Source organism: Stomoxys calcitrans, chromosome 1 (genome assembly GCF_963082655.1).
Source record: "Stomoxys calcitrans chromosome 1, idStoCalc2.1, whole genome shotgun sequence".
Lineage (NCBI taxonomy): Eukaryota > Metazoa > Arthropoda > Insecta > Diptera > Muscidae > Stomoxys > Stomoxys calcitrans.
Genome location: NC_081552.1, coordinates 162239790 through 162311878, shown reverse-complemented (window position 1 = coordinate 162311878; position 72089 = coordinate 162239790).

The window sequence follows — 72089 nt, the reverse complement described above, 5'->3', positions numbered from 1 at the left end:
TCCTTTGTATAAATATGCAATATGAGTTGTGCGTGCATGCTTATTAGGGTGAATCGTTATTAGGGCAGTGTTAATCGATAACTGCAGGTCGATAACAGACCTTTTTGAGGGGACAATGCTGGCAGGTTACTATATGCCCATCTTATAACCTCTTTTTTTAACGTGATTGCTTTGGCCTTTTTCATTTGTAAGCTTTGTTATATGTTTCTACATATATGTAGGGTAAATAAGGATTAAGGAAGACCATTAATATTGGTTTGCGCAATACACTTGCGTACTACATGTTTTCATGTATTTCAGTTCTTGTGGCAACATACGATAGCAGATCTCTCGTAAATATGTTTGCCAATGTTATGTTGCCAACAAGAACATCCATCCCTTATGTTTTGCTACCTGATTACACCTTTTCGGAAGTCCTCACAGGGCACCTAATGTTTGCTATTTACGACGAAATACAAACACCAAGCAACAACCATCAGTGTACGATGTTGTTTAAGGACAACATTTACTCAAACAGGGCGAGGGAATCTAGCTCAAAGCTATTCTGGTGGACAAACGAAGCTAAGGAAGATTACGGATGTGACTACAACACACATGGAGACATCGCTTCATAAACAAGCAGACACAGTTTCCTTTGGAGCGCCCGGTGGAGCGAAATCCATGCGGGGTTGTCATGTACATAAATTTCCAGGAAAACAAACACCATGTGACTGGTTATTATCCGGTGGATTATGGAGCTGCTGACTTTGGGCAGTTAGTTTTGGTATGGCACAAGTCAGTTATTATTGCCCAACGTGTTGACACTGTAGCGTAAAGATTAGCCGAGCGAAATTGAAATAACTTAATATTTCATGTATGTGTTGAAGATAATTATTTCCACATCCCGCAATGTCAAGTAAAGGTCAAAACAAAGGTAGCAGCACTCAAAAAGCTGGGCAGTTTGTTGGCAAATTCTGTGTGTGATTCTACCACGTTTGGCAAAGTCAACATGTTACAGAAGATGTCTGTGTCTGCTGGGCAAAAATAATTTTGTGAAAGCATTTTGTTTTAGTTGGCATTTCAAAGCGGATTACAAAGCACTTGCACTCCCCGAGGATTGGAGATTTTTAATACATGTTGACGTCTAAAACCAGTCCCAAATATAAAACTGAATGAGGATCCGTTTATGCATTTGATATTTTCAAAATTTTAATCGTACGCAGGCAAAGATAGATGTTTGTTTGTATACATTTGGTTTGAATGAATAAATGAATGGTCTATTCCCCCTATGCTACTTTCAAATCAAAATGTTTACCACTCGACAATAATTTCTCATTTTTATCCGAGAAACAAAGCTCGCAGTTTTTCCCAAGTATTTACAATATACAATATGGGAAACTACCAGAAAAAACTATATATAACAACAGAATATCTTACAACTATGTATAACAACTAATAATTTATTTTGTATAGGCTGAATATATATTTGTAATTTGCTTCTTCTCTTTTTTAATTGAATGATTATTTCAGCAAAAATTTGCAATTTTATCAGTGACGGCTTCAATTTCTATCTTTTTGTTTTAATTATTATATTATTTGCCCTCCAATTTTTCAAATGGGATTTATTAGGTTAGGTTTTAAGGAGAGTGCGGTTATTACTCCACCCCTTCCCACAATGGCTACACACCTTAGCCAGTAATCAGCTTCTCGACCTTGTGAGAAAGATCGACATCCCCCAGCTCACAAAGACCACGGTTTTCTTGAAGGATTAGGGCGGTGAATTCGTAACTTAACGCAAGGTGTAAGTCTTAAACAAGCAAAACCAAGAGTTGGCCGTAGAGAAATGGGAGGTCTTCCACAGGGAGGGCAATGTGAAAGGAACTCTCCTTGTGGTAGGCATTGATCAAGTTTCCGTGACATATATTCCTTGACAGTGAAAAAACTCTCTATGTAGCCGACTAAGTCGTGAAGGGCTGTTTCAGTGGATTTGCTCTTTCTACAATATATGCATGCTGCTGGCGCGACAGACGATCTTTGCCCTAAGATATGTTTCTATCAAAAGTCTTCAGCATCAAGGATGACAGGCTAGTAGTACGAAAGTCCTTCGTTTGGTAGGGTTTACCTGCTTTCGGAATGAAAATGATCTTCGTGTCCCTCCATCCCACAGGTATATAGGACATGCTGATACAAGCAAAGTATATCTCCCTAAGCCAGGGAACTAGGCGTAGGGAAATGTGTATTAACGAGTAGTTTTAGTGTTTCCGCACTAGACATTGTCCATACATTCTCTGACTTCTGAATGTAACCCACCGTAATAGGTCTCGAGGACAGAATCTTCCTTAGCCTAGAGGGCTCAGATGTATCCTTCACGGAGCTGCAGAATTCTACCCAGTATTTGTTCTGAGCCTTTCTCAGCTCACCATTACATTATCTTAGCTAAGTCTTATAGATGTCCCAATCGTATGGTAATCTTTTGGCTTTTGCTCTGTTGAAGAGTTCTCTGCAGTCCTTCCTTAGACCAACCAGCTCTGGGGTCCACCATGTCGGTCGCTGTTTGCCCCTTGGCTTGGCACTAGGGCATGCTGACACAAGCTAGTCGTTCAGGGCCTTCGTGATTTGCTTGACTACTACTTCTATATCCTCCGTAGTTTCCACTTACTTTTCTAGTCTAGAAGGGATAAACGTGCAGAATTTGTGCCGAAATTTATCCCAATCCGCCTTTCTTCTGTTTAGCCGAGGGACCACTACTCCAGTATTTTCTTCAAGATTGAAACTAATATAACGATGATCAAAAAAGCTGTGGTCATCCAACACTTCCCAATCGCATATTCTTCCGCTTAGATATTCCGATACAGAGCTAACATCTAGTACCTCCTGCCTGTTCCTGGTAATAAAGGTCGGTTTGTTCTCTTTATTACAAATCGCCAGATTGCAACTTATACTATATTCAATAAACAGCTCACCCCTTTCGTTGACATCCGAACTTCATAATATTCCACCAGCAACTTAAGGCTTGAAGGCGGCATCTCTGAATCTCTTGTGTCATGTATAGGGAAGCCAGCCAGTAATGAGATTGATTTATTTCAAGGCTGGCTACTACTGAATCTTCAGTGCTTAGCGACGGAAGAAGAAATACAATTAGACTACTCTTTGCTAGAATACTAGCTCTGTCTCTTCCATTCCCGTGCCCTTGAGTAGTTTAAATCCCGGATTTCTTAGTTCACGAACCATTCCACACACCCTGGATAAGAACCACGTCAAATCCTCCGGCCATCAAGAGGACCTTTAGTGCTGCCGAAGTGGTCTTACAGTGGTGGAGGTTTATCTGTAGAAACCGGACCATAGTCAGGATTCAGAACTTCTACCACCGTTGCGTTAGCCTCGTCTTCTGATTCTGCAAGGAGTTCATCCTCACAAGATTCGTTAGATCTTGTCATGATGAGTTTCCTCGCGCATACATGTCCAGGTGCGAACACTGTATACTTGCGGTGTGGACGATTCCTCCATTGATGCTTCACTAGCTGCAGCTGTTGAAGTATTTTTTGAGTTCCGTCCTTTCCCGCTGACGCACACCTTGAGCCCGGTCCAACCGGATGACCCACCTACACGGGGCTTGTCGGGTCCCGTTTCGATGCCTTCTCCTCCTGCCTCCATTGTGAATAGGGGATTTTCTGTCTTCTGCAATCCGTCAGACCTAAGCGATGTGGTCGATAGTTCCTCAGGCAAGGGTTCAGTAACAACTGCTGAGTCGTCTGTAGGATACAACTCCTTCAGACTTGTGGAGGTCTGGAGGAAACCCAGGAAATTCCGCAAGAACATCGGAGTATACTGATGACAGTCCATTGACTATCCCACTCCAATTATTCCTAGGTATGCAGCCCTGTTCTTCTCCCTTGTCGACAACTGCCATCACCAAACTGTCCTTAGCGACGTTAGCAAAGGTTCTTGGACCCATCTTACTTTTGTTTGCCCCAGTTCTTTAAGGCATGGGATGCCCTCCAGATGACCGCAGCCTTTGGGCTGACTGCGGTGCAATTTCCGAATCTAGGCGTGTAGCCTTTGGGTTATCCTGTGCAGCGAATCGCCGAGTCAAATGTAGGGAGTCTCTCCTTATAAGTAATAGTCTTAGAATCATTCGCACCAAGCCTCTCAATAAACCTAAGGGCGACGCATTTTCTATTATTCCAACCTCTTAAAGAGCGTGTTGGTTTTCCGGGGAAGGCCGTTGGCCTAGGCAAATTATAGATATGCGATAATAGAATAGGTTCAGCCTTGTCCTTAAGACTCGAACCAGGTTTCTTCGTCAAAAGCCCCTGCTGACCAGTCGTCTGTCGGCTTGTGGAGCCTGGCGTAGCCGCTCCACCAGTCGAGGTTTCAGCAGCAGACAACATGCTTCGGCCTTATAACACCACCGCAGCTGTTGGGTCTTTGGAGTCCATTCTAAGCCTACTCCCGATCTCTGGATCTACCTCTCTACTAGAAAGAAAAGGGCATCATCAACCGCCTAATGAATACCACTATCGTAGCTATCCTTGAGTGACATAAAATTTTCTTCCAAAAATAATGACCTATTACGAGTTAGAGAAAAATTCTTGCGGAGCGAAAAAACAAAACAAAAATAACAAACTCATCGATTCAAACAAGAATCCGAGATTATGCTGAGATATATAGGAAATTGACCCAAATTCGTTGCTTATTCTTTCTAAGGTCAGCTACCGCACTCGTACCTTAGTAAAAAAAACTCGGAAAAAACTTACAAATATGAGCGTCTTAAAATGTTTGTATTTTAAAAGTGAAGATGTTAAGTTGAAATACAGTTTTCCAAAATAAGAAACTCAAAGTCATCTTCAAAGTAAAATAGGCATCAGTCAGCGATTGTAATTCGTAATGGAAGGCTGTGTTCGTTAACATGGTTATTTGGCAGTTTAGCTTGTTTGGCTCGCAATCAATAACAAAATAATCCGACCAAGGAAAATTTTGTAGTGATTTGTGATTTTTTTTTGTGGAAAAATATATGGCGTGCAAAAACTTTCTCTGTTTTGAAATTTAATTCATCTCTGTCCCCCAATGCATTTATATATTTAGTAGTATTTTTAACTTTATTATAATTGTATGCATGTCTTTGTACTGACTAAATGTTATAAGGAAATGCGTATAGGTCAATATCGAATTTTAATCACGCAACACTCATTAGTTAAACGTTAAGTCGACATACGTCAAAGGCGATATACATATGTACAATACATGAAAGTGAAATGTTTCCGTGCATAAACTTTAGGTTATTGTAAGCAATGTCATTAGGCCGTTCATTCAACTCTAAGGAAAACAGATTGTTTCATATATATCGCCATCCTTTGGCGGCGAAGAAGTGTGTAAATTATCATATCTTAATGGTATATCCAGCTGATTATTTTGATTGACATTTTGGGGATTTTTGTAAACAAATCCTTGCAGAAATTATTTTAATTTGTTTAAGGACACTATTATCTGCAAAGAGAACTACTAAGATATATCTTTGTATCGCCAAGAGGCGCCCGGACAAGCTAGGGCCTTGAAATTTTGCACACGGTCTCGCCAACAACTCAGTTCCAATATATTTTTACCCGTTCTCACACTGCATATTTTTAACTAGTTTTGTTTTCGATTTTCTTCCACTGTGCGTTCGGAAAAATTGACGAAGGCGCATGAACACAAAAACTACAACGTTTTCGAAATTAAGATGTTACTTATATTTTTTAGAACAACATCTCTTCCATATTTACTTCCTATTTAGTTTTATAAATTTTTGAATTTTATGAAATAAATAAATTATCGTATTCAGGCAACCACTTTTTTATTCGCTTATTAAATTCGCCAAAAACATCAAATCAATAATAGCTGCCGTGGACCGTGGAACGACTGAACGTCACTCACTGTATTTTTGGGCGGGAGAGAGCGGTGGGAGAACGGTGATCGCCTTTTTATCTTTCGCCATTAATACAACATACCGTAGAAGGACAATGTATTGATCTTACAGAAATCATCAGTCATTCAATTTGGACTACAGATGATTTGCGTAAAGCTCGTGTTCCCAACATAAATTTGCTGAAGAATAATAAGTTAAAGCGTGCTAAGTTCGGCCGGGCCAAATCCACCACCATGGATTCTGCTAAAAACGTATAAAAACTAAATTTAGTTGAAGAGCATAACATTATTCTACATCCAAAATTTCTGTCAAACCAGCAAAATTAAAGCTTCTAGGAACCGAACAAGGATAATCGAGAGGCCGGTTTATATGGGAGCTATATCAGGTTATAGACCGATTTGGACCGTACGTGGCACAGTTGTTGAAATTTAAAACAGAATACAGAAATAAAAATACAAAAATTGCGGATTTTAATCGGAAGATCGGTTTATATGGGAGCTATATCCAAATCTGAACCGATATTGCCCATTTGCAATCCTCGACAACCTACATAAATAGTTACTATCTGTGCAAAATTTCAAACGGGTAGCTTTTCGCGTTCGACCGCTATCGTGATTGCGACAGACGGACGGACATGGCTAGATCGAATCAGAATGTCGAGAGGATGCAGTATATATATATATATATATATATATATATATATATATATATATATATATATATATATATATATATATATATATATATATATATATATATATATATATATATATATATATATATATATATATATATATATATATATATATATATATATATATATATTTATATTATTGTGTCGCAGATCAATATTTCGAGGTGTTACAAACGGAATGATATCCTATAGTGTTAAGTATAAAAATAAATAAATAATAACAAGTAAAAGAGTGCTAAATTCGGCCGTGCCGAATTTTATATACCCTCCTCCATGGATCGCATTTGTCAAGTTCTTCAAAAGACTTTATCAAATATATATGAGCTACATCAAGTTATTGACCTATATGGACGGTATTTGTCATGGCTGTTAGAAGTCATAAAAAAACAACACCTCCAAAATTTCCAAAAATCGAGTAATACTTGCGCCCTCCAAAGGCTCAGAAAGTAAAATTGGGAGAAACGTTTATATGGCAGTTATATCAGGTTAATGACCGGTTTAGAACATACTTGGAACAGTTGTACGAAATCATACCAAAACAACATGTTACGAATATAACCAAATTGGAAATGCGCCCTATAGAAGCCATCGAAATCTTATCGAGAGGTCGATTTATTTGGCTGCTATATCAGGTTATGGACTGGCTTAGACCATATTTGGCACAGTTGTTTTGAAGTTATACCAAAACGTTTCAGCCAAATCGGGGAAAAATGCGCCCTCTAGAAGCTCAAGAAGTCTTTTCGGGAAATCGGTTTATATGGCAGCTATATCAGGCTTTGAACCGATGTGAACCACATTTATACAATTGTTGGAAATGATACTAAAACGCCGATGCGGCTTCTATTTTCAGCAGAAACAGCTTCAATCAGCAACTCACTTTTCGAAGGGGGCGTCTCTGAATTCTTTCCCATCTAAAGGGAAGCCAGCCCAAAATTAGTCGTATTAATTTCAAGGCTGGTTCCTACTGAATTTTTGTTACAGCCAAATCGGCTTAGAATTGCGTCCTCTAGTAGTTTAAGAAGTCAAGACTCAAGAACGGCTTATATGACAGCTATATAAAAACATGAACCGATTTGGCCCATTTACAATCCCAACCCAATTCCGACCTACACTTATAAGAAGTCTTGTGCAACATATGAAGCGACTAGCTTTATTCCTTCGAAATTCAACGTGCTTTCGACCGACAGACGGACGGACGGACAGACGGATGGACATGGCTAGATAGACTTAAAATGTCATAACGATCAAGAACATATACACTTCATGGGGTCTAAGACACATATTTCGAGGTGTTACAAACGGAATGACAAAATTACCCTCCTATGTTGGAGGGTATAATAGTGGTTACTCTGCCTTCTTAATCGCATCTGGGTGCGTAAGGAAGCTCATCCTAACAACATCAAACGAATCTTGTGCAGTTAACCTTCTGGCAGACTCAGACAACGAGATTTACGCGAATGTAATGGAAAATCGGAACCTTGACTGTCGTCCTGTTTTTGCAGACAAATCTTCGCCATTATACAGCCGCCACCATTTTCAAAGCCAAGTCACTGAGTGGCCGCTCCATCCCCCAAAACAACCCCCAAACCGGTCATGTTTTTCGACTATGGAAAAATGGGGCTCAAATGAAAGATAATTGGGAGTAAATAAGACGTATTCGCTCACCAAGAAAATTTGGGTCTTCAAGACAGTGAACCTCGATATTGATTGTTTTTAGGATTCATACCCCAAACCGGACATATTTGCTGGCTTCTGCAATAAGGGTTTTAAATGAATGAGATTTGAGATTAGAAAACGAATTTGATATAAATTTTTGAGGCCAATGACGATATGGGGTTCAAATAAATGATATATAGGTATATGAGAATAGAGCATGTTGCTACTATATATTTTCAGGGCTTAGTGTTTATGGGATCACCCCACTCACCAAAACAGTGGGCATATTTACCGACTATGTCAATGCGGGGCTTAAATGAAAGGTATTGGGGAGTAGAGCAAGAATTGATACCCATTTTCAGGACCAATTTTCTAGGGGTCTACCCCTTTCCCAAAATACCCCACAAACAGCATTTTTTGACTGAGCATCGCAATATGGGGCTCAAATAAAGGTATTTGGGAGTAGAATACGAATTTTATATCCAAATGTAGGACCATGTATTTAGGGCATCACCCCTTCCCCAAAAGACCCCCAAGAGGGTAAAAATTGTTCGATCATGCCAATATGTGGCTCAAATGAAAGGTATTTGAGATTAGTAAACGAATTTGGTAATCAATTTTGGGGTCATGTGTTTGGGGACGCCTTATCCTGTAAACTCCGCTTAAACCAATGGCAATAGGGGGTTTAAATAAATGGTATTTGAGAGAATAGTACTATGCTGATATTTCTTCAGGGCTAAGTTTCTGGGGACTACCTCGACCCCGAAATCACCCCTAAATCAGACATCATGAAAATATCGGTCTGAAATAAAGTATTTTAAGAATGGAGTACACCTTACATCCAAACTTAAATTCGTAGACCAATAAAGATCTTATGGGATTCAGCTCTTTAATTGTCGAAAATAAATATTCAAGGGAAACTTTTGCTCCATATAAAGTAAAAGAAGGCGCAACGGAGCAGTCGCGGTTCAGCTAGTGGTATATAAAACAAGTATTTTGAGATATACATAACAGAAGAAAGATTTTGTACATATCTTGGAAATTTCTCAAACACCAATGACTTTGCAAGTTAAAAGTTTTGGTGATGAGATTTATTTCAATTATTTCATTATATCCATATGTAATTTTCTGAATTATGTTTTTTTTGTTTTTGAAAGATTGGTATGTTCAAGAATGTTGCAATTGTTGTTACATATAATAAATGTTAATTTCATCAAATGTCAAGTTTTGTGGCGCTCATGTCCACCATGAGGTTCTCCCCTTATTTTGTAAATTGGGAATACGATGTTGAAAGGCCGGATGAGCAACGCAGCATTGGCAGATGGCTCGATTACCAAGAGTGTGACCAGGTAAAATCCGCAAGCAGAGTTTTATCTACTCTATTGTGACTTTTGATGATCAATCGGATTCTGAGGTGTGGGAAAGTGAAGATTGTGCTACGCGGACGACATTGTCATCATGATGATCTCGTTTATCTCGTCATCTCGTTCAGGGAGCTTTAAGGAAGCTGTCTGGATGGGCGAGGACCAGGGATGGCAAAAACCCAAAAAGACTGAGCTGGTACTTTTTACTAGGAGAAGGAAGCTGAGTGCTTTTAAGGGATCTGCTGGATGGGGTAGAGATACCGCTCTCTTCGGATATCAATTATTTGGGAGTTTTTCTTGACCAGAAACTAAGCTGGAGAAAAGACGTCGAAGAAAGGGAAGTGAATGGGCTCTGCTCCTATCGCAAGTAGATAGGTAGGAGTTGGGTGCTAAGGCCGGAGAAGCACTGAATGTTTACGGCAATCGTTCCGTCAATTCTCAACTATGGTTATCTGATGTAACACAAAGCTCTGGACAACTGTGCCCCTCGCAGGATGATCGAGAAAGTACAGGCTTCCAGGGCAGTGTTTTTTCGGGCACGTAGAAGTTCCCCGAGAGAAGCACTGAATACCATTCATGATCGTAAGCTTTTCCACCTATATGAGTTTTAGGGTAGTCCTACGTTGTTGATGGGTTCAACGAGTAGTCCTACGTTGTTGATGGGTTGGAAGTCATTTTCCTGAAAAGGGATGTCTGGGTTGGGTGCACTCCGCCCTTCCCGGGACCATCTGCATTGGAGCCCTGGAGCACGAGTCTTCTTTGAATTCATTGAAATCAGAGAATCCTATAGGTTTCTGGACGGTGCAGCGTCTTTAATTCGGATGTGTTTGCGGTCCTGAAGGCACTGGAGCCGATGTTGATGCGGGAGCTTCGACCTGATCAGACTGCCACGATATACAGTCAGGCGGTGCTGAAGGCTCGAACATGGGACCTTGTGACATCTTAACTGGTTAGAAGATGGAAAGATCATATACGAAGGGCTATTAGGCTTTGCTGAGTCTCAGGTCATCGAGGTGTGGCGGGGAACGATGTGGCCGAGCTGGCCAGGTATGGATCGCTAATTGCCGCAGATCTTGCTATTGTATCAGTGAGCCATCAACTGTGCGAGCTTCTAGGTAGGGTGGACGCCTTCTTCAATTACTGCGCGAATAATTGGTTGGTGATGTAGATTGTAGGGTGTCAATATCCCCGTGACCGAGTATTTCGCGAGAGAGAACGTCGTTTTTCCTGGGGCTGAGGAAGCATGACTTAGGACTGCTTGTAGGAGTCCTGACTAGTCACTGCAATGTCAGGTTCAAGGAAGAGTTCGAGCCTGATCTTTCTGGAGGTTCGTAAACTGAATCTTACTTTCGACGGTGAGGATATTTTCTTACTGTCCTATGCGCTAGTATCTATAGTATATGCACCGTTTTATGGTGAATGTATATGAGTTTTTATACTCCCACCGAAGTATGCGGGTATATCCATTTTATCATTTCACTTGCAACACATCGAAACATTCATTTCCGACCGGAGATTAGCACAGATTGCTTTTGTGACTATATCTAGATATAACCCCCATATATACCGATCTGCAAATATAATTTCTTAGGTCCATTAAAGCCACATTTATTATAATGTGGCATAATGTGTGGCGTTGGGCTCCTCGATATTCGTACCGGGTATGGTCACGATCGGGCTGTATTTGGATATATCTGCTGTAAAGACCGTTCTCCCGATTTAAGTCTTGAGGCCATAAGAGGTTCATTTTTTATTCGATTTCGCTCAAATTGGGCACAGTAAACTTTGTTAAACTTCACGACATCCTGAACTTTTATTTTTCCGATCGGTTTAAGCCCCTGGGCCCATAAAAGAAGCGTTGATTACCTGAAATTTAGTAAAGTGAGCTGTGATGCCCTTCGATATCCGCGTTTAATTTGGCCTCCCGAAGGTCTATACTTGGATATAGCTGCCATAGAGACCGACCTCCCGATTTAAGGCTTTGAGGCCACAAAAGGCGGTTCGATTCAAAAGGATTTTACTAAAATTCATAAGGTTTTTCGGTTTTGGTGTCGGGGTCACCAATTGACGTGGTTAAGGGGCAAAACGAAATAAAACGCAAACAATTAACAAATTTATGAATATTTTTAATTTTGCTTCCTGACACGTCACTTATATTTTTTTGAATGAATCAAATTTTTCTGTACAATGAAAAGAAAATGACAATCCAATGCCTACTCAATTTAACATATTTTTTAAAACTCAAAAGTGTTATATAAAGGAAAAGAAAATGAAAACTTAACCTACTTTGTTAAAAAATAAATAATTTAAACGATTGAGAATAATAAATGTGGATACACCACATATTAATTTATTCATCAATAACTATTTTGTCCCCTAAGATATTTTTTCCGTTTTTTTGCAATCCTCGAAACACTTCTGAAATGCGATATTTGATTGTTATTACCAACATATTTAACAGACATGTGTGCCAACATAGCAAAAACAAGTAAAATCGCATAAAATTCGGCCGGGCCGAACTTTGATTACCCACCACTTCGGATAAACATATTAACCCTTTGAAAACCTTAACAGTTATATCGTAATATGGTCCGATCTGGACCAAACTCGCCAGGGACATCGAAAGGTCTAATAAAATGCACTGTCATTGTGGTCTAAAACGGGAGTTTGGTCTATATGGTAAGTATAACCAACAAATATAGTCCGATCTTCACCGTATTCAGAATGTGTAGCGGTCGAATACATCTCATTGTACCAAAATTTTACGAAATCGGGTGATAAGTTCGCCTTTTATGACCCCTAGGCTTTTAATCGCGAGTTCATAGACCGATCTAGACTATATTTGTAAAGGTTAAAAGAATTCATTGTATCGAATTTCAACGAAATCGGTTAACAAGTGCACCTTTTATGATCACGAAAATAAAATCGGTATGTATGTATATGGCAGCTGTATCAAAATATAGACCATTCGGAACCAAATAAAGCATGGATGTCTTAAAGCCTAGGTTATGTTAGGTTGAAAAGAGAGTGCAAATATTGATCTGCCCCATGCCACTATGGACATACACCTAAGCAAGTAATCGGCTTGCTGTGCTCTCGAAAAACTAAAAAGTAACCTCGAACGAACGTCGCACCATCTTCCCCACACGCCTTATACATGCTTTCACTTACCGCACCGATACCAAAAGCTATACTGAACTCCATCGTACTTCCTTTCAATAATAGCCTCGTCCTCTCACGATCCAGAACACTCCATAGAGTTTCGCCGTTCTACCGAAAAGCCTAACATATTTCACTGTGCTAAATTTCAGCGAAATTGAGTAATCAATCAGCCTTTAAAGGGATAAGACCTTAAATTGGAAGATCGGTGTAAATGGCAACTATATCTAAATATATCTAAATATGAAACCTTAGATCGGGAGTTCGGTATATATGCCAGCTATATCCAAGTCTAGATCTGGGTCGTATTAATTGTGGATTCCAAGAATCCTAACGGAAATCTTTGCGTCAAAATCCAAAAATCATAAATCGGGAGGTTGGTATATATGACAGCTATAACCAAATCTGAACCGATCTGAGTTATATAATACAGGGCCATCGTGGGGCCTACTACAACTTGGTAGGTATCGGACAAAAAATGCACTTACTATGGGCCCAAGACCTTAAATCTAAAGATCTGTCAATATCCACATCTTGACCAATCCAAATTGAACAAAAATGCCGAGGGCTCTAACATAATCCACCGCCCTTAATTTCAACGAAATCGGATAATTAATGCGCCTTTTATGAGCCCAAGACATTAAATCGACCTGATCCAAATTAAACAAGGATATCGAGGAGCCTAACGCAACTCACTGTCCTTAATTTTGACAATAAATGTGGCTTTTATGAGCCTAAGACCTTAAGTCAAGAGATCGGTCTGTATGGCGGCCATATCCAAATCTAAACCGATCTGGGCCGTATTGAACATGGATGTCGAGTGGCCTAACACAACTCACTGTCCGAAATTTCCGCTTTTCGGCCGAGCTGAAGTTTTTCTCCTTCCTGATAGTTCCGAAGATAATTAAAAGTAAATTTTTTAATAGAAATGTCGTTTGCATTCTAAAAAGGGGGAAATTAAAAGGCCTTTGGCGGGGTTCAAATTTGATGTTATGCTATTTTTGATTTGTTTTAGAAAATGCATTAAAAAAATGTGCCATATGACGCAAATTATATTGGGCTCAACGTCGTTTAATCATTTGGGTTTTATGGCGTTGGGTCTTATGGCATTTATAATTTTTTTGTTTGGTTGGGTAATATATCATATCTTTTTTCATCAAAGGTCCAAAATAATTTTCCCAAAATGTCATTGTGCCCAAAAGACGGTTATATCTCTCAAAAGTGTGGAAAAATAACTAACATTGGCATCGTTTGGGCGATATGATATTTGTCGTTTTGGGCAAAATGACGCTACGCCCCCAGGGTGGTGGGTACACATAGATTGGCCTGGCCCAACTTAATGCCTTTTTACTTGTTGTTTTTCCGCCTACTTCCTTTACTTTCTTCTAAGGTGAGCACAATGAGCCTAAAGGGTCCGGGCGAAGCGGTTAGTAACCGAGGATGCCAATCGCGTGCCCTGCAAACTAACCTAACCCAGGTTTTGTCTGAACTTGCATATTTACATTCGTTTTCAAGTAACTATAGGTTGCCCGAGGCGGAAAGTCCGCAGATTTGATTTCTTGGAGCTTTAAAGGCCTCAATTTTTATCCGATTTGGCTCAAAAATCGGTCTTAAACTTATATATAAACAGTTCCCCGCAATTGGCTACTTAGGCCGCTAGAAGCCTTAATTTTCATCCGATATGGCCGAAATTTGGATCAAGGTACAAAATGATTCAAATACGAACTGAGTTAATACAGTTATATAATTCACAGAATCCATGGTTGTGGGTACCCAATTTCAAAGTGTTATATTTCAGAGTGTCACATATAACAAGTAAAAACGTATTAAGTTCGGCCGTGCCTAACTTTGGATACCCACCACCTTGGATAAATTTACCATTCTCTTTTATAACAACTCCATTACCATATCCATAAAAGTATGCAAATGGGGGCTGGTATGTATCATATTTCATTCAGGTGCCGAGAACTCTTATACCAGTCACAGTTTCAACGAAATCGGACAACAAATCCGCTTTTTATTGGATAACGACCCTAAATTGTAAGATCGGTCTACATGGCAGCTATATCTAAATACAGTACGATCTGAACCATATTTAGGAGTGATGACGGAGGGTTTAAAGGAATTCAATGTTTCAACGAAATTGGATAATGATTGCGGATTTTATGGGCTTAAGACCCTACATCAGCACAGCGGTCTATATGACAGCTATATCTAAATATGATCCGATTTGAACCATATTTGAGTCGGATGTCGACAGGCTTAAGCCAACTCACTGTTTGCAACTCCACTGTTTTTCGTTTCAGATAATAAATGCGCATGTTCCGGCATATCGGTCCATATGGCAGCTAAATGTAAATATGGTCCGATGGGTTATATTCGGTTTGAATATCAGAGCCCCTAGTACAACTTCCTGTTTCAAATTTTAGCGAAATCGGACAAAAAAATGCTGCCTTTTACGGGCTTAAGACCCTAAATCGCCAGATCGGTCTTTATGGCAGCTATATCCACAAATAGTCCGATTTGGCCCATTCAAGAACTTAACCTGCGTATAGAAGAAATACGAGTATTTGCAAAATTTCAACTCAATATCTTAATTTTTAAATACTCTAGAGTGATTACAGCTGACGGACACACGGACATCACTAAATCGTCTTAGAATTTTACGATGATCGAAAATATATATTCTACTCTCAAATACCTTTCATTTGAGTCCCATATTGCCATAATTGGTCCCATGGTCGGCTAATATGCCCATTTGGGGGTATTTGGGGTTGGGCGACCTCCCATTACTTGGACCTAATGTTTTACGCCTTATTTGTAATCTACTGCCTAATACTTTTCATTTGAGTCCCATATTGACATAAACTTTGAATAAATCTGTATAGAGGAGTTTTGTGGTTGGGGTCCCGCTGGGTACTTGGACCCAAACTTTATGATCCGCCTCCACCCGATATCTTAAAATTATATAGCCTATGTGTCCTTCCAGACAAACGTACACAATCTACGAAAATTTTAAGAAAATCGGTTCAGCCAAGTATCATATAGTCATAATGGGTCTAAACGTTTTTGAGGGTTGGCGTGACCCCAGATTCGAAATCTACTCCCGAATACCTTTCATTTGAGCCCCATATTGAAATGAACCTCCAATATGTCTATTTGGGGGGGTTTTGAGGTTGGGACGTTAGCTGAATAGGGCCCACTCCGCTTCGCCTTCTTTCACTCTCTTAATTTATCTGAGCCTATATTGGCACGGTCAGGAAAAAAGTCATATTTGGTGGTGCTGGTACGGCTTTTCAGATATTTCGCTCCAATGTGGATATCATATTGGCGCTCTACTCCCAAATTTGTTACATTTGAGCCTTAAATTGCTATGGTCGGTGAATATGTCCGGTATAAGGGTGTTTTTTGGTGGTGAGGTGGACCCCCCTGTATCTGATTTGTGCTCTAGTCTCAAATACCTTTCATTTGAGACTAATATTGTCATTATTAGTCTATATTTCCATTTGTAAACCAAATTTCTGTTTTCGAGTTATTATAAACAAACTAAATTTCGCTTATCCCATATCCGTGACCAGGTCCGCGCATTAAAGTTTGGATGTTAGATCTACTTCATTCTTTTGGTTTTGGTGGTGCATTGGAGTAGCCAAACCCTTTGCGCCGAAAGTGGATATCAGATTCATACTCTACTCCCAAAAAACACATTTGAGCTACATATTGCTATAGTCGGTATATATGTCGTCCCTGAAACACTTGGCCATAAAATATTGGGTTGCCCAAAAAGTAATTGCGGATTTTTTAAAAGAAAGTAAATGCATTTTTAATAAAACTTAGAATGAACTTTAATCAAATATACTTTTTTTCTAAAGCAAGCTAAAAGTAACAGCTGATAACTGACAGAAGAAAGAATGCAATTGCAGAGTCACAAGCTGTGAAAAAATTTGTCAACGCCGACTATATAAAAAATCCGCAATTACTTTTTGGGCAACCCATAGATATCATATTTGAACCCCTTTTTGCCATAATCCACAAATATGTCCAGTTTGATGGGTATGTAGGGTTGGACGGCCACCTATGCACTTAGCCCTGAAAAAATATCGAGTCCTACTGTTAAATTCCTTTCATTTGAGCCGGAATTGTTATTGGTTTGGTGGGAGTTTATGGGGTGGCACTACCCCCAAAGGCTTGGCCTCAAAATTGCATATAAAATTCGTTTTATACTGACAAATACCTATAATTTGAGCCCCTTATTGCCATAGTAGGCGAACATAGCCATAGCTCCCATAAATATCTTCAATCCCATATGGTCTTTTAAGGCTATAGAAGCCACAATTTTGGTCCGATCTTTAAACAATTTAGAATGAGATATTTTATTTGATGTCCAAATACGTGTGCAAAATTTCATTAAAATCGGTTCAGATTTAGATATAGCTCCCATATATATCTTTCATCCGTTGAAGGCTATAGAAGCCACAATTTTAGTCCGATCTTTACAAAATTGCAGGAAATGTTTTATTTGACGTTACAATATGTGTGCAAAGTTTCTTTAAAATCGGTTCAGATTTCGATATAGCTCCTATATATATCTTCCACTATATATAGCTATAGAAGCCAAAATTTTGATTTGATCTTTATAAAATTTAGTATGTAAAATTTCGTTTGCTAAATTTAGTCATAGTCCGTCCAGATGTAGGTATATGTAGATCCCTTACATATATGATATTGCCTTTAACGCTGTAGTAACCACAATTTAGGTCCTATCGCAAGAAATTCTTACAAAGTTCTATTCAATATAGCAATAGGTATGCCAAATTGAAATCTGACTACATTTCAACATAGGTTCCACTTTTACCTTTCCTTACTGAGTTTTAATTGCGTTTTTGGGTAGGATAGGTGGGCGGCGATTGCCCTCTGACACGTTCATTCATTTGAATATAATGTATTCTCATTCGTCCTACACGACAGTTTGGTGTTGTTTTTATTGGGAGGAGAGCGTCGGTCACCCCGACGCTAAGTCCCAAAAGACGATTAATTTCAGTCCTTTGATGCAGGGATTTACATATCCGGCAGAAAGGCAGGACGTTATCTAGATTATTGAATCCTTATATCAACATAAGATTTGAACTCTAATGTCATAGACCTCATGTTAAATTCCCATATTATCCCGATACACGTCCTATTGAAGTTTATTTAGTGAGTGGGCCAATCCCAAACTTGGTCCCAATTTTCATTTTATTCCCATTGCGTGACGTTGGACACCTTGGACAAAATTCTTATAACTGATGTGTACTCAACTTCCAAACACCTTTCATTTAATACCCATATTGTTCCAACCGGTAAATATGCCCTGTTCACGGGTTTTTGGGGGGTGGGGGCGCCTCAAAAACCAAGGAATAAATTTTTATATTAGCCTTTTACTATACTTTTAAATACGTTCTATTTGATATCCATATTGTCCCAATCGGTTCAGATGTCCTGCTGGGATTTTAGGGGATGGGGGCCCCTCAGACAACAAGGAATACATTTTTATGTCAGAAGATTTGTACTCTACTTTTAAATACATTTCATTTGCCTCAGGCACCAAAACGCAAACTTTTATGTCAGATTTGTATTCTACTTTTAAATACCTTTTATTTGATACCGATATTGCCCAAAGCGGTGAAAGTGTCCCGTTTGTGGGTTTTTTGGGGGTGGGGGCCCTCCCGAGCACTTAGGGTGAAATTTGTATGCCATGGTCGTATTGTCCCAATCGGTAAACATGTCCGTTCGGGTGAGTTTTGGGATAGGGCGTCCCCAAGGTTATATGACCCTAAAATTTAATATCAATTTAGTGTTTTTGGGGTACCATAAGGCGGCGTACAAAATTTCACTTAAATCGGTGCAACCATCTCCGAGATATGGCATTTTTGAAAATTTGGTTAAGGGGGAGGGTCCGCCCGTATTTTCTTAAAATACGATACTTTATTTTGCCCCAGTCATACCGAATGTCCGCTCATTGGGTTTTGATAGTGAAGTGGCCTACAAATATTTGACCGCAAATATAAATCGCACATTCCTCATCTATTTCTATAAACTTTTCATTTAAGTCCAACATTGCCTTGATCGCTTTATACGCCAATAGACCATATGCACCCTGGAACGAAGAGATATTTGGTGGTGTGTATAAAACTCGCCAATTTGATTTTTGACTTAAGTATTTCCTCTGCCTTAATGCTCTTTAGTAGTTATTTTTAAAGTGTCCCTATATTTTTATCAACCATTTGTCGACTTGCTTCATGGAAAATTTAATATATTCCATTGTATGTGTTAATTTTTAATGTAATTCATTTCAGTATTTTTGAAACAAACCCCTTTTTACAGCTCATGTCGTATAATTAATTTCCCTCTTATCGCTACATGGAGAGCACTTGACCAAAAATTGTTACTGGCATGATTTTTACGAGGCATACTTCAGGCCATACGTATATATTAAAGAGGACGTATATGTATCAATTTAGGCGCGGATTGCGAAATTCCAGAGCGGGTCCGGACCTTATGTGTTTGTGTTGCTGTTTGACCAACATTACCTATAGCTATATAATCTACATAATTTCACAGCTTAATTACCCTGGTCTTGTGTTTTGGTTGTAAATACTCGGGCCAGCCAATGTACATAAATTATGCATTAGTTTACATGCGCAACCAACTGCCGTTAAAAGGTTAAAATTATCCGCCACATACAAAATACCAAAAAGATAGATGTCCTCACCCAGTCATGTAAATGAATTTGTGAGATTACACTAGGTTGGTGTGGTAAATATGGAGCAAAAGCAACTCCACATTATATGAATTCGATTTGAATAGGAAGAGAGAGAGAGAGATAGTAAAATAACAATTGAAAACATGTTAATTTTGGATACCCATCATCTTGGATACATTAGTCAATTCAAAAGACGAACATTTAACAAAAAATTGTCAAACGCATATAATTCACAATACAGCATTTAAGGCTCGAAAATTCTAGTAGAAATTTGTTAATTCTGTTGGCTTTGACCATAGATTTGATCACAGTGAAATATAATTTAAAACATTTACAAATTAATTTTTTTTTAATTTTTGATTTTCTTCCATCAAATCTTTTTAAAATGAGAAGATTTTGCGAAATATGATTTCCTTATGTGTTATGTACGCGCGTTTGAGATGAAATTCGACGAGACAAATTGCGTCCTGACAAAAGATGGGTAATACCATGATTTCCGCGATTAATTTTTTGAAAAACTACAAATATAGCACTGATAACACTGATAACACTTTTATTAAAATTTGATCACAAATAATTGGCTTTGAATACCTACCACCTCTGGTATATATGTAAACCACATTTTGTCATTAGAGGGTGAAAAATGCATAATTTATGACCCCATAGCAGCTTTATCGATATATCGTGCCATTTGGACCAAATTCGACACGGATATTGATAGTTCTAATAAGTCATTGTTCAATTTTGCAAAACAAAATATTGGTCTATTTGGTAGCCATATCCAAATGTAGACCGATCTGAACCATATACGATACGTATGACGAAAAGCCTACCATAAGTCGTTGCGTCAAATTTCAAACCGGACAATAAATGCGCCTTTTATTGGCCCAAGACCTTAAATCGAGAGATTGGTCTATATGGCAGCTATATCCAAATCTTAACAGATCTGTGCTATATTGCAGAAGTATGTCGAGGGGCTTAACTTAACTAACTGTCCCAAATTTCAGTAAAATCGGATAATAAATGTGGCTTTAATGGGATAATAAGATCCTAAATCGGCGGATCGGTCTATATGGGGGCTATATCAAGATATAGTCCAATATAGCCCATCTTTGAACTTAACCTGCTTGTGGACAAAAAAGAAAAAATCTGTGCAAAGTTTCAGCTCAATATCTCTCTTTTTAAAGTCTCGAGCGTGATTTCAACAAACAGATGGACGGACGGATGGACATGGCTAGATCGTCTTAGATTTTGACGCTGATCAAGAATATATATACTTTATAGGGTCAGAAATAGATATTTCGATGTGTTGCGAATAAATGAAAATGGTGGTGGGTATAAAAATTTCATCAAAATACTGAAGCTGATTCGTCGAAACTTTCACTATAAAACTAAGATATTCGCAAAGACAACCACAATTTGAAGGCTTTGAAAGACTAAGATAGGGGTATAAATAGTGTGTTAGGAATCAGTACAAAATTCGGCTCTTACTTAATGTCTAAATGGATGGATCCTGCACCCAAAAGCGACCACAATTTTCGAAAAAAATTGATGTATCTTTACCAATTTTACAGAAGAATTTTTAAAATTTTTAAATTTGGAAAAATTGGGGAGGGTCTCCCCACCCCAAAAAAAAAAAAAAAAAAAAAAAAAATCTTAATATCTTCCGATCTGAACCATATTTGGGTCAGATGTCGGGTTTAAAATAACCCACTATTTAAAATTGCAGCGAATTCGGATAATAAATAAAGCTTTAATGGGGTTTAGGCCCTAAATCTGCAGATCGGTCTATATAGCAGCTGAATCTTTATATAGTCTGATCTGAATCTTATTTGAGTCGGATATCGGAAGGCTCGAAACATCTAACTGATACAAATTTCAGCGTAATCGGAAAACAAATCTGAACCATACTTGAGTCAGATGTCGGGGAGCTTAAATTATCTCAGTGTTTGAAATTACAGCGGAATCGGGTAATAAATAAAGCTTTTATAGGCTTTAGACCCTTTATCGACAGATCGATCTATACATTTGGGTCCAAATTTCAGAGGATTAGATAATAAATGCAGGCCCGGCCGAACTCGGGACGTTTTTACTCGTTTTTAGTTAATACTTACTTTTATTTTAATTAGCTTTGACAGAATATTTGTTCCACTAGCCGAATGCGATCCAAGCGCCTCGATCTTCTGCGCTCATTTTGTAATCTCTGGCACCAAGTTTCGAGGTGTCTCCCACCACTTGATCCACCCATCTGGCTTTTGGTCATCCCAGTTTGCGTGTACCATCGTGTGATCGCCTTCAAAAGATTTCTTTGCTGGAGCTTCTTTATCCATTCTACCATCATGGCAATTGTATTTTGATACGTGTAACTATACTATTGTCGTCATACAGCTCGTGGTTCATATGATGCCGATATTCGCCATAAATGCAAACTTGTCCATATATTTTACGAAGAATTTTTCTCTCAAATACTCCAAACACTGCCTCATCTGTCGATAGGTGGCCTTGTTTCTGCTTACTTAATCCAAAGTAGCAACTGTTTGCTAATATTATTCTACGCTTTATTTCAAAACTGGTGTCTTTAGTTTCGTTTACGGCGGTGCCGAAGTAGAAAAAGTTGCTGACTATGTCAAAGTTGTGGTTACCAACTTTCTCAATTTTCTTGGGAGTTGAAACCATCCATTTTGTCTTATCGTCATTTACTGCCAGTGACCGTCCTATGATGCCGATGTCGTCGGCATAGGCGAGTAGCATGATCAATATAACGAGGCGTTACAAACGTATTCACTAGATTAGTATAACCTCTTGGCATGTTTATGTAGCGCCTTATAATTAGTTTCATCATTTTCACATTTCCATAACACACATAATGTTTCCTGGGTAATAATTTCGTATTCAGTTGGCATGCCACAGAAAGCCTTTGAACTTCTCTGTTAAATCAACTTAAAATGAAAATTATTACAAATGCCTTTGTTTTGACATGCCTTTTGGGGCGAAAACTCTCAATCTAGATGCGTTGCAGGCGGACAAACATTTTAATGCCATTATCGTGTACATGTCAATGTAATTATTTCCAAATAAATGAGTGCATGCCTCTAATTGATAAAATGCTTTCTAGTGATTATATCAACATTCCTACAATTCGGCGAAAGCTTTTAAATCTAACACATTGACAATAATGTTGTTATTCAATTACTGCAATAATCAACTCAACATCGAATTCATAAATACCGGATTGAAGGCAAATGTACAGCAAGACCAAAGCGGAGCGCAATCGAATGTTTGCATGTAATCTAAAGTGTTTGACCACTCTTAGATAATAAAGCAGCAAATACTTGTAAGACGTGTTGGTCTTACGATCTAATAACTGTTCATTAGTCAATTAAATAAGGAATTGCACCAAATAAGGAATTGCAAATATGTGCGCTTTCAATAGCTTGGGTTAAATTGTCTGTTAGGTTGTTACAGATTTAACAAATTAATGTACTCATTTATTTCGATTTATATACAGTCGCAATTGGATAATTAAACGCTAAAAACTTTGGATACCTTTCGTCATAATCCGCTGAAAAATGCATGATTTATGCCCACATAGCAGCTATTTCGAAATATGATCCGCTTTGGACCAAATTCGGCACGGACATTGAGTGGTCTAGTAAGTACAAGTCATTGCTCAATTTTGTAGAACTAAATATTGGTCTATTTGGTAGCTATGTTCACATATAGACCGATCAGAACCATATACGAAATGGATGTCGAAAAGCCTAACATGAGTCACTGTGTCAAATTTCAGCGAAATCGAATTATAAATGCGTCTTTTATGGGCCCAAGACCTTAAATCGAGAGATCGGTCTATATGGCAACTATATCCAAATCTAGACCGATTTGGGCCAAATTGAAGAAGGATGTCGAAGGCCCTATCGCAACTTACTGTCCCAAATTTCGGCGACATCGGACAGTAAATGCGCATTTTATTGGGCCAAGACCTTAAATCGAGAGATCGGTCTATATGGCAGCTATATCCAAATCTTAACAGATCTGTGCCATATTGCAGAAGTATGTCGAGGAGCTTAACTTAACTCACTGTCCCGAGTATCGGCTACATCAGACAGTAAATGGGCCTTTTATGGGCCCAAAACCCTTAATCGAGAGATCGGTCTATATGGCAGCTATATCCGAATCTGGACCGATCTGGGCCAACTTGAAGAAGGGTGTCGAAGGGCCTTACACAACTCACTATCCCAAATTGGCAAAATCGGACAATAAATACGCCTTTTATGGGCGCAAAACGTTAAATCAAGAGATCGGTCTATATGATAGCTATATCCAAATCTGGACTGATCTGGGCCAAATAGAAGAAAGATGTGAAGATGCTTAACGCAACTCACTATCCCAAATTTCAACAAAATCGGATAATAAATGTGGCTTTTATGGGCCTAAGACCCTAAATCAGCGGATCGGTCTATATGGGGGCTATATCAAGATATAGTCCGATATAGCCCATCTTCGAACTTAACCTGCTTATGGACAAAAAAAAAAAAGAATCTCTACGAAGTTTCAGTTCAATATTTCTATTTTTGAAGACTGTTGTGTGATTTCGACAGACGGACGGACATGGCTAGATCGTCTTAGATTTTTAAGCTGATCAAAAATATATTTACTTTATAAAGTCGAATATTGATATTTCGATGTGTTGCAAACGGAATAACAAAATGAATATATCCCCATCGGTCGATGGTGGGTATAAAAAGGCCTTAAGTTCGGCCAGATCGGATTTTGGATACCCACCCCCTCGAATATCTATATTTACCAGTTTTCGTCATAATACAGTAAACAAGTAAAAAGGCGTTAAGTTCGGCCGGGCCGAACTTTGGATACCCACCACCTCGGGTATATATGTAAACCATCTTTCATCAAAATTCGGTGAAAATTTCATACCTTATACTCATATACCTCATACCGATCTGAACTATATACGACACGGATGTCGAAAAGCCGAACATAAGTCACTGTGTCAAATTTCAGTAAAATCGGATTGTAAATGGGCCTTTTATGGGGCCAAGACTTTAAATCGAGATATCGGTCTACATGGCAAATTAACGAAGGATGTCGATGGCCCTTACATAATTCACTGTCCCGAATTTCATCAAAATCGGATAATAAATGTGGCTTTTGTGGGCCTATGACCCTTAAACGGAGGATCTGTCTATATGGCAGCTATATCCAAATCTGAACCGATCTGGGCCAAATTGACAAAGGATGTCGAAGGGGCTAACACAACTCACTGTCCCAAATTTCAACAAAATCGGATAATAAATGTGGCTTGTATGGGCCTAAGACCCTAAATCGGCGGATCGGTCTATATGTCAGCTATATCCAAATCTGTACCGATCTGGTCCAAATTAACGAAGGAAGTTGAAGGGCCTAACACAAATCCCTGTCCCGAATTTCAGCAAAATCCGATAACAAATGTGGCTTTTATGGGCCTTAGACCCTAAATCGGAGGATCGGTCTATATGGCAGCTATATCCAAATCTGGACCGATCTGAGCCAAATTAACGAAGGACATCGAAGGGCCTAACACAACTCACTGTCCCAAATTTCAGCAAAATCGGATAATAAATGTGGCTTTTATGGGCCTAAGACCCTAAATCGGCGGATCGGTCTATATGGGGGCTATATCAAGATATAGTCCGATATAGTCCATCTTCGAACTTAACCTGCTTATGGACAAAAAAAGAATCTGTGCAAAATTTCAGCTCAATATCTCTATTTTAAAAGACTGTAGCGTGATTTCAACAGACAGACGGACAGACGGACGGACATGTCTAGATCGTCTTAGATTTTTACGCTGATCAAGAATATATATACTTTATAAGGTCGGAAATGGATATTTCGATGTGTTGCAAACGGAATGACAAAATGAATATACCCCCATCCTTCGGTGGGGGTATATTCATGAAAACATAGCAGCTACATTTAAATGTAGTCCGATCACCACCATATTCGGGAAAGCTATGTAAGGGGTCATTGTACCAAATTCATCGGTTAAAAAATTTACCTTTTAATGTGCTATGAACTTAAATCGGGACATCGGTGTATGTGTATGACTGCTATAACCAAATATAGACCGATTCGCGGCCTAATCACGGCATTCGATAACGTATTTGTGTTTGCTTCGAACAAATTTTCTATACGAAAACATTCGATCGAAATTTGCTACCATTTTGTACTGCGTTGCCAGAATCAAAAAGCGAATTGGAATCAAAACGTATACGAAAATTTAGTTGGCGGCAGTAAATCAAATGTAAATATTACTTTCCTTTGTAAATTAAAGTGCAGAATTTTTTTTTATTGAGCTTTAGTCGGTGGATCTCTGTTAAAAAAACAGAATCAACGATTTCATTGCCGAGCGGAGTAAATTTCTTGCAGCTCTTCGATATTCGTAAACCACCCATTCCATCAAAAATAATTCATCCATTCGTTGTTTTGTGTTCCTTCCATCTTCTGTCACACACGATGAGGTGACCAGAAAACTTATTTGGCGACAAAAAGGCAAGTGGTTGGTTTTGGAAATGTAAAGAGAAGTGCAAAACAGTAAATGATTTTACGTGCAGAAAAAACTTGTTTGACCAACAGCAATAACAACAATAAAATATTTTCACCATGAGAAGCTTCCAAAGGAATATGGAAAACTCCTGCCAAGTTGGAACTTGGTGAAATAGTAATTTCCAAATTCCAGTGTCGATTGAAAAAGCCTACATCATGACAAGCTATACTGCCAACAAGCTATACTGCCACCGCGACCAATTGCGAAATAAAAATTCGCGCAGGCGGCCAGAATCTGTTTTTATACCCTCCACCATAAGATGGGGGGTATACTAATTTCGTCATTCTGTTTGTAACTACTCGAAATATTCGTCTGAGACCCCATAAAGTATATATATTCTTGATCGTCGTGACATTTTATGTCGATCTAGCCATGTCCGTCCGTCTGTCCGTCCGTCCGTCCGTCCGTCCGTCCGTCCGTCCGTCTGTCTGTCGAAAGCACGCTAACTTCCGAAGGAGTAAAGCTAGCCGCTTGAAATTTTGCACAAATACTTCTTATTAGTGTAGGTCGGTTGGTATTGTAAATGGGCCATATCGGTCCATGTTTTGATATAGCTGCCATATAAACCGATCTTGGGTCTTGACTTCTTGAGCCACTAGAGTGCGCAATTCTTATCCGATTGGAATGAAATTTTGCATGACGTGTTTTGCTATGATATCCAACAACTGTGCCAAGTATGGTTCAAATCGGTCCATAACCTGATATAGCTGCCATATAAACCGATCTTGGGTCTTGACTTCTTGAGCCTCAAGCGTGCGCAATTCTTATCCGATCAGAATGAAATTTTGCACAACGTGTTTTGTTATGATATCCAACAACTGTGCCAAGTATGGTTCAAATCGGTCCATAACCTGATATAGCTGCCATATAAACCGATCTTGGGTCTTGACTTCTTGAGCCTCTAGAGTGCGCAATTCTTATCCGATTGGAATGAAATTTTGCACGACGTGTATTCTTATTATATCCAACAACAGTGCCAAGTATGGTTCAAATCGGTCCATAACCTGATATAGCTACCATATAAACCGATCTTGGGTCTTGACTTCTTGAGCCTCTAGAGTGCGCAATTCTTATCCGATTGGAATGGAATTTCGCACGACGTGTTTTGTTATGATACCCAACAACTGTGCCAAGTATGGTTCAAATCGGTCCATAACCTGATATAGCTACCATATAAACCGATCTTGGGTCTTGACTTCTTGACCCTCTAGAGGGCACAATTCTTATCCGATTTGAATGAATTTTTGCACGAAGTATTTCGTTATGATATCCAACAACTGTGCCAAGTATTGTTCAAATCGGTTCATAAACTGATATAGCTGTCATATAAACAGATCTGGGGATTTGATTTCTTGATCTTCTAGAGGGCGCAATTCCTATCCGATTTGGCTGAAATTTTGCATGACGTATTTTATTTTTACTTTCAACAACTGGGTCAAATAAGGTTCAAATCAGTTCATAACCTGATATAGCTGCCATATAAACCGATCTGGGATCTTGACTTCTTGACCCCTAGAGGTCGCAATTATTATCCGATATGCCTGAAATTTTGTACGATGGATCCTCTCATGACCATCAACAAACGTGTTTATTATGGTCTGAATCTGTCTATAGCCCGATACAGATCCCATATAAATCGTTCTCTCTATTTTACTTCGTGAGCCCCAATGGGCGCAATTCTTAAACGAATTGGCTGAAATTTTACACAGGCCTCCAACATATAATTTAATTGTGGTCCGAACCGGACCATATCTTGATATCGTTTTAATAGCAGAGTAACTCTTTTCTTATATCCTTTTTTGCCTAAGAAGAGATGCCGGGAAAAGAACTTGACAAATGCGATCCATGGTGGAGGGTATATAAGATTCGGCCCGGCCGAACTTAGAACGCTTTTACTTGTTTACATTTCATTCATACGTTCTGTAATAAATAGACAAAAAGGCAAAAGGACACAATAAACAAGTAAAAAGGCGTTAAGTTCGGCCGGGCCGAACTTTGGATACCCACCTCCTCGGGTATATATGTAAACCAACTTTCATCAAAATTCGGTGAAAATTTCATACCTTATACTCATATACCTCAAACCGATCTGAACTATATACGACATGGATGTCGAAAAGCCGAACATAAATCACTGTGTCAAATTTCAGTGAAATCGGATTATAGATCCGCCTTTTATGGGGCCAAGACTTTAAATCGAGATATCGGTCTACATGGCAGCTATATCCAAATCTGGACCGATTTGGGCCAAGTTGCATAAACATGTCGAAGAGCCTAACACAAACCACTGTCCCAAATTTCGACGAAATCGGACAATAAATGCCTTTTTTATGGGCCCTAAACCTTAAATCCAGAGATCGGTCTATATGGCAGCTATATTCAAATCTGGACCGATCTGGGCAAAATTGAAGAAGGACGTCGAAGAGCATAACCAAACTCACTGTCTCAAATTTCAGTGACATCGGACAATAAATGCGTCTTTTATGGCCCCAAAACCTAAAACCTAGATATCGGTCTATGTGGCAGCTATATCAAAATCTGGACCGATCTGTGCGATATTGCAGAAGTATGTCAAGGGGCTTAACTTAACTCACTGTTCCAAATTTCGGCGACATCGGACAATAAATGAGCATTTTATGGGCCCAAAACCATAAATCAAGAAATTGGTCTATATGGCAGCTATATCCAAATCTGAACTGATCTGGACCAAATTGAAGAAATATGTCAAAGGGCCTAACACAACTCACTGTCCCATATTTCAGCAAAATCGGATAATGAATGTGGCTTTTATGGGCCTTACACCATAAATCGGAGGATCGATCTATATGGCAGCTATATCCAAATCTGGACCGATCTGAGCCAAATTAACGAAGGATGTCGACGGGCTTTACACAATTCACTGTCCCGAATTTCATCAAAATCAGATAATAAATGTGGCTTTTGTGGGCCTAAGACCCTAAACCGGAGGATCGGTCTATATGTCAGCTATATCCAAATCTGAACCGATCTGGGCCAAATTAACGAAGGATGTCGATGGGCTTTACACAATTCACTGTCCCGAATTTCAGCGAAATCGGATAATAAATGTGGCTTTTATGGGCCTTAGACCCTTAATCGGAGGATCCGTCTATATGGCAGCTATATCCAAATCTGGACCGATCTAAGCCAAATTGACGAAGGATGTCGAAGGGCCTAACACAACTCACTGTCCCAAATTTCAACAAAATCGGATAATAAATGTGGCTTTTATGGACCCTAAATCGGCGGATCGGTCTATATGGCAGCTATATCCAAATCTGTACCGATCTGGTCCAAATTAACGAAGGAAGTTGAAGGGACTAACAAAAATCCCTGTCCCGAATTTCAGCAAAATCCGATAACAAATGTGGCTTTTATGGGCCTTAGACCCTAAATCGGAGGATCGGTCTATATGGCAGCTATATCCAAATCTGGACCGATCTGAGCCAAATTAACGAAGGATATCGAAGGGCCTAACACAACTCACTGTCCCAAATTTCAGCAAAATCGGATAATAAATGTGGCTTTTATGGGCCTAAGACCCTAAATCGGCGGATCGGTCTATATGGGGGCTATATCAAGATATAGTCCGATATAGTCCATCTTCGAACTTAACCTGCTTATGGACAAAAAAAGAATCTGTGCAAAATTTCAGCTCAATATCTCTATTTTTAAAGACTGTAGCGTGATTTCAACAGACAGACGGACGGACATGTCTAGATCGTCTTAGATTTTTACGCTGATCAAGAATATATATACTTTATAGGGTCGGAAATGGATATTTCGATGTGTTGCAAACGGAATGACAAAATGAATATACCCCTATCCTTCGGTGGTGGGTATAAAAATAACGATTTTATATTCTTTCAAATGCATAAACAATCAGAAACAAATGCTCCTCGTTAACAACAGAGCAGTAGAAAAAACGATACTCGAAATCGACTCTTGTGGTTCGAAAAATTTACAATTCGATTGAACAAACACGAAATCGAATACCGTGATTAGGCACCTGAACTATATAGGGCACGGATATCGAAGAACTTAAATTGGACAATTATTGCGCGGCCTATATGGCAGCCATATCTAAATAAAGACCGATCTGAGCTGTATTGAACACAAATGTCGAAGAGCATTACACAGCCCACTGGGTCAAATTTCAGCGAAATCGATAAATAAATATGATTTAATGGTTCCAAGGGCTTAAATCGAGAGATCGGTCTATATGTCAATTATATCGAAATAAGGTCCGATCTTTACCGTACTCGGTAAGTATGTCGAAATGCATAACAGAACTGATTGTGCTACATTTCAGCGAAATCGGACAATAAATGCGCCTATTACGGGCCAAAGACCTTAAATCGAGAGATCGAACTATATGGCAGCTATATCCAAATCTGAACCAATCTGTTCTAAATTAAACAGAGATGTTGAGAGGACTATCATAATTTAGCGTCGCAAATTTCAGCGAAATCCTACATTAAATGCGCCTTTTAAAGGGCCAAGACCTTAAATGGAAGGATTGGTCTATATGGCAGCTTTATCAAAATCTGAACCAATCTGGGCCTTATTGAGCGAGGATATCGAAAGGCCAAACACAACTCGCTGTTCCAAACTTTAGCAAAATCGTATAATAAACGTGGCTTTAACGGACCTAAGACCTTAAATCGGCAGATATACCCCATCTTCCAACTTAATAAGCCAACGGACGAACAAAGAATCAGTGCAAACCTTCAATATCTCTATTTTTAAAGACTGTAGCGTAACTTCAACAAAACAATCAAACTGACGGGTGGACATGGCTTGATCGTCTTAGATTTTTAAGACAATCAAGAATATATATACACTTTAAAGAGTCGGAAATGGATGCTTAGATGTGTTGCAAGCGGCATGACAAAATGAATATACCCCATCCTTCGGGGATGAGTATAAAAACAAGTAAAAGCGTGCTAAGTTCGACCGGGCCAATATATCAAAACATAGGCCGATTTGGCCATTTACAATCCCAACAGACCTACTCTTATAAGAAGTATTGGTGCAAAATTTGAAGTGCCTAGCTTTACTCCTTTGAAGGTTAGCGTGCTCTCGGCAGACGGACGGACATGGCTAGATCGACTTAAAATGTCATGACGATCAAGAAAATATAAACTTTAAGGGGTCTTAGATGCATATGTCGAGGTGTTACAAACGGAATGATGAAATTAGTATACCGTACCATTAGTATACCACCACCCTGTGGCGGAGGGTATAACAAAGAACCTTATTTTTAAAGTGAGGCAGAAGAAATGTGTTCGCGTTGTAATAGCATTTGATTGGTTTTTAGATCGTCATTTCGTTTGCCAACACACCAACCTCATCGGTAGAATTTGTAGAAAAGAAAAAATTATGCTCTTAAAAGTATTTTCCTTTTGAAACGCAGAAAGAAATAAAACAACTCCTTTATTTGGCAGAAATAATATGAAGTGAAGTTGTCTCCTTCCTTGTTGCGCTAAAAAGGAAAAATACTTTTAAGATCATAGTTTCAGCCTAGAAGACATGCCATTTTGACAAATCCTTCCGATGAGTTTGGTGTAATTCCAAACGAAATCTCGATCTAGGAAACCAGTTAAATTCTACTGCAAAGCAAAAGATTATTTTGTTTTTCTATTAGCAATAGAAAATGGAAACCCTGCGGTCCTTTCACTCCCCCTTCCTCCGCTTTGTCCCGGCATCCAAACGATGCGGATCGTGCCATTCTCTGAGAAGACGTTAATCTCTTTCAAACACTCCAAGACTGTTCGTTATCTTACCATTCCAAATGTGTCCACATCTGATACTTTAGCTGAAAGTTATACAGTTTGAAAGTAAAACACGTAAAAGTGTGATAAGTTCGGCCGGGCCGAATCTTGGGAACCTACCACAATGGTTGAAGGGCAGAATTTTATTCTTCATATCAAACTTTTGTCAAACCAGCAAAAATTAAAGCTTCTAGGAACAAAACAAGGATAATCGAGAGACCGGTTTATATGGGAATTATACCAGGTTATAGACCGATATTGACCGTACTAAGCACACTTGTTGGAAGTCATAACAAAACAGTACGTGCTCAATTTCAGCCAAATGGGAAAAAATTGCCGCTTGTAAGTGCTCAAGAAATCAAATCGGGAGATCAGTTTATGTCGGAGCTGTATCAAGTTATAGATTGACTCGGACTGTACTTGGAACAGTTGTTGGAAGTCATAAGGGAATACCACATGCAAATTTCTGCCAAATCGGACAAAAATTACGGTTTGTAAGACGAAATCAGGTTATAAATACACCTTTTATGACCACTGGACCAAAACTGGGTGATCGGTATACATGACAGTTTCATCCAAATTTGGACCAATTTGAACTATATCATACACGGATGTTGAGGAGCCAAATACGACTCATTGGGCCACATTTCATCGCAATAAGCTTATAAATGGGCTATTTAAGATCCATAGACTTAAATCGGGAGATCGGTATATATATATGGCCTATTAATGGCCTTTTATGTCAGCTATATCCAAATATATTCCGAACTAGACCATATTTGGTACCAAAGTCGAGGGACCATTGACACAAATCATTGTGTCAAATTTCAGCAAATCGGGATGTCGGTCTTAATGGGACTATATCAAGATATTGTCCGATATAGCCCATCTTCAAACTTAAGATGCGTTTGGAAAAGAAAAGAATCTGTGCAAAGTTTCAGCTCAATATCTTTCTTTTTTAAAGACTGTAGCGTGATTTCAACGGGCATGGCAAGATCGCCTTAGATTTTTTCGATGATCAAGGATATAAATGCATTAAAAGGTCGGAAATATTTATTTCGATGTCTTGCAAATGAAATATACTTCCATGAAATGATGGAATGTTAAAATGAATATACTCCCATCCTTCGATGGTTTCTTAATGTAATATTCATGAGCAAATTTGCATTGCTTTTACAATAAATATTTGAATACTATGTACTAAACGTCAATCTTGGAAGAACCCGGTGACCTCAAATATTTATAAAACACTATTTAAGTTTGCTTCTGCTCCTTTCTTACAATTTATAATAGAGCTTAATAATCAAGAGTAGACGTTAAGGCGATGTATGCCTCTAAGATAATCTTTTTGCCCATTACTGCAAATATGTCCCATTCAATTTCCACTGTTACTATCTAGAGCTTAGTTGAAAGCGAACCACAATTTTTGTCATTTCCATTAAAATGCCTGTTTGAGTTTCCTATGACAGGACTAATACCCGACATTTCTCTGTTGTGCTTCGGCTTTGCCATGAGTTAATGAACTGCCAAAACCATTTCCAACGTTATAATTGCTTGCGGAGTAGCAGAAGTCTTTTCTATTTCCTATGTATACGAGAAGACTTGAAATTGCCAAAGTTTAAGGGGAAAAATGTGCAAACAGAAATAAGTTCATTGGGCATTCTTGAGAGCTTAGTTTGAAAATACCTCAGACAAGTTTATACTTGTAAGATGTGAGCAAACAATTAAGATTTCCATCATACGTTCTTTTAGGAAACGCCGTCAAGATGCCTTTTAACTTTTTCTTTTTGCTTGCATGTCCTGCAAAGGATCTCCCTGTCTTTGTGTCGGTCAGAATGTACAACACCTATTCGAACGAAATAGACGGAAATTGTACAAACTTTGACGTTAAGTAATTAGAATAACAAAGGCTGCCTAATAACTTAGGAGTGAAATGTTGGCCATATGGTGTTTTGCTGAATAATTAAAGGTACGACAAGCTACATTAGTTTACACCTATAAAACATCCCTCTAGAAATACTAGTTGTATGTTATAAGCAAAACACTGACAGCAAAAATTATTTCCAAAGAATTCCACAAACTGTTTGAAATCCATAAAAAATTCGAGAATATTCGAACAATTTCTGAAAAAAAAAATTAAAAATAATAATAATAATATAACTTGAAGACTACACGAAATCATGACGTACCGCTTTCCAAATCATGACGTACCGCTTCCAAAATTACGGCTTATTCCTTTCGGTTTTTGTTTGCGTAATCCACGCTAACAATACTAGAATCCATCGAATTAATCAATAACGAACGTTTTTTTCATTGCTTAACCAAACTTTTCTCTATATTCCCCAAAGTCTTTATGGTTTTTAGCCCAAATCCGTTTTTTCTCTTTATGAAGACTTTGCAGGACAAGCCAAACTCTTCCTAAAAAAACAGATGGTTCGCAGACTTTAAAACTTGGTTATCGCGTGTGTCAGTAACTGGGAGGGTAGACAAGTTTTATTATATGTGAAGCAAATACATTTTCGCTGCAAGTTGGCAGTACTTGCAGAAAAAAAAATTTTAAAAATTATCAAAATCATTTAAGGATCTTCCAATTTTTATTTCCAATCGCCTTATTTGGGAGCCTTTGGACCTTTAAAAACGTATATGTTTCCTTTATCTTCCGCTAATAAAAGGAGGCCACCATAGCACAGAGGTTAGCATGTCCGCCTATGACGCTGAACGCCAGGATTCGAAAAATTTTCAGCGGTGGTTTTCCCCTCCTAATGCTGGCAACATTTGTGAGGAACTATGCCATGTAAAACTTCTTTCCAAAGAGGTGTCGCACTGCGGCACGCCGTTCGGACTCGGCTATAAAAAGGAAGCCCTTTATCATTGAGCTTAAACATGAATCGGACTGCACTCATTGATATGTGAGAAGTTAGCCCCCTGTTCCTTAGTGGAATGTTCAAGGGCAAAATTTGCAATAAAAGGTTTCCACGAGCCATTTCCGTATTCGGGCGATCATAAGAACAAAAATTTGATAAGAATTCATATTTTCCCAATTATCACATCTAATGATCATTAAGAAATCAAACACAATGTGTTCCTTTTTATCTATGTTCTATTCGATATCCCGTTTACAAGAAGGGAGAGAGGACGGAATATGCCAACTACAAGGGAATAAGTCTCCTCCTAATTGCGTCGTATCAATTCGGCTTTAGACCTGGTAAATCCACCATACACCTTATTTTCATACTGCGCTAAATCCTGGAAAAGAAAAGAAAAATTTGGTCAAATTTGTTGAATATAAAGCCGCTTTCGATAGCCCTATACGTTCGAAGTTATTTCAAGCCATTTCTGAGTTTTATAACCCTGCAGAATTAATAAGACTCTGCAGGATGACACTTGCTGGAAAGAATCTCTCTGAACTATTAATACCAAACAAGGAAACAGCTTATCGTGTGATCTCTTTAATATCCTGCTGGAGAAGATTATACGAGACAACACATGCTACTCGCCTATGCCGACGACATCGATATCATGGGTCGGTCACAGGAAGTAGTAACTGCAGCCTTTGAAAAATCGAAGGAGAATCAGTGGAAATGGGTCTGGTAGCAGATGCTACTTTGGATTTAGAAGGCAGTTTAGTAACAAGGCCACATCTCGACAGACGAGGATCACACTATATAAGACACTGATACTGGACTGATGAAAAGATCAAGTGGTGACAGACACCTCGAAACTTGCTGTCAAAGATTATAGAAGGAGCGTAGAAGATTGAGGCGCTTGAAACTCTATTCTAAGTTCGGCTAATGGGACAAATGTTCTGTCATAGCAAATTAAAGTAAGAAAGTAAATAAAGTAAGTACGTAAAGAAAGCCACCCACGTCGGAGCTGCAACGGCTGGTGAGGAAAGCAAAACAGACAGGAAAAGAGGTACTAATAGGGTGCGATGCGAACTTTCACCACATTTCGTGGGGTAGTACCAACACTAATAAGCGGAGTCAAACGCTGGCAGAGTTCTTGAATACTAACGGCCTAATAACACTTAATATTGGTAACACCGATACCTTTGTTAATAGGATTAGGAAGGAGGTATTAGATGTGACGATATGTTCCGAAAATCTGATCGATGAGGTTCAGGATTGGAGGGTCTCCATGGAACACTCTTTCTCTGACCATCGCTACATTAAGTTTAGAATAGAACAGCCAGCGCCGAATCCGATAAGCTTCTGGAATAAGTTGAAAACCAACTGGACAAAATTCGCAGGGCTACTCAGAAGAAGATAATTTAGATTGTCCAAGCATAGAAGAGATTGACGAAAATGTCGACAGGATTACGACCGCACTCGTAGGGTCCTTCGAAGATAGTTGTCCTCTTCGGGAAAGAAAATCAGCCCAAGAAAAAACCTGGTCATCCAGATTCGCAATATTGGGAAAGAGGTCCACAGACTTTTTAATAGAGCACGTCGTAAAAAAGCGGAAGTTTATTGAGATGTGTATTACACACGGCTCAAGGAATACCATAAGATTACCAGAGCGGCAAAACGTGCCTCCTGGAAGCTTTTCTGCGAACAGGTCGATAGCGTTAAGTGAGTGAGAGCAGAGACAACGGAGAACATGTTGAGGCGTTTTGATGAAAACCCACTATCCACTGGAACTCACGAAGACACCGGAATCTTGGAATAAGTACGTTGATCGAAGGTTTATAATTACGGAACTTATGGTGAAGAAATCCTTTAGGAGCTTCAAACCATTTAAGTCACCCGGACCTGATGGAATATTTCTGGCGTTAATGCAGAAAGAGGCAGACTATCTGGCGCCTCGTCTGGCCAAAATTTTCACAGCGTGCCTGGCAGGAGGCAAGGGTGGTGTTTATACCTAAACCCGGCAAGGCAAGTTATGCGACACCAAAGGTCTACAGACCCATAAGCCTTACGTCCTTTCTACTCAAAACCATGGAACGTATTGTAGACACCATGATAAATAGTAGGACATCCAGCGAACTGCTCAAATACAAACTACATGGCTATGTCAAGGGAAGGTCGGTGGAGACTGCCCTGCACGAGGTTGTGCATAAAATAGAAGAATCGTTCGATGCCAAAACGTACACACTTGCAATATGCATTGACATCGAGGGAGCTTTTAACAATGTGCGGACCGATACACTGATTCAATACTTAGACCAGTACCGGGTGGACCCCGTACTTAGAGACTAGATGGCACAAATATAAGGGAGAAAGTGGCACAGGGCACGCCACAGGGGGGCATTTTATCGCCACTCCTATGGGTGACCACCATAAATGACCTATTACGGATGCTGACTGAGGGAGGATTGAAACCGTATGCTATACAGACGATGGTATAATACTTCTTAGGGGTAAGGATTCGAACCAGCTATGAAGTCCCGAAAGGATCTTGCATATTGCATATGACAGAGGTCTCAATGTTAACCTAGAGAGGACTGAAATATGCCTATTTACGAGGAGACCGAAGGTTGGCCAATTTAACGCACCACGTTTCCTCAATAAGACGATTTCGATATCTGACAAGGTCAAATACTTAGGTGTGATCTTGGATAGGAAACTGAATTGGAAGTATTACATTCAGGAGCGTACTAAGAAGGCTCACATATGTTGGGCACTATGTAGACGGGCCGTAGGCTTGAAATGGGGCCTGAATCCTAGGACAGTCCACTGGCTCTACAGGAGCGTGATTAGACCAATACTTACTTACGCCTCAGTAGTTTGGTGGTCTGCAATGGAGAAAAAGTGCAACATAAGGACCATACAACAGGTTCAGAGAACATGTTGTCTTGGCATAGGCGGAGCGATGAGGACCACGCCCACAAGGGGACTGTAGACTATTCTAGATATACGACCCATTGACATACATATTAAGTGTGAGGCAGCCACTGCGGCTATGAGACTTAAGGCAATGGGAGAATGGGAGCAGCTCATACCATCGAGGCGACGATAGGAAACCTGAAAGGAAGGGAAGAGGTTTCCGATCGGATACCTGAGATGAACCTTGAAGTCGAGTGGGAGGCACTGCTGCCATCTGCACAGTCTTGGATTGACGGAACCCTATTATTGTCATCTGGAAGATCATGTTACACGGATGGATCAAAGCTGGAGGATAGAGTGGGCCTGGGGGTTTACATTGAGAACCCAGGGACTGAGATCTGTTTTAGACTGCCTCACCATAATACGATCCAGCAGGCGGAGATCCGGGCGATCACGAAATGCGTGAAATCTTTACGGACTGTAAAATTGACATAAGAGCAATAACAACCAGGACGGTAAGATCACGAACAGTCTTGGAATGTAAGAAGAAGATTAACGCCTTCTCTGAGGATGGGATAATCCGCATCGTTTGGGTGTCGGGCCATAACGGAGCAAGGGGCAATGAAAGGGCAGTCGATTTGGCAGTGAAAGCCAGAGGACTGCCGCCAATAAACTTGTTTAACCCGAAGCCTTTCGGGTCGACGCAGTCCAAGTTAAGGGAGTGGGCGACGAATGCGCATGCAACATTGTGGCAACAGCGAAACGGTCGGTAGGACGGCGAAAATCCTATGGGGGATCCAGATCGTGGGAAGACGAGGCTATTACTGAAAGGAAGCAAGAAGTAGGTGAGTATAGCTATTGGTATCATAACGGGACACATAGGACTACGAGCTCACTTATGTAAAATCGGTGCGGCAAGTGATAGCATGTGTAGGGCATTCGGGGAAAATGATGAGACGTTGGAGTATTTCCTTTGTCATTGCCCGGCTTTCGCGTCCAACAGTTACCGGTACTTAGGTGGAGACAGAATATCAGACATGAACCAAATTAGGCGAGTGGTATTGAAAACAATTAAGGATTTTGTAAGCAGCACGGAATTCCTAACTTAAAATTTTCTTTTTGTAGGTTACTTTATAGTTTTTAGAGCGCACAGCAAGCCGATTACTGGCTTAGGTGTATGTAACATAAGTAAAAAGCGCCGCATTCAAAAAATATTTTCTAAAATCGCGCAATTTTTTACCCTCCACCATAGGATGGGGTATACTTATTTCGTCATTTCGTTTGTAACACCTCAAAATATGCGGCTTAGACCCCAAAAATTATAAATATTTTTGATCGTCATGACATTTTAAGTCAATCAAGCCATGTCCGTTCGTCGTTCCTTCCGTCGGTCTATCTGTCGAAAACACTCACTCGAAGGAGTAAAGCTAGGCGCTTGAAACTTCGCACAAATACTTCTTGTTAGTGTAGGTCAATTGGGATTGTAAATGGGCCAAATCGGTCTATGCCAAATAAATTAATCTTGGGTCTTGACTTCTTGAGCTTCTTGAGGGCGCAATTCTGATCCGATTTGGCTAAAATTTTGCTCGTGGTGTTTTGGTGTCACTTCCAACAACTGTGCTAAGTATGGTTTAAATCAGGTCATAACCTGAAATCGCCGCCATATAAACCGATATTCGATTATACTTCTTGAGCTTCTTTGGGGCGCAATTTTTTTTTATTTGGTTAAAATTTTGCACAGATCGTTTTGGTATGACTTCCAACAACTGTGCCAGGTTTGGTCTAAATTTAGTAGTGTTAGGTCTGTAAACATTCTCCTTCAATTTGGCCAAGCTCGGTTCAGATTTGGATATCGCTGCCATATAGACCGCATTTATTGTCCGGTTTCGCCGAAATTCGGAAAAGTGAGTTGTGTTAGGGCCTTCGATATCCCACTTCATTTTGGCCCAGATCGGTTCAGATTTAGCTGTCATATGGACCGATCTCTCGATTTAAGGTCTATATAATCTGATTTCGTTGCAATTGGCGCAGCGACTTATGTTAGGCTTTTCGACATCCGTGCCGTATTTGGTTCAGATCGGTCTATATTTGGATATGGCTACAAAAAAAACAATATTTTGTTCTACAAAATTGATCAATGACTTGTACAAATAGACCACTCAATATCTGTGTCGAATTTGGTCTAAATCGGACCATATTTCGATATAGCTACTATGGAGACATAAATTATGCATTTTTTACGGGATTATGACGAAAGGTGGTTTACATATGTACCCGAGGTGGTGTGTATCAAAAATTCGGCCCGGCCGAACGTAATGCCTCTTTACTTGTTCATTTTGGATTTGGGGTGTTATTTCCTGGGGCCAAACTTCATACCGCCAAGATTTGGATACAATTTCCCACTTATAACCTATCAGACGGAGACAATGAGTGTGGTTATGTTCCAGCCAACGCCACTAATTGATAAACCTCTACAACTTTATATTGGGTTACTTAATTGTGGGGAGATCACAATTAATAATTTGTCTTCATCTGCATTCTTTAGCCATACGTGCCTTATCTAGAAGAATTAGCTTACATATCGCTAGAAGGAAATATTTTCAAAAAAAAAAAAATAAATAAAAAACAAGTAAAAGCGTGCTAAGTTCGGCCGGGCCGAATCTTATATACCCTCCACCATGGATCGCATTTGTCGAGTTCTTTTCCCGGCATCTCTTCTTAGGCAAAAAAGGATATAAGAAAAGAGTTGCTCTGCTATTAAGACGATATCAAGATATGGTCCGGTTCGGACCACAATAAAATTATATGTTGGAGACCTGTGTAAAATTTCAGCCAATTCGTATAAGAATTGCGCCCATTGGGGCTCACGAAGTAAAATAGAGAGAACGATTTATATGGGATCTGTATCGGGCTATAGACCGATTCAGACCATAATAAACATGTTTGTTGATGGTCATGAGAGGATCCGTCGTACAAAATTTGTGTTTGTATTTTGTGTTTGTATTTTTATTATGATAAAACCCATACAAAAGACAGTGTCTTATATAAAGCATGGGTTAGTAAATTGATAAATACAATGAGTTCAACAAGTTTTCATTTAAATAGAACAATAATTGGTACAAAATATTTAACAATTTAAGCAAAGTTACTGATGCAATATTTAAGTTAAAAAAAGGTTTAAACAAAACAAAAAAAAGAAAAAGAAACTTTAAAGAAAATTTAACAATTTAATCAAAGTTACTAATAAAATAAATTAAAAAAATAGTTATAAAAAAAACAAAACAAATAATTAATTAAAATGATTATAAATCAAAGATTTGAACTGTCGTTCATTACTTATAATTTGAATACTATTGGGAAGATTATTCCAGAGACGTATAGCATTAACAAAGAACTGTTGTTCAGATACATGATATTGATGACGTATTTGTATTACTTGTTTACCTCTTGTAGAGTTAGCAAAACGCAAAACAGAAGCCAGATATGACGGTTCATTGGTATAAATTATCTTGTGGATCATTTGCAACAAGCGTATCTTAAGGAACGAGTTAAAAGAGACACCATATACTTGTCTGGCAAAGTCAGATACCCGGTCTCTTCTACGCAAACCAAAAATGTATCTAACGACATCGTTAAAGGCCACGTGCAATTTATTCCTATGAGTTACATCACTACCGTAAAAAACCTCGCAAGAGTATAATAGTTTCGGCAGAATAAATGTCCTAGCCAAAAGCATTCTTATTGACAAAGGGGTATACTGTCGACTCATATATAAGTTTCGTAAAACGCCGTAGGTCCTGCCCACTGTCATTCTGACATGATTCTTCCATGAAAGTCTATCATCAAACTCCAAACCAAGGTTTCTTGCAGATGAAACAATCTCAATTGGGGCTCCAGCAATTGCCACATCAAGATTGGGCGGCATTGTCACCCGATTCCTACTAATTACAAGGCACTTTGACTTTATTGGATTTAAAAGAAGTCCGTTGGCGTTTGCCCATGTGTTTATCCTATCCAAGTCATTATTTAGTCGAAGTAAGCCATCGATCAACCTCCCCGGCGAGGAGCTCATATACAGCTGTACGTCGTCGGCATACATATGAATACCACAGTTGCGCAACTGTCCAGGAAGGTCATTGCTATATAAGGAAAAAAGGAGTGGGCCCAACACAGACCCCTGTGGAACACCTCTTGAGACTGGAAGATAACTAGAACAGCGGCTATCAACACATACCGATTGGCTTCTATTCGTAAGATAGGAATATATAAGATCCGTTGTTCTTTCAGAAAATTTAAATAAATGTTTCAGTTTAAGGCAAAGTATATTGGGATCAACGGAATCAAAAGCTTTCGAATGATCTAAAAGAACAAGAAAGGCAACTTTATCGCTGTCAATATCACTCCTTACATCTTCAACTACTTTCAACAGTGCAGTAGTGCAACTGTGCTTTGGCCGGAAACCAGATTGAAAATCTGTTAGCAGCGAATTATTCGCAATATATTCAGATATTTTCCGGTTGACTAGAGTCTCAAATATCTTAGAGACGAATGGAAGTATTGCTATTGGCCTAAATTCCTGGTTATTCTTTGGTATTGGGACTATCCTTGCCCGTTTCCAAGACTGTGGATAGCAACTCCTTAAAATAATATTGTTAAAAAGATGGCACATATACGGAAGAATAAAGGGTAGAATTATCCTAAAAAATCTTGGGTCAATACCATCAGAACCAATGGCATTAGACTTAATTGATTCTACAGCGCTAACGATATCGCTTTGTTCAAAACGCTCAAGATCAAAACGTAGGTCTGGTGAGGTGTTGTTACTACTATGGTTTACGTTACTAAATTCACTGTCGTAGAAATGTACGTTTGGCTCAGGAAAAGATATGTTCAAGAAACTCATATTAATCTCATCTAAATCAACATGTCTATCAATTGATGCATTATCACTTCCTATTCCAATTGACTTTATATGTCTCCAAGTATCTTTCGTGTTCAATGCCTCTTGAAATTTACGACTAAAATAAGCTATTTTCTTCGTCTTTATACAAGAAGTGGTCTGATTCCTCGCACGCTTGTAATCATTAAAGAGTTCAGGTGTTCTAAAACGCTTCCATCGAGAGTACGCACAATCTCTTTTACGTATCAATACTTTAATATCATTATCAAACCACTGATTCCCATTCGAAAAAACAGTTCGGGTCTTCATCGGAACACATTTGTCGAAAATCTGACTCACATTATGTTGAAGAAATGCAATCTGTTCATCTACGCAAGACATGCCATAAAGTTTCTGCCACTCAACGGTGCCAATTTCACAAAGTAGTGAGTTATAATCAATGTTTCTATAGTCTCTGTACGTATATGTTATACTTGTATATTCCATTGGAACGCCATAAGTCAAAAAACATAAATCATGTTTTGAAAATAGGGGTGCCGATAATTGATCATATAACTTAACATCAGCCTTGGAACTTACGAAGAACAAGTCAATAAGAGTCTCTGTTGTCATTGTATAGTGTGTGGCAGTATTGGAATTAACAACATGCAACCCTATTGATTGCATGCTCCCCGTCAAATGTGTTTCTTCAAGCACATTACTATTAAAGTCACCAGTGACTATAATATCATTATCAATTTCAGGCATATCGGAAATAATTGCGACCTCTAGGGGTCAAGAAGTCAAGTTCCCAGATCGGTTTATATGGCAGCTATATCAGGTTATGAACCGATTTGAACCTTATTTGACACAGTTGTTGAAAGTAAAAATAAAATACGTCATGCAAAATTTCAGCCAAATCGGATAGGAATTGCGCCCTCTAAAAGCTCAAGAAGTCAAATCCCCAGATCTGTTTATATGACAGCTATATCAGGTTATGGACCGATTTGAACCATACTTGGCACAGTTGTTGGATATCATAACGAAATACTTCGTGCAAAAATTCATTCAAATCGGATAAGAATTGTGCCCTCTAGAGGCTCAAGAAGTCAAGACCCAAGATCGGTTTATATGGCAGCTATATCAGGTTATGAACCGATTTAAACCATACTTGGCACAGTTGTTGGGTATCATAACAAAACACGTCGTGCGAAATTCCATTCCATTCGGATAAGAATTGCGCCCTCTAGAGGCTCAAGAAGTCAAGACCCCAGATCGGTTTATATGGCAGCTATATCAGGTTATGGACCGATTTCAACCATACTTGGCACAGTTGTTGGATATCATAACAAAACACGTCATGCAAAATTTCATTCTGATCGGATAAGAATTGCGCACTCTAGAGGCTCAAGAAGTCAAGACCCGAGATCGGTTCATATGGCAGCTATATCAGGTTATGAACCGATTTGAACCATACTTAGCACAGTTGTTGGATATCATAACAAAACACGTCGTGCAAAATTTCATCCCAATCGGATAAGAATTGCGCACTCTAGAGGCTCAAGAAGTCAAGACCCAAGATCGGATTATATGGCAGCTATATCAAAACATGGACCGATATGGCCCATTTACAATACCAACCGACCTACACCAATAAGAAGTATTTGTGCAAAATTTCAAGCGGCTAGCTTTACTCCTTCAGAAGTTAGCGTGCTTTCGACAGACAGACGGACGGACGGACGGACGGACGGACGGACGGACGGACGGACGGACGGACAGACGGACGGACATGGCTAGATCGACATAAAATTTCACGACGATCAAGAATATATATACTTTATGGGGTCTCAGACGAATATTTCGAGTAGTTACAAACAGAATGACGAAATTAGTATACCCCCCATCTTATGGTGGAGGGTATAATAAGTAAATAAAAATAAATGCATGAAATCTTTATTTAAATCGATAGTAGGTTCCATAGAGTTTAATGTTTTAGGATTATTTCATGCAAAGGTTGACCGTGACTGCGCTCAAATGGCCCATCCGCTTAGTCCAATTTCCACATACTTTTTCCAACATTTCAATATTGTCTTCCATTGCGTCAATTGAAGCTGGCTTGTCTGTATAGATGCCCACAAAAAGTAGTCTAAAGGCGTTAAATCGCACGATCTAGGCAGTCAATTGACCGATCCCGAACGAGAAATTAAATGTCACCAAATTAAATGTCACGTCTTGCTGAAACCACATGTCATGCAAGTCAAACTTTTGCATTTTCGATAAAAAAAAATGTGGATATCATCTCACGGTAGCGCTTACCATTCACAGTTACGTTACGATTCGCATCATCTTTGAAGAAGTACGGTCCAATGATGCCACCAGCCCATGAACCGCACCAAACTGTGAATTATTCTGGAAGCATTGGTAGCTCTTGCAATGCTTCCGGCTGATCTTCACTCCAAGATCTGTAATTCTGGTTATTTACGTAAAAAATCAGCTTCCTCGTAAAATGGAAGAAGCGCGCGACGAACTTTCTTAACCGAGTACAAGTTTGATAATAAAATTCAATAATTTAGAAGCGTTATTCGTATGTAAGACGATTCATGGTTAAGACCAAACTGAAGATGTTTGACAGTGAATCAAAACACGAAACGTGTGTGAGCTGTTTAAACCAGTGTTGTCAAAAAGATAATAGCTAAAAAAATCACCCTTTTAAATATCATTCTTAGTACAAATTTATATATGCAAGTTACTTTGACACCTTCCTATTTCATACATCCCCATGACCTGTTCTACTAAGAATATATTTAACAAGGCACAGTGTTGACAAATCGATAAATCTTGAAAATAATTCTAAAGGTTTTGAACTAATATGCACAAAAAACTTTTCATAGCTAATGTTGAGGTGGGTGTTGAGGTGGCCAGATGCTTGTCATGGGGCTTGAAGAGTTATCACCTTAAGCATGTCCAATTTTGAATTGCCTCCCAATCAGTCATTTTTGGGTCGATCGGGTTGATTATTTTAAACTCTTACCCTTGGTGAGATATAGGACCTACAAGTTTTTTTTTTTTTAATTTTAGTCAACGTATTTAAGGTTGTGTTAGGTTTAAGTGGCATTCTGGCGTCAGACTAGCTTTGACGTTTTCTTCCATTGTGATACCATAGGAACAGGAGAAGGAAGATGCCTTCTAGTTTCTACCCTTGAACCATCCCAATCGCTTTAAAAAGCTCAACAACTTGCGAATATTCAAATCCGCTAAATCAGACAAGTATTTTTTGAAATTTAGGGACTATTTGTGAACCGTTTGCAAATTTTAATACACCGTTAGGAATTTTACAGTTCTTCGAGTAAAAATGGGTGCAGATTGTGCCTTCCTACCAATAGTTATCCGCTTCATAAACTTAAATTCCCAAAACATATAATTTTTTCCATAAAAATTAAAAAATCGTTTTTTTCTTTAAATCTAGTATGAAATTATTTCAAAGTTTCAGTCATAACAGCTCACATAAGGTTATCATGAAGTTTCAGGTTTTAATATGCACCACTGTGTATTTTATAAGAAGTACCACGGGCAGTGGTACAAATGTACCAACGGTGTGGTTAGAGGTTAAGTTTAACGTTTAGACCTCCCATTCGTGTTCACGAAAATAAAGCGGGCAAATAAAGCATTAAAATATTTTACAACTTCGTGCATAACAGCTCACATCATAAAGTTTTAGCTCTTAATATTTATATATAAAATGCAACATGTAAAAACGGGTTGGCTACCCACCACCATGGATAAATTAATCTTCCTATTTTATTGTAGATCCACTACCATATCCATAGTTATATTAAAATAGCTGCTAGTCTTGATCATATTTGATTCGGGACTCGAGAACTCTTATAAAAGTCACAGTTTCAGCGAAATCAGTCAACAAATCCACTTTTGATGGGATTAAGACCCTAACATTCCATGTTCGCCCGGATCTCCGCCTACACTGGCCCGGATCTCAGTCTACATTGGCATGGGTTCCCAATGTAGACCCCCAGTCCTACTCTATGATCCAGCTTTTGTCCATTCGTGTAGAATGAACTTCCTGATAGCAGTATCAGAGATACGTGAATCGAAGACTGTGCCGTTAGCAGTAGGGCCTCGAACTCAAGTGTAGTCTCTGTCTATGGGTCGGACATCTAGAACTATCCCCCCCCTATGCCCTAGTCAGCGTGGTTCTCACTATGCGAAAGCAGAATGTTCTCAGTCCGCCTTCTCAGTACGCTCCTAGATGTGACACTTCCAATACAGTTTCCTGTCCAAGATCACTCCTTAGTATTTGATTTCGAAATCTTTCTGTTTTTAATAACCTGCGATATAAATATGAGCTCTATACTGAACATTTCATTAAGGAAAAATGGGAAACTTCGCTCATATCAATGAGTGCAGTCCGATTTAAGTTTAAGCTCAATGATAAGGGGCCTTCTTCTTAATGCCGAATCCGAACGGCGTTCCGCATAGTGATACCACTTGGTAGAGAAGTTTTAACACGGCAGGATACCTTAAAATACCTTCAGGACGGGATTTGAACCCAGGCGTTCGTCGTCATAGACGGATGTGCTAACCTCTGCGCCACGGTGGCTCCATAAGGAATACATACTCTTGGTGGCTTCAAAATTCTAAGTCGAGCTATACATGCCTGTCAGTCCGTCCGTCGAGGAAAGCAATTAATTTAAAATTTTTTGCAAAATACTTTCAATTGATTTGATGAGTGAAGTACACTTATGAAGTAATACCACAGAGTAATCAATTAATTGATGTATGTAGCTTCTGCTAAACCAATCAACCGGTTTGAATTCTTGCGCCAAATGGACGCCTCAATTTCTAACTTGGCTATAATTTGTAAATTCAGCACATGCCTCCTCAGGAGGGGAAAACCACCGCTGAAAAATTTTTCTGATGGTCTTGCCAGGATTCGAACCCAGGCGTTCATCGTCATAGGCGAACATGCTAACTTCTGCGCTACGGTGGCCTCCACATTTGCTTTATATGGAACAAAATTATCCTTTAAATATTTATTTTCGACAATTAAAGAGTATGTGCAAATCGCTTGACTAACAGTATAACAATATAAGTGATTTTATCTGAATCCTATATGAACTTTTTGGACTACAAATATACTCGGAGTGTTTAATGTCATTTATGTTGAGATGTTAGATGTACTCCATTCATAAAAGACTTTATTTCAGCCGAATATACTCATGATGTCCCATTTAGGGCGTTTTCGGCGGTGAGATGGTCCCCTAGATACTTGGCCCTGCAAAAAATATCAGCATCGTGCTCTTCTCTCAAAAACGATTTGTCTTAACCCTATATTGCCCCTAACACTTGGGCCCAAAATTGGTTATCAAATTAGTTTTCTAATCTCAAACACCTTTCATTAGATCCACATATTGGCATAGTCGGTAAATTGTTACCCTTAAGAGGGTGTTTTAGGGAAGAGGCGGTGCCCCAAATACTTGGTTCCATATTTTGGATATCAAATTCGTATTCTACTCCCAAATGCATTTATTATGAGCCCCATATTTTGCAATGGTCACTAATTAATTGATGTTTGTAGGGTATTTTGGAAAAGAGGTGAACCTCCAGAAAAATGGTCCCGGAAGTGGGTATCAATTTCGTGCTTACGCCCCAATACCCTTCATGCCCGATTTAGCGTTGTTTTGGGGAGTGGGGTGGTCCCCAAACTCAAAGCCCTGAAAATAATTCAGCATTGTGCTCTATTCTCATATATCTATATATAATTTATTTGAAGCCCATATTGGCATTGATCTTAAAATTAAATATCAAATTCGTTTTCTAATCTCTAATACCTTTCATTTAAACCGCTTTTTGCAAAAGTCAATAAATATGTCCAGTTTGGCATATGGGCCTAAAAACTCCCAATATCTAGCTCCACTGTCTTGCAGAACCAAATTGCCTTGGTGAGCAAATACGTCCTATTTAGGGGTTGTTATGGTGGTGGAACGTCCCCTAGACATTTGGGCCCGAATGTTGATATCAAATTCGAAGTCTACTCCCAAATACCTTTCATTTGTGCCTCATATTTCCTTAGTCTGCAAACATGACCGGTTCGGGTGGAGTTTTGGGGGATGGGGCAGCCACTCAGTGACTTGGCCTCTCAAGTATATATCATATTCGTGTTTTACCCTAAACAAGTTTTAGTCCGATTCGGACCATAAATGAATGCTGAACATTGTAGAAGTCATTGTGTAATATTTCAGTTCATTCGGATAAAAATTAAGCCTTGTAGGGGTTCAAGAAGCAAAATCGAGAGATAGGTGTTAGATATAAGATTTAATTTTAATAGAAACTATGTTAACAAGTAAAAATTAGTTTTGGAATCCATGATGTTGCTGAATCGGCTGAAGTGAATCTAGCATATAAATTCAGCCCAGCTGAATCATGAGTACAGATTTTCTTTAATTTAAACTTTCGAGCTTATTATTTCATTTCATCGTGTGAAATTTAATAGTATTAGTCAGCTTAATCTACAATTTATGGTTGCATATAGAAAACAGGATTACAGCGGTACTTCATAATAATCGGTTTATTAAATCAGAGCATTTAAAAACTCAAGCATTGCTTCAATTCTGATTCGCTTGCCATGACATCCTGCACGGTAATTATATCCCACTTCTGCGTTTTAATTCAAAACACACATTAATATAATTAATTACGATTATAATGATTTGTATGGGGATGCTATTTGTACTAATCTCTATTTGTCGCCTCTTCCCCTTCTCCTCATTTTCCAAGATACTTTTCTTGGTGACTGAAATGCGAAAATATTCATTATACATGCACAAACATTACAATAGAGATAACATTTTATGTCTACAAAGGATTTTGTTTAACTTTATCAGTATTACATTACACCTTACAGACAATGGAGCTCTTCTCAACCTCGCCATATTTTGGATTACGACCCACGAACTGTCAGCCATTTATATTTAGCACAATGTATGCCTGTGTCCCAAAACAACCAAAACATGACAACTGCAGCCTTGGAGGCCAGGGCATATGAAAAGAACACCAAGTCGTAGTTTCAGTTTAATGTAAAACGTTATCATTAAACTACAATCTTTTGAATGAATGAGCGAACGACTGAATGAATATTTAGTAAACAGAATGGAGAAGGAAACCATTCTAAGGAAAATACCATTTGACACACATTCATTGGCAGCATCCAAAATGGCTGTTGAAATCGTCGACGTCGGCCTATACATTGTGCTGCTGGTGTGTTATTAGTAGCTCACATTTTATGAAAATTGGATAATTCTAAGGTGGTTCACATAGTTTGGTATAAACACTGTGGTTCACATGAATAGAAGCATGAGATTGCAATATATACAAGTTTACATTTCTAGCTGGACAAAGATGACATTTTTCTTGACTACAATATGTATGCCATGTAAATTTTACAAACTATTTTAACCCCTCACTTTCCTCAATACATAGACACTCTATAAATAAAATACAGTTTCGTTCAGTTGAATGTAATAAGTGAAGATTTTCCGTTTCAATGAAAAATGCATACTCCGAAACCAATTATAGTATTGAAAACAAGTAAAAGCGTCCTAAGTTCGGCCGGGCCGAATCCTATATACCCTCCACCATGGATCGCATTTGTCGAGTTCTTTTCCCGGCATCTCTTCTTAGGCAAAAAAAGGATATAAGAAAATATTTGCTCTGCTATTAGAGCGATATGAAGAAGTCAAGATCCCAGATCGGTTTATATGTCAGCTACATCAGGTTATGAACCGACTTGAACCTTATTTGACACAGTTGTTGAAAGTAAGATTAAACAAGTAAAAGCGTGCTAAGTTCGGCCGGGCCGAATCTTATATACCCTCCACCATGGATCGCATTTGTCGAGTTCTTTTCCCGGCATCTCTTCTTAGGCAAAAAAGGATATAAGAAAAGAGTTGCTCTGCTATTAAAATGATATCAAGATATGGTCCGGTTCGGACCACAATTAAATTATAGGTTGGAGACCTGTGTAAAATTTCAGCCAATTCGTATAAGAATTGCGCCCATTGGGGCTCACGAAGTAAAATAGAGAGAACGATTTATATGGGATCTGTATCGGGCTATAGACCGATTCAGACCATAATAAACACGTTTGTTGATGGTCATAAGAGGATTCATCGTACAAAATTTCAGGCATATCGGATAATAATTGCGACCTCTAGGGGTCAAGAAGTCAAGATCCCAGATCGGTTTATATGGCAGCTATATCAGGTTATGAACCGATTTGAACCTTATTTGACACAGTTGTTGAAAGTAAAAATAAAATACGTCATGCAAAATTTCAGCCAAATCGGATAGGAATTGCGCCCTCTAGAAGCTCAAGAAGTCAAATCCCCAGATCTGTTTATATGACAGCTATATCAGGTTATGGACCGATTTCAACCATACATACGGCACAGTTGTTGGATATCATAACAAAATACTTCGTGCAAAAATTCATTCAAATCGGATAAGAATTGTGCCCTCTAGAGGCTCAAGAAGTCAAGGCCCAAGATCGGTTTATATGGCAGCTATATCAGTTTATGGACCGATTTGAACCATACTTGGCACAGTTGTTGGATATCATAACAAAACACGTCGTGCAAAATTTCATTCCAATCGGATAAGAATTGCGCCCTCTAGAGGCTCAAGAAGTCAAGACCCAAGAACGGTTTATATGGCAGCTATATCAGGTTATGAACCTATTTGAACCATACTTGGCACAGTTGTTGGATATCATAACAAAACACGTCGTGCAAAATTTCATTCCAATCGGAAAAGAATTGCGCACTCTAGAGGCTCAAGAAGTCAAGACCACAGATCGGTTTATATGGCAGCTATATCAAAACATGGACCGATATGGCCCATTTACAATACCAACTGACCTACACTAATAAGAAGTATTTGTGCAAAATTTCAAGCGGCTAGCTTTACTCCTTCGGAAGTTAGCGTGCTTTCGACAGACAGACGGACGGACATGGCTAGATCGACATAAAATGTCACGACGATCAAGAATATATATACTTTATGGGGTCTCAGACGAATATTTCGGGTAGTTACAAACAGAATGACGAAATTAGTATACCCCCCATCTTATGGTGGAGGGTATAACAGAATGACGAAATTAGTATACCCCCCATCTTATGGTGGAGGGTATAAAAACGTCTTGCAAAATTTCAGCCAAATCGAATAGGAATTGCGCCCTCTAGAAGCTCAAGAATTCAAGTCCCCAGATCTGTTTATATGACAGCTATATCAGGTTATGAACCGATTTGAACCATATTCGGCACAGTTGTTGGATATCATAACAAAATACAACATTCAAAATTTCCCCCCATCCTATGGTGGAGGGTATAAAAATAATAACGATTTAATAACACATTGGAATGAATACCGACTGCTTGTGTAGGCTCGCCAGGTACTCAAAGCAAGAAGTCGTGAAACTCTATTCTATTAATTATAAACAAGAAATAAGTAAACGAGTAACAAGTAAAAATTATAGAGGATGAAAAAGAAGAAGAGTGGGGTTTTGCTTTGTCTTCCCCATACCGTAAAAAAACTCGCGTTTAAGACACAACCTGTTCGATGTATCCCAATTGAATTCACATTGAATGTTTCAATATTTTCGGGATTTTCAGCTTTGATTCGGGCATTTGTATGAATATTTTTTCGTATTTTGCTTTCTTTCTTTGCCACCGAAAGTTGGAATAGAAGGAGAAATGAAATATCATAAGCAATTCAAACATGTGTCTCTAACTTTTGTCACTCGTCATCCCGGATTGGGCTCTAATGCCCTCTTTGGTCAAAACGTTTTTAGTTCGTCCGTGCCGAACTTTGGATAGTCACCACAAAGAATATAATAATAATCCTATTTTATTATAACTCCACTTCTATATCCATAGTTAAATCTAAATTGGAGCTAGTCTCGATCATATTTTATTCAGGTCCCTAGAACTCATATACAAGTAACAGTTTCAGCGAAATCTGGCAAAATATATCTGCTTTTTATGGGATTAAGACCCTAAGTTGGAAGAAGTCTATAGCTATAGCCATATAGCCTGATCTGATTCGGGCTATATCGTGATCTGATTCAGGCTATATCGGATATTAGAAGGCTTAAAACATCTTACTATTTCAAATTTCAATGAAATCAGGTGTTATAAATAAATATATATGAGCTTCAGACCGTTAATCGGCATATCGGTCTATATGAGAGCTATATCTAAATATCGTCCGATCTTTATCATATTTAGGTCAGATGGTGGGAGGCTTAAAACAACTCACTGTTTCAAACTATAATCCGATCTGAACCATATTTAGGTCGGACACCGGAAAGCTTAAAATAACTCACTGTTTCAAATTTCAGCGTAATCGGGTAATAAGTAAAGCTTTTACGGGGGGAATCAGCCTTTTTTTCAGCATATAGGTCTATATGGCAGCTATATCTAAATATAGTCCGATCTGACCATATTTGGGTCCGATGTCGGGAGGCTTAAAACAACTCACTGTTTAAAATTTCAGCGAAATTGAGTAATAAATGCAGCTTTTATGGGCCTTAGACCCTTAACCGGCAAATCGGTCTATCTGGCAGCTATATCTAAATATGGTCCGATTTGGCTCGTTCAAAAACTTAGCCTGAGAGCAGCAAAAAAAAAGCGTATTTGTGCGAGTTTCAGCTCAACAAGAAATGGACGGACATCGTAAAATCGTCTTTTTTATGATTTTTTTTTAGGTAAGACAAATTATTGATACGTTCTCCAAAATGCATATAAATTTATTATTTAATTAAGACTACAATTATTTAAAATTTTCATTAATATTTCATAATTAGCTGTTCAAAATAATAAAAGTATTGATACATAGCCCAATACTTTTAAAGCAAATGACACTTAAGTTCAAAATAAACTTACAAAAATTTAAACTATTTCGGTTCATAGATAAATAGCCTGGTTTTTAATGTCTTCGGCACATCTATGATGCATGGAGTCTCAATAAGATCCTGACATCTCTCTACGTGGTGATTCTTGGAAAGCTTTAAAAGTATTTTGTGCCTTGTATTACGCACTGCGTTTCATAGCTTTTCCCTAATTGGTATTAGATTCTCTGTAACATTGCTTCAATATTTTCCCATAAATGTTCAATGGGATTGACGACAGGAGACTGAACAGATCACAGCTTAACCTGAACCGTATCATAGCATTTTGACTCCTTTTCATAGTTTTGGGCTACTTCTTGCCTTTATTTGAAACAATGCTTTCTAATTCCCTTTATTACAGAAATTATTGTTTAAATTTTCATTCAAAACTATTACAAAAGCTTTTATTTAATTTTATTACAAACCATTCATACTCCTATTTTCTTGAACAAGGCGATTCAAAGACCAAACGATAAACAATCTATGTCATAAAATATATAATAAGCTTATATTTGTAATTTTACTTCTAGCATACCCTTCTAAATACTCTTATTGTAGAATACCACTTAATTTGGATGTTAATATACCAACAAATCTTGTGAAAATGTAGGGTAGTAGCACACCTATTATTTTGAACACAGCTATATATGGAAACTATATCAAAATAAAGACCGATCTGAAACATATATGAGGTGGATGTCGAAAAGCCTAACATAGGTCACTGAAATCGCGTAATAAATGCGCCTTAGGGTCTTAGGACTTAAAATCGAGAATTCGGTCCATATGGCAGTTATATCCAATTATAACCCGATCTTTACTATATTCGGTTCTAATGTCTGGGAGACCAAGGCAACGCGTTGTGTCAAATTTTAGCTTTAATAGGCCTAGGACATTAAATCGGCAGATCGGTCTATATGGGGGCTATATATATCAAGATATAGTCCGATATAGCCCATCTGCGAACTTTACCCTGACTTTGCACAAAAAAAAAAAAAGAATTTGGGCATAGTTTCAGATGAATATCTACCATTTTAAAGACTGTGCTGTGATCTCAAGAAATAGACGGACGGATACGGCTAGATCGTCTTCGATTTTTTGACGGTCAAGAATATGTACTTTGTAGGGTAGGACATGGATACTTTGATGATATGCAAACGGATTTACAAAATGAATGTAAGCCATCCTTCGATGGTGGGTTCGACCGGACCGAATCTTGCGAATCCATCGTCATGGATTCTGCTAAAAATTTCGACATACCAATTTTCTACCAATCATTCAAAAAATTTAAATTATAAAACTACTTCGACCATACATGGATGAAATTTGGAAGTCGTAACGAAATTTTGTACAACGGCTTCTCTCATGACCTTAAACATACATGTCGAAAATGGCATGAATCGGTTTATAGCCTAATGCAGCTCCCCTATAAACCCGTCTCTCTATTTTACTTCTTCAGCCCCTAAAGTGCTCAATTCTTACTAGCTTTGGCAATGACTTCTACTATGGTCTCCAATATTCAGTTCAATTATGGTCCGAAATGATCCATTACTTGATGTTGTTCCACAAACATAGCAATTCTTTTCTTTTATCCTTTGTTGCCTAAAAAGAGATACCGTGGCAAGAGTTCGAAAAATACGATACAGATTCAGCCCGGCCGAACTTAGCACGCTTTAATTGTTTTTTTTTTTTTTTTAATCTCCAAAATACACCTTTCGGCAAAAAATGTTTTTCAAATCGACATTTTTTTGGTAAATTTGCTGTGGAGGCTTCAAATATGCATGGGTTTATGGGAAATATGGAGTAAAAACTACAAACCCAAATGGGGGATCTGGGCCTAGGGTTTTGAGAGCTCGGGGGTTTTTCCAATTTTTTAATAAAAAATTGCCTATTTAGTATGGCACCCATTTAAGTTGAGATATCTTGTTCAAAAAAATAGCCTTAAACCTCTCTACAATATGTTCTCTTCACAAAAAGAGAAATTAGGTATTTAAGCAAGATTTTTCTACAATAAAAATTCTTTTTTGGACCAAAAAAAAATTTTTTTGCATTTTTTGACTTCCAAACTGTATAACTTTTAACATAATAATCAGATGTGGACCCCTTTCGTGGCAAAGTCGTTGTAAATTTTGTAACAAATCCAAATCATACATTAAAAATTAAAATTGAACCACAAATGCCTTCGTATATTGCAAAGTACGAAGAAAAAATAATCGAATATCGCCGAAACAAGACGAGATATTGTAGACCCCAATCGGACTTTCCAGCACTATCCACAAAAAAAGAATTTTGAAAATATAACCATAACTGAAGATTTGACGGACCATCAACACATTAAACATACGCGGATAGACGGACATGGCTAAGCCGAATCAGCAGGAATTTCTAAGACTAGCAATACATTTTATCACAACCGCAGTTGTGGTGCACGCTACAGTTTGTTGTTTGTAATGAATTCCATATAAATGTGTACTTAGTTTACCAATCTCATGCTAGGATCCAAATTACTTTACAAGATTCCTCAGAAAGTGCTACATCCGACTTTGGACGTAATGGCGGCATGGTTTATCGTTAACCATATTTTGCTTATTTCGATCAAATTAAAAAAAAAAAACAAGTAAAAGCGTGCTAAGTTCGGCCGGGCCGAATCTTATATACCCTCCACCATGGATCGCATTTGTCGAGTTCTTTTCACGGCATCTTTTCTTAGGCAAAAAAGGATATAAGAAAAGATTTGCTTTGCTATTAGAGCGATATCAAGATATGGTCCGGTTTGGACCACAATTAAATTATATGTTGGAGACCTGTGTAAAAAGTCAGTCAATTCGAATAAGAATTGCGCCCTTTGGGGGCTCAAGAAGTAAAATAGAGAGATCGATTTATATGGGAGCTGTATCGGGCTATAGACCGATTCAGACCATAATAAACGCGTATGTTGACGGTCATGAGAGAATCCGTCGTACAATATTTCAGGCAAATCGTATAATAATTGCGACCTCTATAGGTCAAGATCCCAGATCGGTTTATATGACAGCTATATCAGGTTATGAACCGATTTAAACCATACTTGGCACAGTTGTTGGATATCATAACAAAACACGTCGGGCCAAAATTCATTCAAATCGGATAAGAATTGCGCCCTCTAGAGGCTCAAGAAGTCAAGACCCAAGATCGGTTTATATGGCAGCTATATCAGGGTATGAACCGATTTGAACCATTCTTGGCACAGATGTTGGATATCATGGCAAAATACATCGTGCGAAATTTCATTCAAATCGTATAAGAATTGCGCACTCTAGAGGCTCAAGAAGTCAAGACCCAAGATCGGTTTATATGACAGCTATATAAGGTTATGAACCGATTGAACCGGGCCAAAATTCATTCAAATCGGATAAGAATTGCGCCCTCCAGAGGCTCAAGAAGTCAAGACCCAAGATCGGTTTATATGGCAGCTATATCAGGTTATGTACCGATTTGAACCATACTTGGCACAGTTGTTGGATATCATAACAAAACACGTCGTGTCAAAATTCATTCAAATCGGATAAGAATTGCGCCCTCTAGAGGCTCAAGAAGTCAAGACCCAAGATCGGTTTATATGGCAGCTATATCAGGTTATGTACCGATTTGAACCATACTTGGCACAGTTGTTGGATATCATAACAAAACACGTCGTGTCAAAATTCATTCAAATCGGATAAGAATTGCGCCCTCCAGAGGCTCAAGAAGTCAAGACCCAAGATCGGTTTATATGGCAGCTATATCAGGTTATAGACCGATTTGAACCATATTTGGCACAGTTGTTGGGTATCATAACGAAACACGTCGTGCAAAATTCCATTCCAATCGGATAAGAATTGCGCCCTCTAGAGGCTCAAGAAGTCAAGACCCAAGATCGGTTTATATGGCAACTATATCTGGTTATAGACGGATTTGAACCATACTTGGCACAGTTGTTGGATATGATAACAAAACACGTGGTGCAAAATTTCATTTCAATCGGATAAGAATTGCGCACTCTAGAGGCTCAAAAAGTCAAGACCCAAGATCGGTTTATATGGCAGCTATATCAGGTTATGAACCGATTTGAACCATACTTGGCACAATTGTTGGATATGATAACAAAACACGTTGAGCAAAATTTTATTCCAATCGGATAAGAATTGCGCACTCTAGTGGCTCAAGAAGTCAAGACCCAAGATCGGTTTATATGGCAGCTATATCAAAACATGGACCGATATGGCCCATTTACAATACCAACCGACCTACACTTATAAGAAGTATTTGTGCAAAATTTTAAGCGGCTAGCTTTACACCATCGGAAGTTAGCGTGCTTTCGACAGACAGCCGGACGGACGGACGGACGGACAGACGGACGGACATGGCTAGATCGACATAAAATTTCGCGACGATCAAGAATATATATACTTTATGGGGTCTCAGACGAATATTTCGAGTAGTTACAAACAGAATGACGAAATTAGTTTACCCCCCATCTTATGGTGGAGGGTATAATAAGAGGGTATGCATTTCCAAAATAAAAAAATACGTTTTGTATTTTTGGAACACTTCCCTACACATAAGGATCCCCCTCCAGTATTGGTCACAACAAACCTTGGCTATTCACCGGCATGATTTCCTATAAAAGGTGGAATTCTTTGAGGTATACAAATCGGAAAAGGTTCCAACATATTATTTAAGAATTGGTTTGTTTGGGGACTTTACCTATTAATGAACCTATTTGGACGGTGTTTGTTTTGGAAGTTTTAAGTTTAAGTGTTCACATTGCCAAATTTCAGTCATAACTGAGGTAATAAGGACTTAAGAATATTTAAAAACCAAATGCAAATTGGAGTTGGAACTTAAATTCTCTGCCAAAGTGCCTGCCAAGGCTATTTTTTTTTTTGTGGGACTCTTGCTTTAATAACAAACTTCCTCAGTTCAGAAGAGCTTGTTTTTTTGACTTACCCTATTAAATGTTTCCTCTGACTACAACATTAATGTCTGTCAGTTGAAGTATGCCAACACACAAACTTCTGGTTCCCAGCATCCTGGGTGGCCTCGGATGTTAGCGGTTGGTGTAGAATGACAACTTTTCAGAAAGGGTGCTTGCGGTTGTTGATGTTGATGATGACATTTACAATTATGTACTCTACCCCACAGCATACAAAGGACACTTCAAGAAATGTTTGACGATTCCTCATCAAAGGCTTAGGCGCCCAAAGTTACATTATTTGGTTCTTGAGCGTTTGGGACTCTATGGGGCTGTGTTTGTGTCATTAATTGGAAACATAATGATAATGTGTGCTCCCACAAATTTTAACAGGCATTGTATGCGCCAACTTGAGTTAAGGATTTAAAGATCATAATTGTTAGTATAAACCCACTAAAACAATGACGGCAAAATTACATGTTTGTATGGTAGACGCTGACGTTAATTTAATCAACAACATTTCATGTAAATTTCCCATTTGGCAGGTTGACATTTAATTATTTACACTGGGATGATGAGGGTTATGATGGAAAGTTTGCCGAATTAGTAAAAATAAAACATGGTTTTAATTTACAGTTCTTAAGGTTTAAGTGTGACTATAGATAAAAATGCTTTACCAAAAATGTTTTTATAGTTCATATTAAAACATTTTCATTTCATCAAGAAATATTTCACTTCAAAAAAGTCATTCCAAGTAAATTCAGTATGTTATTGATGCTTTGTACTGTTTAACGTAAGGGAAATTTTACTAACTATCAATGCAGACCTTTTATCATAGCTAAATGTACTTTCATAAGATTGTTGGATTACGGTCACTAAAACATCTGAGTCAGATTTTTCCCTCATTAGGTGAAATTTGATATGAGGGGATCAAGAGGTGTTAATGAAGGATGGTCTTTCGTTTCGCCAACAACAGCCTGTTGTGATTTTCCAGCCAAATATAACTCTGTTTTGCAATGTATTTGATATAAGTACAACCTACTAACGTACGACCCTTGAAGCCTTTACACCTAAAGGTATCCGATGATGACCTCTTTTACCAAGATGTCGAAACGCGTCATGCCATAGTTGGTGTTGTGGCATCATCTGGCTTCACTTTCCCGATTTAAAAAATTCTTCGATCATTAAGATCGTCCCGAAAGAGAAATCAATCTATTATATAAAAATGACATTGTTGCGTTTTGTTTGTTTGTCTGTTCCGTATAGACTCAAAAACGGCCGAACCGATTTTCATGAAAGTTTCACAGATGATATATTGGGTTGCCCAAAAAGTAATTGCGGATTTTTCATATAGTCGGCGTTGACAAATTTTTTCACAGCTTGTGACTCCGTAATTGCATTCTTTCCTCTGTCAGTTATTAGCTGTTACTTTTAGCTTGCTTTAGAAAAAAAGTGTAAAAAAAGTATATTTGATTAAAGTTCATTCTAAGTTTTATTAAAAATACATTTACTTTCTTTTGAAAAATCCGCAATTACTTTTTGGGCAACCCAATAGTTTGGGCCCCCGTTGAAAATATGGTACTAAATTTTTTGATATCAAAAACGCAATTTTGTATGGCACCTTATGGTACTCCAAAAACATGAAATTGGTAAAAAATTTGGGGTCAAATAACCTGGGGGACCCCCCATCCCAAAACCCTCTTGAACGGACATATGTACGATTGGGACAATATGGGTATTTCACTTTTAATTTTCGGGGGGTCCCCCGCCCCCAAAAAAGCCCTAAGAGGACACGTTCACCGCCTTGGGCAATATGGGTATGAAATGAAAGATATTGAAGAGTAGTTACCCTAAGTGTCGGGAAGCTCCCACCTCCAAAAACACCACACAACAGGACACTTTAACCTCTTTGAGCAATATGGGTATCAAATAAATGGTATTCAAAAGTAGAATACAAATCTGACATAAAAATTTATTTTTTAGTGTCTGAGTGTAAATAACCAATACAAAAAAAAAATAATTATTGTGAATCTGAACAAGACCCAAAGCCCTGAATATATTGATAGCGTCCTTCAAAATTCTTGACATTATGGGGCTTAAACAAAATCGTGCTCTAACACGATGCTGATATTACTTCAGGGTCCGCTTCTAAACTCCCTTCAAACCGGCGACAATTGCCTACTATGGCGATAAATAATATGTATTTTAAAGTAGAAAACGAATTTGATACCCAATTTTGAGGTCAAATGTTTGGGGGTCGTGTCATCCCATAAACTCCCCCTAAACCAATGGCAATTGGGGCACAAATTAAAGAAATTTGAGAGTAGAGCACGTTGCTTATATTTCTTCAGGCCTAAGTACGTGGGTGGCCTCCCCACCCTGCATACCTCTCAAACTGGACATATTTGTGGATTATGTCAAAAAGGGGTTAAAATCTGTATCTGTTTCATGGTTAAGTGTTTCAGGGACGCCTCACTTCATAAACTCCCCCTAAACCACTTATATATTCCGGCTTAAGCAATATGTAGCTCCCATGTGATTTTTGATGAATCTGATATCCATTTTCAGGGCAAAGAGTTTGGCTACTCCAATCCCCAAATCCAAGAGAATGGAACGGATCCTCACATTATCCTATTGCAAAAATGCTAGATCTCGGGGATAGATGGGGCGATTTAAGCGAAATTTAGTTTGTTTATAATAGACTAGCTGACCCGGGTCCGCTCCGCTGCGCCTTCTTTTACTTTGCAAATTGCAAATTTTGCCCATGAACATTCCACTAAGGAACAGGGGCAAACTTCTCACATATCAATGAGTGCAGTCCGATTCAAGTTTTTAAGCTCAATGATAAGGGGTCTCCTTATTATAGCCGACTCCGAAAGGCGTGCCGCAGTGCGACACCTCTTTGGAGAGAAGTTTTATATGGCATAGTACCTCACAAATGTTGCCAGCATAGGGAGGGGAAAACCACCGTTGAAAATTTTTTCTGATGGTCTTCTTTTACTTTATACGGGACAAAAGTTTGTTTAGAATATATATTTTCGACAATTAAAAATCTTTTAGTAAAATACCATGCTACGAAAATAGTATATCGCTTGACTAATAGTTCAACAATATAAAAGTGCGTTTATCTGAATCCCATATGATCTTTATTAGTCTACGAATTTAAATTTGGATGTAAGGTGTACTCCATTCTTAAAATCTCATTTCAGTCCGATATTCTCATGAGGTCTGATTTAGTGGTGTTTTCGGGGGAGAGGTGGTCCCCCAGATACTTGGCCCTGCAAAAAATGTCACCATCGTGCTCTTCTCTCAAATACAATTTATTTAAACCCCATAGTGCCATTGGCTTAAGAGGAGTTTACAGGATGAGGCGTCCCTCAAACACATTGTCAAATTCGTTTTCTAATCTCAAATACCTTTCATTTGAGCCACATATTGGCATGGTCGAAAAATTTTATACCCACTACCGAAGGATGGGGGTATATTAATTTTGTCATTCCGTTTGTAACACATCGAAATATTCATTTCCGACCCTAAAAAGTATATATATTCTTGATCAGCGTAAAAATGTAAGACGATCTAGCCATGTTCGTACGTCAGTCTGTTGAAATCACGGTGTAGTCTTTAAAAATAGAGATATTGAGCTGAAACGTTGCACAGGTTCTTGTTTTGTCCATAAGCAGGTTAAATTCGAAGATGCGCTATATCAGACTATATCTTGATATAGCCCCCACATAGACCGATCCGCCGATTTAAAGTCTTAGGCCCATAAAAGCCACATTTATTATCCGATTTTGCTGAAATTTGGGACAGTGTGTTGTGTTAGGCCCCTTCTCAATTTGGCTCAGATCGGTACAGATTAGAATATAGTTGCCATGTAGACCGATCTCTCGATTTAAGGTCTTGGACCCATAAAAGAGTTGCACTTATTGTGCGATTTCGCCGAAATTTTGGGACAGTGAGTTGTGTTAGGCTTTTCGACATCCGTGTCGTATATGGTTCAGCTTGATCTATATTAAAGGGTGATTTTTTTGAGGTTAGGATTTTCATGCATTAGTATTTGACAGATCACGTGGGATTTCAGACATGGTGTCAAAGAGAAAGATGCTCAGTATGCTTTGACATTTCATCATGAATAGACTTACTAACGAGCAACGCTTGCAAATCATTGAATTTTATTACCAAAATCAGTGTTCGGTTCGAAATGTGTTCAAATTTTGACAAATTTTGTTCAGCGATGAGGCTCATTTCTGGTTGAATGGCTACGTAAATAAGCAAAATTGCCGCATTTGGAGTGAAGAGCAACCAGAAGCCGTTCAAGAACTGCCCATGCATCCCGAAAAATGCACTGTTTGGTGTGGTTTGTACGCTGGTGGAATCATTGGACCGTATTTTTTCAAAGATGCTGTTGGACGCAACGTTACGGTGAATGAACACATTTCGAACCGAACACTGATTTTGGTAATAAAATTCAATGATTTACAAGCGTTGCTCGTTAGTAAGTCTATTCATGATGAAATGTCAAAGCATACTGAGCATCTTTCTCTTTGACACCATGTCTGAAATCCCACGTGATCTGTCAAATACTAATGCATGAAAATCCTAACCTCAAAAAAATCACCCTTTATAATTATGCATTTTTCACCGGATTATTTGGCACAAACATTGACTGGTCTAATAAATATAAGTCACTGTTCAATTTTGTATAACAAAATATTGGTCTTTTTGGCAGATATATCCAAATATACCGATCTGAACCATATAGAACACGCATTTCGAAAAGCCTAACATAAGTTACTGCGTAAAATTTCAACGAATTCGGATAATAAATACATTTGTTATAGGACCAAGACTTTAACTCGAGAGATCATTCTATGTGGCACTTATAAACAAATCTGGACCGATCTGGACCAAATTGAACAAGAATATAATAACCATCCTATTTCGATTATATTTTATTCAGGTCCTGAGAACTCATGTACAAGTAACATTTTCAGACAATAAATCTGCTTTTTATGGGATTAGGATCGGATTGGAAGATCGGTCTATATGACAGCTATCTCTATATAGTCTGGTCTGACTAATAGTTGGGTCGGATGTTTAGAGGCTTAAAGCAACTCACTATTTAAAATTTCAACGAAATCAGGTAATAAATAAAGCTTTTATGAGCTTTAGACCGTTAATCGGTATATCAGCCTATATGACAGCTATTTCTAAATAACGTCCGATCTTTACCATATTTGGGTCATATGGAGGGTGGTTTAAAACAACTTACTGATTCAAATGTAAGCAAAATTTAGTAATAAATGCAGCTTTTATGGGTTCCAGACCCTTAAACGCCAGATCGGTCTGTATGGAAGCTATATCTAAATATAGTTCGATGTGAAACTTACTTGGGTGAAAGACTTAAAACAATTCACTATTTCCAATTTCCGCAAAATCGGATCAAAAATAAAGCTTTTATGGCTTCAGACCCTTTATCGACAGATTGGTCTAAATGACAGCTATATCTAAATATAGTCCGATCTCAACCATATTTGGTCGTCTATCGGGAGGCTTAAAACAACTCACTGTTTCAAATATCAACGAAATCGGGTAATAAGAAAGGTTTTATGGGCTTCACAACCCTTATCGGTAGATCGGTCTATATGGCAGCTATATCTTAATATAGTCCGATCTCTACCATATTTGGGTCCGATGCTGGCAGGCTCAAAACTACTCACTGTTTCACATTTCAACGAAATCTGTTGAAAATTAAAGCTTTTATGGGCTTCAGACCCTTTATCGGGAGATCAGTCTATAAGGCAGCTAAATAGAAATATGGTCCGATGTGGACCTATTCCAGTTTAAACCACGTGAGCCCTAGTTCAACTCAATATTCTACTTTTCGGCGAAATCGGAAAATAAGTGAGGTTTTTATATGCTTAAAACCTTAGATTGGTGAGTATGAAAGCTATCTCAAAATATGTTCCGATCTGGATCATTATCAGTTTGGATGTTGGGAGGTTTAATTTAAAACACTGTTCCCAATTTCAGCGAAATCTGGATCTGGATCATTATCAGTTTGGCTGTTGAAAGATTTAATTCAAATCACTGTTCCAAATTGCTGCAGTTAAGAGCCTATAACATTAAATCGGCAGAATGGTCTATATGGCAGCTGCCAAATCTTCGTTTATGGTCCGATTTTTATACCCTCCACCATCAGATGGGGGGTATACTAATTTCGTCATTCTGATTGTAACTACTCGAAATATTCGTCTGAGACCCCATAAAGTATATATATTCTTGATCGTCGTGACATTTTATGTCGATCTATCCATGTCCGTCCGTCCGTCTGTCTGTCGAAAGCACGCTAACTTCCGAAGGAGTAAAGCTAGCCGCTTGAAATTTTGCACAAATACTTCTTATTAGTGTAGGTCACTTGGTATTGTAAATGGGCCATATCGGTCCATGTTTTGATATAGCTGCCATATAAACCGATCTTGGGTCTTGACTTCTTGAGCCTCTAGAGTGCGCATTTCTTATCCGATTGGGATGAAATTTTGCACGACGTGTTTTGTTATGATATCCAACAACTGTGCCAAGTATGGTTCAAATCGGTTCATAACCTGATATAGCTGCCATATAAACCGATCTTGGGTCTTGACTTCTTGCGCCTCTAGAAAGCGCAATTCTTATCCGATTGGAATGAAATTTTGCACGACGTGTTCCGTTATTATATCCAACAACTGTGCCAAGTATGGTTAAAATCGGTCCATAACCTGATATAGCCGCCATATAAACCGATCTTGGGTCTTGACTTCTTGAGCCTCTAGAGTGCGCATTCTTATCCGATTGGAATGAAATTTTGCACGACGTGTTTTGTTACGATATCAAACAACTGTGCCAAGTATGGTTCAAATCGGTTTATAACCTTATATAGCTGTCATATAAACCGATCTTGGGTCTTGACTTCTTGAGCCTCTAGAGGGCGCAATTCCTATCCGATTTGGCTGAAATTTCGCAAGACTTTTTTATTGTTACTTTCAACAACTTTGTCAAATAAAGTAAAAGTCGGTTCATAACCCGATATAGCTGTCATATAAACCGATCTTGGGTCTTGACTTCTTGAGCCTCTAGAGGTCGCAATTATTATCCGATTTGCCTGAATTTTTGTGCGACGGATTCTTTCATAACCATCAACATACGCGTTTATTATGGTCTGAATCGGTCTATAGGCCGATATAGCTCCCATATAAATCGATCTCTCTATTTTACTTTTTGAGCTCACAAAGAGTGCAATTCTTATTCGAATTGGCTGACATTTTACACAGGTCTCCAACATATAATTTACTTGTGATCCGAACCGGACCATATCTTTATATCGCTCTAATAGCAGAGCAAATCTTTTCTTCTATCCTGTTTTGCCTAAGAAGAGATGCCATGAAAAGAACTCGACAAATGCGATCCATGGTGGAGGGTATATAAGATTCGGCCCGGCCGAACTTAGCACGCTTCTACTTGTTAAAAATCTTTTTTCTGGGTATATAGATTTTGACCGAGATTGGCTTCGTATTTGGCAATTTACGAAAGCTTTTGAGATGCGCTTATCATTTTTATGCTAGATTTGTTTGGAATTTTTATGCTAGATTTGTTTGCATTTGTTTGGAAATCAACAAATTTTTCCCATTTTTTTTTTTTTTTGGGCAAAAAAAGTATTTTCATTGATAATACTATTATACTTTTCTATACAATTTCTTTTTCTTGTAAAGATATCATATCGTAGAAGCGTTTTAATTGATGTGATGTGTTAACATAAACGGGTGTATATATACTTCAAAATAGACAATTTTTTATTAAAAATTAGAAAAACCTCTTACATCCAAAACCCAGACCCCCATTTGGGCTAATTTTTTTCCCCCATATGTCCCCTAAGCCCATGCAAAAACATTTTTGCACCTAACAATATTTGTAGTCTCTTCAGCAAATTTCCATAAAAATGCTGATTTTGAAACCATCTTTGCCCGAAGGGGATATATTTGGGGATTTTTGTGAACAAATTCGGGCATAATTTTGTTTTTGTTTTTTAACACTTTTATCCGCGATATTCAAAAATAATTACAAAGATATCACTATTCTTTTTATACCCTCCACCATAGGATGGGGGGTATACTAATTTAGTCATTCTATGTGTAACTACTCGAGATATTCGTCTGAGACCCCATAAAGTACATCGCGACATTTTATGTCGATCTAGCCATGTTCGTTCGTCCGTCCGTCTGTCTGTCGAAAGCACGCTTACTTCCGAAGGAGTTAAGCTAGCCGCTTGAAATTTTGCACAATTACGTCTTATTAGTGTAGGTCGGTTGGTATTGTCATTAGACTATATCGGTCCATGTGTTGATATAGCCGCCATATAAACGAAACTAGGGTCTTGACTTCTTGCGCCTCTAGAGGTCGCAATTCTTATCCGATTTGAATGAATTTGTGTACGTAGTATTTTGTTATGATATCCAACAACTGTGCCAAGTACAGTTTAAATCGGTCCATAACCTGATATAGCTGCGATATAAACCGATCTTTGGTTTTGACTTCTTGAGCCTCTAGAGTGCGCAATTCTTATCCGATTGGAATGAAACTTTGCACGACGTGTTTTGTTATGATATACAACATCTGTGCCAAGTATGATTCAAATCGGTTCATAACCTGATATAGCTACAATATAAAAACCGATCTTGGGTCTTGACTTCTTGAGCCTCTAGAGGCCGCAATTCTTATCCGATTTGAAAAGATTTTTGCACGTTGTATATTGTTATGATATCCAACAACTGTGCCAAGTACAGTTCAAATCGGTCCATAACCTGATACAGCTGCGATATAAACCGATCTTTGGTTTTGACTTCTTGAGCCTCTAGAGTGCGCAATTCTTATCTGATTTTAATGAAACTTTCCACGACGTGTTTTGTTATGATATCCAACGACTGTGCTAAGTATGGTTCAAATCGGTCCATAATCTGATATAGCTGTCATATAAACCGATCTTGGGTCTTGACTTCTTGAGCCCCTAGAGGGCGCAATTCCTATCCGATTTGCCTGAAATTTTGCATGACGTATTTTATTCTTACTTTCAACAACTGTGTTGAATAAGCTTCAAATCGGTTCATAACCTGATATAGCTGTCATATAAACCGATCTGGGATCTTGACTTCTTGAGCCTCTAGAGGTCGCAATTATTATCCGATTTGCCTGAAATTTTGTACGACGGTACTGCTCCCATATAAATCTACCTCTCTATTTTACTTCTTGAGCCCCCAAAGGGCGCAATTCTTATTCGAATTGGCTGACATTTTTCACAGGTCTCCAACATATAATATTATTGTGGTCCGAACCGGACCATATCTTGATATCGCTCTAATAGCAGTGCAAATCTTTTTTTATATCCTTTTTTTCCTAAGAAGAGATGCCGGGAAAACTTGACAAATGCGATCCATGGTGGAGGGTATATAAGATTCGGCCCGGCCGAACTTAGCACGCTTTTACTTGTTTTCTTTGAGTTTTTTCCGCTCTAACCATTCCATATGTCAAAGAAACATCTCTACCCGTTCTCACACGGTATATTTTTATACCCTCCACCATAAGATGGGGGGTATACTAATTTCGTCATTCTGTTTGTAACTACTCGAAATATTCGTCTGAGACCCCATAAAGTATATATATTCTTGATCGTCGTGACATTTTATGTCGATCTAGCCATGTCCGTCCGTCTGTCCGTCCGTCCGTCCGTCCGTCCGTCCGTCTGTCTGTCGAAAGCACGCTAACTTCCGAAGGAGTAAAGCTAGCCGCTTGAAATTTTGCACAAATACTTCTTATTAGTGTAGGTCGGTTGGAATTGTAAATGGGCCATATCGGTCCATGTTTTGATATAGCTGCCATATAAACCGATCTTGGGTCTTGACTTCTTGAGCCACTAGAGTGCGCAATTCTTATCCGATTGGAATGAAATTTTGCATGACGTGTTTTGCTATGATATCCAACAACTGTGCCAAGTATGGTTCAAATCGGTCCATAACCTGATATAGCTGCCATATAAACCGATCTTGGGTCTTGACTTCTTGAGCCTCAAGCGTGCGCAATTCTTATCCGATCAGAATGAAATTTTGCACAACGTGTTTTGTTATGATATCCAACAACTGTGCCAAGTATGGTTCAAATCGGTCCATAACCTGATATAGCTGCCATATAAACCGATCTTGGGTCTTGACTTCTTGAGCCTCTAGAGTGCGCAATTCTTATCCGATTGGAATGAAATTTTGCACGACGTGTATTCTTATTATATCCAACAACAGTGCCAAGTATGGTTCAAATCGGTCCATAACCTGATATAGCTACCATATAAACCGATCTTGGGTCTTGACTTCTTGAGCCTCTAGAGTGCGCAATTCTTATCCGATTGGAATGGAATTTCGCACGACGTGTTTTGTTATGATACCCAACAACTGTGCCAAGTATGGTTCAAATCGGTCCATAACCTGATATAGCTACCATATAAACCGATCTTGGGTCTTGACTTCTTGACCCTCTAGAGGGCACAATTCTTATCCGATTTGAATGAATTTTTGCACGAAGTATTTCGTTATGATATCCAACAACTGTGCCAAGTATTGTTCAAATCGGTTCATAAACTGATATAGCTGTCATATAAACAGATCTGGGGATTTGATTTCTTGATCTTCTAGAGGGCGCAATTCCTATCCGATTTGGCTGAAATTTTGCATGACGTATTTTATTTTTACTTTCAACAACTGGGTCAAATAAGGTTCAAATCAGTTCATAACCTGATATAGCTGCCATATAAACCGATCTGGGATCTTGACTTCTTGACCCCTAGAGGTCGCAATTATTATCCGATATGCCTGAAATTTTGTACGATGGATCCTCTCATGACCATCAACAAACGTGTTTATTATGGTCTGAATCTGTCTATAGCCCGATACAGATCCCATATAAATCGTTCTCTCTATTTTACTTCGTGAGCCCCAATGGGCGCAATTCTTAAACGAATTGGCTGAAATTTTACACAGGCCTCCAACATATAATTTAATTGTGGTCCGAACCGGACCATATCTTGATATCGTTTTAATAGCAGAGTAACTCTTTTCTTATATCCTTTTTTGCCTAAGAAGAGATGCCGGGAAAAGAACTTGACAAATGCGATCCATGGTGGAGGGTATATAAGATTCGGCCCGGCCGAACTTAGAACGCTTTTACTTGTTTACTATTTCTTTTTGATTTTCTACCACTGTGCAGCTTATTACTGTTCCAAATTTCAGCAAATTCGGATGAAAAATGCGCTTTTTATAGGCTTAACCCACTTGTGCATAGTGTTCGTTTTATCGAACGCTCTTATTTCTTACGCTACGTGTTCATTAATATGAGTATTTTGAAAAAGAAAAGAAGTTGGAACATATCACAACTCACAGTTGTTCAATAATAAGTTTCAACTTTAAAGTTCTCGGTTTATTAACAACAAGTAAAAGCGTGTTAAGTTCGACCGAATCTTGGGAACCCACCACCATGTACAAAATAAATTTAGTTGAATGACATAATTATATTCTACATACCAAACTTCTGTCAAACCACCAAATATAGCTATATCTAAATCTGCACCGACATGGCCCATTTGCAGTCCCCCACGACCTACATCAATGCTAAGTATTTGTGCAAAATTTTAACCGGCTACCATTACGGACACGGCTAGTTCGACTTCGAACGTCGAGATAATCAAGAATTTATATACTTTATGGGGTCTTAGATGAATATTTGGAGGTTGCAAACGTTGTTGGATGTCGTAACAGAACACCGCATGCAAAATTTTATTTCAGCCAAATCGGAGAAAAATTGCGGCTTCTAGGGGCTTAAGAAGTCAAATTGGGAACTATATCAGGATAAAGATCAATTTGGACCGTACGAGCCACAGTTGGTGAAAGTCATAATAAAACACCACATGCTCATTTTCAGACAAATCGGACAAAAATTGCAGCTTGTAAGGACTCAAGAAGTCAAATCGGGAGATCGGTTTATATGGGAGCTATATCAGGTTATAGACCGATTTCCGCCCTACTAGGCACAGTTATTGGAAGTAATAACAGAAAGCTACATGCAAAATTTCAGCCAAATCGGAGAAAAGTTTCGGCTTGTAAGAGCTCAAGAAATCAAATCCGGAGATCAGTTTATATGGGAGCTATATCAGGTTATAGACCGATTCGAACCGTATTTTGTATATCTAAATCTAAACCGATACAACTCATTTGCAATTTCCAACGGCCTACATCAATATTACGTATCTTTGTAAAATTTCAAGCGGCTAGCTTTACGCCTTCAACCGCTATCGTGATTTCGACAGACGGACGGACATGGCTAGATCGACTCAGAACGTTGAGACGATCAAGGATATATATTCTTTATGGGGTTTTAGACGAGGTGTTCCAAACGGAATGACTAGACTATGACTGAACGACTATTAGGATGTATACCCCATCGTATGGTGGTGGGTATAAAAATTGGAAAAAATTTCTAAAAAGAAGGGTGGAAGGTAAATGGGTAGAAGGAAAACTAACTTAAAATAAATAGTATGTTAATGGGAGCAATATCTTTATACACACCACCATAGGAGAGGGGGTATACTCATTTAGTCATTCCATTTGCAGGACATCGAAGTATCCATTTCCGACCTACAAAGTATATACATTTCTGATCGTCGCAAAATTCTAAGACGATTAATTGATGTACATGTGTCTGTCCGTCAGTGTGTCCATCAGTTGTAATCTCGCTACACTTTTTAAAAATTAAGGTATTGAATCCAAATTTTGCACAGAATCGTATTTTTCCATATGCAGGTTAACTTTTTGAATGGCCCAAATCGGTCTATATTTGGATATAGCTGTCAAATATACCGATCTGGCGATTTAGAGTCCTCAGCGCGTAAAAGCCGCATTTATAACCCGATTTCGCCGAAACTTGAAACGGTGAGTTGTTTAAGCCTTCCGTCATCACACCTAAGAATGGTCTAGATAGGACAATATTCAGATATATCTGTCATATAGACTCATCTGCCAATTAAGGGTCTTATCCAATAAAAGCCGCAATTATTATCCGATTTCGCAGAAATTTTAAATATTAAGTTGATCTAAGCCGACCAATATACGACTCAAGTATGGTTCAGATCGGGCTTTATTCATAAAGACTACTACTCTGCCGATTAAAAGCACATTTACATTGCAATTTTTATGATCTGAATTTAACTAAATCCAAGAACAAATTCTGTCCGTTTACACTGCGCTTTTTGGTAATTTAAATAACATTCACAAGCGTACATACGTATACATGAATGTGCATATCACACAGAATTCTTAAAAAAAGTTGCATATTTTAATACTTTTATCGATTATTATTTGGGATTTAAAAATAAATCCTTGCAAAAATTTGAGAAAGTGACTTCTATTAGGCCTGCCATCGTCCCACCAGCATAATACCCATATCAGATTTAGATTTAGCTGCCATATAGACCGATCTTCCAATTTAACGTCTTAACCCCATAAAAAGCGGATTTGTTGTCCGATTTCGCTGAAACTGTGACTTGTATAAAAGTTCACGGGACCTGAATCAATTATGATCCAGACTA